At 43.1% G+C, this 60948-nt stretch overlaps 3 protein-coding genes and 1 pseudogene across 5 annotated transcripts; 3 read left to right on the forward strand and 1 right to left on the reverse strand.

Moving 5' to 3' along the window:
• The first annotated feature begins 5066 nt into the window (after nt 1-5066).
• Nucleotides 5067-14005, forward strand: LOC311135679 (uncharacterized protein). Of its 2 annotated transcripts, none has more exons than XR_014613805.1 (2): nt 5067-5298; nt 5386-5739. XR_014613805.1 is itself a non-coding variant. In XM_084169702.1 (2 exons), the coding sequence occupies exons 1-2, from the start codon at nt 5124-5126 to the stop codon at nt 12484-12486; spliced, it is 1119 nt and encodes a 372-aa protein (XP_084025828.1). In that variant the 5' UTR covers nt 5067-5123; the 3' UTR covers nt 12487-14005. The 2 variants fall into 2 exon arrangements, 1 of the variants encoding a protein (XP_084025828.1); XM_084169702.1 differs by lacking the exon at nt 5386-5739 and adding an exon at nt 11543-14005.
• Nucleotides 14006-22080: 8075 nt separating this feature from the next.
• Nucleotides 22081-30442, forward strand: LOC311135524 (uncharacterized protein). Its single transcript, XM_084169534.1, has 2 exons — nt 22081-22319; nt 29148-30442. The coding sequence occupies exons 1-2, from the start codon at nt 22148-22150 to the stop codon at nt 30089-30091; spliced, it is 1116 nt and encodes a 371-aa protein (XP_084025660.1). The 5' UTR covers nt 22081-22147; the 3' UTR covers nt 30092-30442.
• Nucleotides 30443-47787: 17345 nt separating this feature from the next.
• On the forward strand, nt 47788-51997 carry LOC311135933 (procathepsin L-like). The gene is made up of 8 exons (XM_084169965.1): nt 47788-47865; nt 48812-48950; nt 49185-49307; nt 49860-50012; nt 50291-50515; nt 50814-50982; nt 51288-51405; nt 51557-51997. The coding sequence occupies exons 2-8, from the start codon at nt 48822-48824 to the stop codon at nt 51654-51656; spliced, it is 1017 nt and encodes a 338-aa protein (XP_084026091.1). The 5' UTR covers nt 47788-47865; nt 48812-48821; the 3' UTR covers nt 51657-51997.
• Nucleotides 51998-55983: 3986 nt separating this feature from the next.
• On the reverse strand, nt 55984-57392 carry LOC311136586 (5-hydroxytryptamine receptor 2A-like; annotated as a pseudogene). The gene is made up of 3 exons (XR_014615418.1): nt 57156-57392; nt 56738-56954; nt 55984-56588 (listed from the first exon to the last, which is right to left on the reverse strand). The product of XR_014615418.1 is annotated as a 5-hydroxytryptamine receptor 2A-like (transcript).
• Nucleotides 57393-60948: the final 3556 nt, after the last annotated feature.

Here is a 60948-nt window from a genome sequence, read left to right on the forward strand (position 1 = left end):
ACTTTTCCTGAGAGATGCACTGCACTGAGATCACATATCAGCAGGTGGCAGCATAGATAACCTGAGGGATGACTGCTCTGAGAGATGGCGTCGCAGCTGGACCCTATTGCTTTTCACACCATTTCGTCCATTGGGCTGTGTTATACGTCACGGTGGGTGTGGGTTTCAGTGCAAGGACTGTCCTATGCGCGTCCACGTTCAACCGAGAACCCTCCGCCTGGGACCTAATTTATAACTTCTTAACCGACATCACAATGGTGGGTTTATACTTTGATATTAGGACATCATTTTGCTTTATTTGAACTAATGATAGCTAGTTATCAAGTGGCTGGACCAGTTTTCCCAAAAGTGAACGATGTGGACGTCAAGATTTGCTTGCTAGCCAACCAACAACATCAATGAATACTGCTATCTACAGTGCATTCGGAAAGTATTCAGACCCCTTCCCATTTTCCACATTTTGTTATGTTACAGCCTTATTCTAAAATGGATAAAAATATTTTTTTCGCCCTCATCAATCTACACACGATACACCATAATGACAAAGCGAAAATAGATTTTAGACGTTTTTTCCAATTTATAAAAAATGTAAAACGGAAATATTACATTTACATAGGTATTCAGACACTTTGCTATGAGACTCGAAAATTGAGCTCCGGTGCATCCTGCTTCCATTGGTCATCCTTGAGATGTTTCTACAACTTGATTGGAGTCCACCTGTGGTAAATTCAATTGATTGGACATGATTTGGAAAGGCACACACCTGTCTATAGAAGGTCCCACAGTTGACAGTGCATGTCAGAGCAAAAACCAAGCCATGAGGTCGAAGAAATTATCCGTAGAGCTCCGAGACAGGATTGTATCGGGCCACAGGTCTGGGGAACAGTACCAAAACATTTATGCAGCATTGAAGGTCCCCAAGAACACAGTGCCCTCCATCATTCTTAAATGGAAGAAGTTTGGAACCACCAAGACTCTTCCTAGAGCTGGCCGCCCGGCCAAACTGAGCAATCGGGGGAGAAGGGCCTTGGTCAGGGAGGTGACCAAGAACCCTATGGTCACTCTGACAGAGCTCCAGAGGTCCTCTGTGGAGATGGGAGAACCTTCCAGAAGGACAACCATCTCTGCAGCACTCCACCAATCAGGCCTTTATGGTAGAGTGGCCAGACTGAAGCCACTCCTCAGTAAAAGGCACATGACAGCCCGCTTGGAGTTTGCCAAAAGGCACCTAAAGGACTCAGACCATGAGAAACAAGATTCTCTGGTCTGATGAGACCAAGATTACTCTTTGGCCTGAATGCCAAGCGTCACATCTGGAGGAAACTTGGCACTATCCCTACTGTGAAGCATGGTGGTGGCAGCATCATGCCGTGGGGATGTTTTTCAGTGGCAGGGACTGGGAGACTAGTCAGGATCGAGGGAAAGATGAACAGAGCAAAGTATAGGGAGATCCTTGATGAAAACATGCTCCAGAGCGCTCAGAACCTCAGACTGGGGGCGAAGGTTCACCTTCCAACAGGACAACGACCCTTAGCACACAGCCAAGACAATGCAGGAGTGGCTTCGGGACAAGTCTCTGAATTTCCTTGAGTGGCCCGGACTTGCATTTCAATTAACAGGTGTGCCTTCTTAAAAGTTAATTTGTGGAATTTATTTCCTTCTTAATGCGTTTGAGCCAATCAGTTGTGTTGTTACAAGGAAAGGGGGGTATACAGAATATAGCCCTATTTGGTAAAAGACCAAGTCCATATTATGGCAAGAACAGCTCAAATAAGCAAAGAGAAACGACAGTCCATCATTATTTTAAGACATGAAGGTCAGTCAATATGGAAACATTTCAAGAACTTTAAACGTTTCTTCAAGTGGTCACAAAAATCATCCAACGCTATGATGAAACTGGCTCTCATGAGGACCGCCACAGGAATAGAAGACCCAGAGTTACCTCTGCTGCAGAGGATAAGTTCATTAGAGTTACCAGCCTCAGAAATTGCAGCCCAAATAAATGCTTCACAGAGTTCAAGTAACAGACATCTCAACATCAACTGTTCAGAGGAGACTGTGTGAATCAGGCCTTCATGGTTGAATTGCTGCAAAGAAACCACTACTAAAGGACACCAATAATAACAAGGGACTTGCTTGGGCCAAGAAACACAAGCAATGGACATTAGACCGGTGGAAATGTGTCCTTCGGTCTGGAGTCCAAATTTGAGATTTTTGGTTCCAACCGCCGTGACTTTGTGAGACGCGGTGTGGGTGAACGGATGTTCTCCGCATGTGTATTTCCCACCGTGAAGCATGGAGGAGGAGGTGTTATGGTGTGGGGGTGCTTAGCTGGTGACACTGTCTGTGATTGATTTAGAATTCAAGGCACACTTAACCAGCATGGCTACCACAGCATTCTGCAGTGATACGCCATCCCATCTGCTTTGGGCTTAGTGGGACTATCATTTGTTTTTCAACAGGACAATGACCCAACACACCTCCAGGCTGTGTAAGGGCTATTTACCAAGAAGGAGAGTGATGGAGTGCTGCATTAGATGACCTGGCCTCCACAAACCCCCGACCTCAACCCAATTGAGATCGTTTGGGATGAGTCGGAACGCAGAGTGAAGCAAAAGCAGCCAACAAGTGCTCAGCATATGTTGGAACTCCTTCAAGACTGTTGGAAAAGCATTCCAGGTGAAGCTGGTTGAGAGAATGCCAAGAGTGTGCAAAGCTGTCATCAAGGCAAAGGGTGGCTATTTGAAGAATCTCAAATATAAAATATTAAACACTTTTTTGGTTACAACATGATTCCATATGTGTTATTGTTTTGATTACTTCACTATTATTCTACAATGTAGAAAATAGATTAAAAAATAAAGAAAAACCCTGGAATGTTTACAACCCAAGGAGCATCACTGCTCATTCTTCGGGCCTTAAAGAGTGGCCTATCAGAGTTAGAAAGCTGGCTGTAAGGAGTTTTACAAATAAGTGAACTTTTAACCCGTCTATCTAAACTATACCAGACTTGCACTCTTGGCTTGCCCTATAATGGAGGTGACAAATTCCGACTATTAGCAGGTGGTTAGGTGAGAAGCTAACTGCTTAAGCGAAACAAAGTTATCAGAAGATGGAGTGTTAACTGACTGGCATACCTGTAAATGAGCTACATTATCCTAATGATGAGAAGGCTGCAGACTTTAAACATTTAAATCAGCCAGCCTTACGTGCCAAAATGTGAATCAGGTCAAGTGTTTTGGCTAGACAAATAACATATATGAGGCAGTATCCTACTAAGATCATATTGCTACAGGTTAGTTTCACCCCAATCATCACATATATGTTTTTCTTAAAATGATCTGGAAACAATGTTGATTCAACCAGTTTGTGCCCAGTGGGCTGACTCTATCCATGAGATGAAGAGGATCTTGCATATAATTGGAAACTCCTGTTTTACTGTTGATGATCAATTTTACGAAAGTATTTGATTAATTAACTTAATCGTAATATTTGTTAAGAATAAAGTATATATATATTTTTTTAACCAAATTGTATCTCTACACTTTTTTAATATTGTTTGTTTTTAGAATGAGCAGCGATGCTACTCGGAGTGTAAACTGTATTTAGAAACTACAGGTCCTCCGGAGTAGAATGGAGCCCAATTTCACTGGGACATAACGTACAGGAAATTGTGTACGGTGCAATATGTATGTGTCCAATATGAAAAAAGTACTGAACATCGTGTAATGTGAATGGGCTAATTAACAATGGGATTTAAAAGTGTTTTATAAAGTTGAATATTATAATAATGTTATTACTAATATTGTTGTTATTATTGTTATTATTATTATTAATAGTAGCATTATAAATCATGTTTTATTTGTATTACTGTTGTTAGAATGATAAGTATCTAGTAATCATGACTTAAAGCTGTTAACAATAATATTCCAATATGAAATGTAAGTTGAAGGGCCACAAAATGAGCAATGACGCTCGGCTGGCTGTAAACGCTGTGGATTTGGAAACTAGAATGGACCCCCCTTTTATTGCGACACAATGTACAGAACAATATGTATGTCCAATATGAAAAAACCATTGGATTTAAGCTGATAGGCCACTCTTTAAAGGGCCAATCTGCAGTTGTTACATCAATTTTTTTGACTTTTAAATTAATTATATGTACCCATTGATTCTTAAAGAATATAACTTATAAATGCCCCATGAGCTTAGTTCAACTGTCGTACCCCTTTAGAAAATATAAGCTTGTTTTATCCCAATGTTTGTCAACAAAGCAAATGTAAACAAGCACTTTATAGCCTCAGCTTGGTTAAAACTATAATTTTATATTATAGATGGCCAGTCCTTCCATCCATAGCTCTTTCTATGAATTTGAGAGGTTACATTTCTCCAGCCCCATCTCTCAGCTTTTTACTGAAACAGAGCGGGATGCGCTTTATTGTTTCAACACCTGGTTGACACTTTAAGTTCTGAGCATCGACGCTCCTCTGGCTATAAACTCTGGATTTGGAAAGAATGGACTCCCCCCTTTTACTACGACACAATTTATAGAACATTATGTATGGTGCAAGAAGTTATAGGAGTGTACTGTGCAATAGGTATTTCTTGTATTTAAGCTGATAGGCCACTCTTTAAGGGCAGCAAAATGAGCAGCAACCTGTAGTTCAGTTGGTAGAGCATGGCCCTTGCAGCGCCAGGGTCGTGGGTTCGATTCTCACGGGGGACCAGTACGAAAAAATTAGATAAGCGCGTCTGCTAAATTACTAAAATGTAAGGCTCCTCTGGCTGTAAACTCTGGATTTGGATACTAGAAGTGCTCCTGAGTAGAATGGACCCTTTGACCATTAAGCCTCGAAATAATAAGAAATAAATCGCATGTAAATACTTTTAATTATTATTTGTATGAGAACTAGTATAAAATATATCTATAATGGTGCACATTTTCAATAATCTTCGCCCTAATTATTCATTTACAAAGCATACGGGACGGAAGTCATATTCTGAAATATTTTTTATTTTTTAAATCCGTGACCCGGAAGTACTTAGTTATTCTTGGCTTCTTCACAGTGGTCTAGCTACCTACGTGTATTTCGGGAATATCTTTTGCCCCCTATAATCGTCCAATGATGACTAAATTACAATATCTGAATGTGTATCTAACTGAGCGTTTGATGCAAGCTGCCGAGGAGATACTTGGAGTGGTCGGAGACACGATTTCCGAATACCAGGAAGAAATAGCCCGGACGAAGAGAGAGAACCAATACCTGAAACGACACTTGATCACACCGGTTTTACCTGGTATGTAGTTAGCAAGACTACTGTACTTTCTTCTCATTTACACGAATTATCTAAATAGCTAGAAACGTGTTACATTGTATTCTACAGTATTTGACTCTGTAGGGCAGAGATGGACGGTGAAACCCTAACCTAATGTAGCAGGCGTAAAAAGACGCCTGAGCGGAGTCCCAACATTAGATTTTTCCGGAGAATCTGAAGTTTGGTTGAAAATACTGTATCCCTGACAACCGGAATCATCAGCTGCCCATCAACCCCGCGGAGAGTTTCGACTCCCACACCACCCCTCGCTCCTACTAACTCGTTCGGAGGACCCTCCGTTGTCACGTGTTGCTGACGAAACTCCGAGGGTGACTAGGGGATCAATAAACCCATCAACTTCGGGGCACACTAGTGACTTGAATGATGCAGTTCATGTTCCACTTTTAATAAAAGAGAATGAAATTCAAATTAACAAGATATACTTTATTTATTTTACCTTTATTTTAACAGAGAGGCCCATTGAGACCAAGGTCTCTTTTGCAAGGGCGCCCTGCATCTTACAATTACACAACAAATCACACAGGAAATACTGCAGAAATTTAAATACAAAGAGAATACCCAAAAATATATAAACCTCAGTAACAGTTAAACATTACATTTGGGAGGTATTTCATCTTTTACATGTGTCAAGTCTTGAAATCAGACAAACAAATGCATGTCACATATAATTAGGCACACCTCTCCATTCTTTTTTGTGAAATTGAAATAAGATCTATCTGCGGACTGTAGTAACTACACGCCGTGCCCACTGCCATTGAGGGTACTTGTAACATTAAGACGCTCATTAGCATTACGTCACTACATGCCACTCCCTCGAGCATTACGTCACTACATGCACACTAGCTAGCTAGCACACTAGGTAGCTTGTGCATACTAGCTAGCTAGATAGTACACGCTAGGTAGCTAGCCCGCAGATAGATATTATTGGAATTTCTCTAGCTAGCTAGATGGTACACACTAGGTAGCTAGCTAGTACACGCTAGCTTGCACGCTAGCTACACTTTATATACAAAAGTATGTGGACACCCCTTCAAATTAGTGGATTCGGCTATTTCAGCCACACCCGTTGCTGACAGGTGTATAAAATCGAGCACACAGCCATGCAATCTCCATAGACAAACATTGGCAGTAAAATGGCCTTACTGAAGAGATCGGTGAGGAAGAACTTGACTGGCCTGCACAGAGCCCTGACCTCAACCCCACCGAACACCTTTGGGATTAATTGGAATGCCGACTGCAAGCCAGGCCTAATACACAACATCAGTGCCCAACCTCACTAATGCTCTTGTGGCTGAATGGAGGCAAGTCCCGCAGCAATGTTCCAACATCTAGTGGAAAGCCTTCCCAGAAGTAGTGGAGGCTGTTATAGCAGCAAAGGGGGGACCAAGTACATATTAATGCCCATGATTTTGGAATGAGATTTTTGACGAGCAGGTGTCCACATACTTTTGGTCATGTAGTGTAGCTTGTACACACTAGCTAGCTAGTGGGCATAGGCGGCGCATCCATTGGGCTAAAGTAGCCTAAATTGAATTACATTTCCAAAATTAATTAGTCTATTCCAGCCTATACAGAAAATAAAGAAAATCATTCAAAATAGGCTACTACACCAGAAAGCATGTTTTGGCCCCAGAGGATATTTTTTATTTTTTTATTTAACCTTTATTTAACCAGGTGGGCCAGTTGAGAACAAGTTCTCATTTACAACTGCGACCTGGCCAAGATAAAGGAAAGCAGTGCGATAAAAACAACAACAACACAGAGTTACACATGGGATAAACAAAAGGTACAGTCAATAACACAATAGAAAATCTATATACAGTGTGTGCGAATGTAGAAAGTTATGGAGGTATGGCAATAAATAGGCCATAGTGCAAAATAATTACAATTTAGTATTAACACTGGAATGATAGATGTGCAGAAGATGATGTGCAAATAGAGATACTGGGGTGCAAATGAGCAAAATAAATAACAATATGGGGATGAGATAGTTGGGTGGGCTAATTACAGATGGGCTGTGTACAGGTGCAGTGATCGGTAAGCTGCTCTGACAAATGATGCTTAAAGTTAGTGAGGGAGATAAGTCTCCAGCTTCAGAGATTTTTGCAGTTCGTTCCAGTCATTGGCAGCAGAGAACTGGAAGGAATGGCGGCCAAAGGAGGTGTTGGCTTTGGGGATGACCAGTGAGATATACCTGCTGGAGCGCATACTACGGGTGGGTGTTGCTATGGTGACCAATGAGCTAAGATAAGGCGGGGATTTGCCTAGCAGTGATTTATAGATGACCTGGAGCCAGTGGGTTTGGCGACGAATATGTAGTGAGGGCCAGCCAACGAGAGCGTACAGGTCACAATGGTGGGTAGTATAGGGGGCTTTGGTGACATAATTAGCTTCATAAAAAAATAAATAAGCTGTGGATTGTTTTAAATCACATTGCCTACAATCGGAAGGGCCCCCAATTTGGGCAGCGTGTGCGGCAAATACCAAATAGATGATTGTTGAGTTGCGACTGTCAGTAAAAAGTAGAAAAGTCAAGCTAGGCATATCACAATATTTCAAAATTCAATCGTGGGAAAACAGTTTGGAAAACAAATGGCTATTGCTGTAAAGAGAAGACAATGAAAATACTCTAATCTATCTTTCAGTTGTCAAAATTCGGAACTTAATTGAGCGAACAGTATAGCCTATCTTATTGGCCCCAACGGAGAGCATCTGCAATATCCCCGGTGAATTCGCAGATTCACTCTTTAACATTGTTGCGTCAGTGCCACTTCAACTTGTATTTTCGGACAATAATCTCCTCCTCCTATTACTATTCATCTGTTTATCAGTGTCAGCAGAGTAGGCTACCTTGTAATTTTAGTAAAAATATTCTGCTAATGTCTGCAGCATATAAAGTGTAGTAGACGCTATATACAGTGAGGGAAAAAAGTATTTGATCCCCAGCTGATTTTGTACGTTTGCCCACTGACAAAGACATGATCAGTCTATAATTTTAATGGTAGGTTTATTTGAACAAAAAAATCCAGAAAAACGCATGTCAAAAATGTTATAAATTGATTTGCATTTTAAGGAGGGAAATTAGTATTTGACCCCCTCTCAATCAGAAAGATTTCTGGCTCCCGGGTGTCTTTTATACAGGTAACGAGCTGAGATTAGGAGCACACTCTTAAAGGGAGTTCTCCTAATCTCAGTTTGTTACCTGTATAAAAGACACCTGTCCACAGAAGCAATCAATCAGATTCCAAACTCCACCATGGCCAAGACCAAAGAGCTCTCCAAGAATGTCAGGGACAAGATTGTAGACCTACACAAGGCTGGAATGGGCTACAAGACCATCGCCAAGCAGCTTGGTGAGAAGGTGACAACAGTTGGTGCGATTATTCGCAAATGGAAGAAACACAAAAGAACTGTCAATCTCCCTCGGCCTGGGGCTCCATGCAAGATCTCACCTCGTGGAGTTGCAATGATCATGAGAATGGTGAGGAATCAGCCCAGAACTACACGGGAGGATCTTGTCAATGATCTCAAGGCAGCTGGGACCATAGTCACCAAGAAAACAATTGGTAACACACTACGCCGTGAAGGACTGAAATCCTGCAGCACCCGCAAGGTCCCCCTGCTCAAGAAAGCACATACAGTGGGGAAAAAAAGTATTTAGTCAGCCACCAATTGTGCAAGTTCTCCCTCTTAAAAAGATGAGAGAGGCCTGTAATTTTCATCATAGGTACACATCAACTATGACAGACAAAATGAGATAGAAAAATCCAGAAAATCACATTGTAGGATTTTTAATGAATTTATTTGCAAATTATGGTGGAAAATAAGTATTTGGTCAATAACAAAAGTTTCTCAGTACTTTGTTATATACCCTTTGTTGGCAATGACACAGGTCAAACGTTTTCTGTAAGTCTTCACAAGGTTTTCACACACTGTTGCTGGTATTTTGGCCCATTCCTCCATGCAGATCTCCTCTAGAGCAGTGATGTTTTGGGGCTGTCGCTGGGCAACACAGACTTTCAACTCCCTCCAAAGATTTTCTATGGGGTTGAGATATGGAGACTGGCTAGGCCACTCCAGGACCTTGAAATGCTTCTTACGAAGCCACTCCTTCGTTGCCTGGGCAGTGTGTTTGGGATCATTGTCATGCTGAAAGACCCAGCCACGTTTCATCTTCAATGCCCTTGCTGATGGAAGGAGGTTTTCACTCAAAATCTCACGATACATGGCCCCATTCATTCTTTCCTTTACATGGATCAGTCGTCCTGGTCCCTTTGCAGAAAAACAGCCCCAAAGCATGATGTTTCCACCCCCATGCTTCACAGTAGGTATGGTGTTCTTTGGATGCAACTCAGCATTCTTTGTCCTCCAAACACAACGAGTTGAGTTTTTACCAAAAAGTTATATTTTGGTTTCATCTGACCATATGACATTCTCCCAATCCTCTTCTGGATCATCCAAATGCACTCTAGCAAACTTCAGACGGGCCTGGACATGTACTGGCTTAAGCAGGGGGACACGTCTGGCACTGCAGGATTTGAGTCCCTGGCGGCGTGGTGTGTTACTGATGGTAGGCTTTGTTACTTTGGTCCCAGCTCTCTGCAGGTCATTCACTAGGTCCCCCTGTGTGGTTCTGGGATTTTTGCTCACCGTTCTTGTGATCATTTTGACCCCACGGGGTGAGATCTTGCGTGGAGCCCCAGATCGAGGGAGATTATCAGTGGTCTTGTATGTCTTCCATTTCCTAATAATTGCTCCCACAGTTGATTTCTTCAAACCAAGCTGCTTACCTATTGCAGATTCAGTCTTCCCAGCCTGGTGCAAGTCTACAATTTTGTTTCTGGTGTCCTTTGACAGCTCTTTGGTCTTGGCCATAGTGGAGTTTGGAGTGTGACTGTTTGAGGTTGTGGACAGGTGTCTTTTATACTGATAACAAGTTCAAACAGGTGCCATTAATACAGGTAACGAGTGGAGGACAGAGGAGCCTCTTAAAGAAGAAGTTACAGGTCTGTGAGAGCCAGAAATCTTGCTTATTTGTAGGTGACCAAATAGTTATTTTCCACCATAATTTGCAAATAAATTCATAAAAAATCCTACAATGTGATTTTCTGGAATTTTTTTCCTCAATTTCTCTGTCATAGTTGACATGTACCTATGATGAAAATTACAGGCCTCTCTCATCTTTTTAAGTGGGAGAACTTGCACAATTGGTGGCTGACTAAATACTTTTTTCCCCACTGTATACAGGCCCGTCTGAAGTTTGCCAATGAACATCTGAATGATTCAGAGGAGAACTGGGTGAAAGTGTTGTGGTCAGATGAGACCAAAATCGAGCTCTTTGGCATCAACTCAACTCGCCGTGTTTGGAGGAGGAGGAATGCTGCCTATGACCCCAAGAACACCATCCTCACCGACAAACATGGAGGTGGAAACATTATGCTTTGCAGGTGTTTTTCTGCTAAGGGGACAGGACAACTTCACCGCATCAAAGGGACGATGGACGGGGCCATGTACCATCAAATCTTGGGTGAGAACCTCCTTCCCTCAGCCAGGGCATTGAAAATGGGTCGTGGATGGGTATTACACCATGACAATGACCCAAAACACACGGCCAAGGCAACAAAGGAGTGGCTCAAGAAGAAGCACATTAAGGTCCTGGAGTGGCCTAGCCAGTCTCCAGACCTTAATCCCATAGAAAATCTGTGGAGGGAGCTGAAGGTTCGAGTTGCCAAACGTCAGGCTCGAAACCTTAATGACTTGGAGAAGATCTGCAAAGAGGAGTGGGACAAAATCCCTCCTGAGATGTGTGCAAACCTGGTGGCCAACTACAAGAAACGTCTGACCTCTGTGATTGCCAGCAAGGGTTTTGCCACCTAGTACTAAGTCATGTTTTGCAGAGGGGTCAAATACTTATTTCCCTCATTAAAATGCAAATCAATGTATAACATTTTTGAAATGCATTTTTCTGGATTTTGTTGTTGTTATTCTGTCTCTCACTGTTCAAATAAACCTACCATAAAAATTATAGACTGATCATGTCTTTGTCAGTGGGCAAACGTACAAAATCAGCAGGGGATCAAATACTTTTTTCCCTCACTGTAACATTCCCAAAACAAGCTAGCTAACGCAATGGTGGTCTTGTCAATCAAGCGTCAACAGCTGTCATTACTTTCATTGACATCAATTATTTTCTTATATCCTCCAGCTCCTCAGCCCATTCTCTCTTGTGTCTCGGAGCAGCAAACTCCCCCTGAGCAACATCACTGTGAGCAGGAGTGGAGCCCCAGTCTGGGGCAGAGGGACCCAGAGCCCACACAGATTAAACAGGAACAGGGTGAACTCAGGACCCGTCAGGAGGAAGAGCAGATTCAAGGGCCGAAGGCTGATACCAAAGAAGACTCCATAACCATTCCTCCCTGTGTGAAAAGTGACTGTGATCAGGAGCCACCTCAGCCCACACATCTTCCCCAAACTGTGGAGAACAGAGAGAGGGACTCTCTACTGACCAACACAACTGGACAGATCAAAACAGAACCTGATGGAGAGGGCTATGGAGTATCACTATCAGAACCAACCAGTGACTCCCATCAGTCTCATCCCCTCTCTGCAGTAAATCCAGACTGTTCTAGAACACAGAGTGAGAACGCTGAAAGTGTTCCTGATGTTCCGAGAGATCTAGAAAGGAGACCAGAGGAGGACACACAGACACACTCATGTACTCAGTGTGGTGCCGTGTTCTGTGAGCTATCCCAACTGGAGGCACACATGCTAGCCCACACTGTACCACACAGTGGTGACACTAGTCACAGGCAAATCCTCTGCACAGTCTGTTGGAAGTCATTCACCTCTACCAGTTACCTCAAGGTCCACCTTTGTTCTCACAATAAGGAGAAGCCCTTCCACTGTGATGTGTGTGGCAAGAGTTTCAGGTACTCAGGCAGGTTCAGGGAGCACCAACGCATCCACACAGGAGAGAGACCGTACCGCTGCCATGTGTGTGGTAAACGCTTCAACCGGTCTACCCATCTGAAAACCCACCTGAGGGTCCACACGGGGGAGAAACCCTACTCTTGTCCTGTCTGTGGGAAAGGGTTCAGTCAGTCCAGTCAGATTAAGGGACACCTCAGAACTCACACCCGAGGAAGGTAGAAGATGCCTTGGAGTGGAAAGAGCCCATGAGGGGATGGACAGAGCCTTCTGTTCTCAGTGCCCAGCGTTTGGAAAGAGAAAGAGATAAAGGCATTCCTTCTCTTCAATGCTACTATTTCTACATTCACTACATGGCAAAAGTATGTGGACACCGCTTCAAATTAGTGGATTCGGCTATTTCAGCCACACCCGTTGCTGACAGGTGTATAAAATTGAGCACACCGCCATGCAATCTCCATAGACAAACATTGGCAGTAGAATTGCCCGTACTGAAGAGGTCAGTGACTTTCAACGTGGCACCATCATAGGATGCCACCTTTCCAACAAGTCAGTTCGTCAAATTTCTTCCCTGCTAGAGCTGCCCCAGTGAACTGTAAGTGCTGTTATTGTGAAATGGAAACGTCTAGGAGCAACAATGGCACAGCCGCGATGTGGTAGGCCACACAAACTCACAGAACGGGACCGCCAAGTGCTGAAGCGCGTAGTGCGTACAAAGCGCCTGTCCTCGGTTGCAACACTCACTGCCGAGTTCCAAACTGCCTCTGGAAGCAACGTCAGCACAAGAACTGTTCGTCAGGAGCTTCATGAAATGGGTTTCCATGACCGAGCAGCTGGAGTAGTGTAAAGCTCGCCGCCATTGGACTCTAGAGCAGTGGAAACGCGTTCTCTGGAAATCTTAACTCTACAGCTTACAATGACATTCTAGACGATTCTGTGCTTCCAACTTTGTGGCAACAGTTTGGGGAAGGCCCTTTCCTGTTTCAGCATGACAATGCCCCTGTGCACAAAGCGAGGTCCATACAGAAATGGTTTGTCGAGGTCAGTGTGGAAGAACTTGACTGGCCTGCACAGAGCCCTGACCTCAACCCCATCGAACACCTTTGGGTTGAATTGGAACGCCGACAGCAAGCCAGGCCTAATCGCCCAACATCAGTGCCCGACCTCACTAATGCTCTTGTGGCTGAATGGAAGCCAGTCCCCGCAGCAATGTTCCAACATCTAGTGGAAAGCGTTCCCAGAAGAGTGGAGGCTGTTATAGCATCAAAGGGGGGACCAACTCCATATTAATGCCCATGATTTTGGAATGAGATGTTCGACGAGCAGTTTCCCACATACCATGTAGTGTATTATTGTAACACTAGAGGACTATAGAATGTGTTATGTTTTGCAGATTATAACTGAGGCACATCATGTCTGAATTGATTTGAGAGAGTTTCTGAATAACATGCTATGAAAAGACTTGACTTGAACGCATCCCCTCATGTATCACTAGGTTACACTAACTATGTTGGAGAGAAATATAATGTTAATATAGGTTAGATTAGCAATTTTTTCTTCTTGATGATTTTCAATTGGAGCTGGCTGGTCTCCTAGCAAACAAACTAACTCTGTCATATTGATTAATGTCTGTTTCTGAAGAGAAAAAAACTTGGATCAGGTCAATGTTAGCTAGAGTGGCCACTGGCACTATTGTTACATACAACCCATCCTCACCAATGTTGTTATAAAACCACGTTTGAACACTAGATGGCATATGCTTGAATTATTTCTCATCCACAAAGGTGTTACAAAGTTCAATATTATTGCCCTCACAGGTTGCCAAGCAACATAGCCTAAAATCCAGAAACCGAGCTATTGGTAATTTCTTAAATGTTTTATATATATATATATATATATTTATTTTTTTAACAAACAGCCTGAATTAAAAATGGATTATATATATTTTTTTTTCTCACACAATCAACACACAATACCCCATAATGACAAATTGAAAACATGTTTTGACATTTTTGCAAACGTCTCAAATACTCTGAACGATACTTTGTAGCAGCACCTTTGGCAGCAATTACAGCTGTGAGTCTCTATCAACTTTCCACACCTGGATTGTGCAGCAATTGGTTGTTGATCATTGCTAGACAACCATTTTCAGGTCTTGCCATATATTTTCAAGTACAGTGCATTTGGAAAGTATTCACACCCCTTCACTTTTCCAAAATTGTGTTACATTACAGCCTTATTCTAAAATTTATGAAATTGTTTTTCCCCCTCGTCAATCTACACACAATACCCCATAATGACAAAGCAAAAACAGGTTTTTAGAAATGTTTGCAAATGTATACAAAATAAAACTCTTCTCTTCTTGGGTATGACGCTACAAGCTTGGCACACCTGTATTTGGAAAGTTTCTCCCATTCTTCTCTGCAGATCCTCTCAAGCTCTGTCAGGTTGGATGGGGAGCGTCACTGCACAGCTATTTCCAGGTCTCTCCAGAGATGTTAGATCGGGTTCAAGTCCGGGCTCTAGCTGGGCCACTCAAGGACATTCAGAGACTTGTCCCGAAGCCATTCCTGTGTTATCTTGGCTGTGTGCTTAGGGTCGTTGTCCTGTTGGAAGCTGAACCTTCGCCCCAGTCTGAGGTTCTGAGTGCTCTGGAGCATGTTTTCATCAAGGATCTTGCCAAGCAAGTTAATCTTTCCCTTGATCCTGACTAGTCTCCCAGTCCCTGCATCTGAAAAACATCCCCACAGCATGATGCTGCCACCACCATGCTTCAGACGTGGTTTTCCTCCAGACGTGACGCTTGGAATTCAGGCCAAAGTGTTCAATCTTGGTTTCATCAGACCAGAGAATCTTGTTTCTCATGTTCTGAGAGTCCTTTAGGTGCCTTTTGGCAAACTCCAAGCGGGCTGTCATGTGCCTTTTACTGAGGAGTGGCTTCCGTATGGCCACTCTACCATAAAGGCCTGATTGGTGGAGTGCTGCAGAGATGGTTGTCCTTCTGGAAGGTTCTCCCATCTCCACAGAGGAACTCTGGAGCTCTCTCAGAGTGACCATTGGGTTCTTGGTCACCTCCCTGACCAAGTCCCTTCTCCCCTGATTGCTCAGTTTGGCCAAGCGGCCAGCTCTAGGAAGAGTCTTGGTGGTTCCAAACTTCTTCCATTTAAGAATGATGGAGGCCACTGGGTTCTTGGGGACCTTCAATGCTGCAGAAATTTTTTGGTACCCTTCCCCGGATCTGTGCCTAGACACAATCCTGTCTCGGAGCTCTACGGACAATTCCTTCGACCTCATGGCTTGGTTTTTGCTCTGACATGCACTGTCAACTGTGGGACCTTCTATAGATAGGTGTGTGCCTTTCCAAATCATGTCCAATCAATTGAATTTACCACAGATGGACTCCAATCAAGTTGTAGAAACATCTCAAGGATGATCAATGGAAACAGGATGTACCTGAGCTCAATTTTGAGTCTCATAGCAAAGGGTCTGAATACTTGTGTAAATAAGGTATTTCTGTTTTTGTCTAGGTACAGATCTGGGGAAGGGTACCAACAAATATCTGCAGCATTGAAGGTGCCCAAGAAGCCCATAACAATAAGTATTTGACCCCCTCTCAATCAGAAATATTTCTGGCTCCCAGGTGTCTTTTATACAGGTAACGAGCTGAGATTAGGAGCACACTCTTAAAGGTAGTGCTCCTAATCTCAGCTTGTTACCTGTATAAAAGACACCTGTCCACAGAAGCAATCAATCAATCAGATTCCAAACTCTCCACCATGGCCAAGACCAAAGAGCTCTCCAAGGATGTCAGGGACAAGATTGTAGACCTACACAAGGCTGGAATGGGCTACAAGACCATCGCCAAGCATCTTGGTGAGAAGGTGACAACAGTTGGTGCGATTATTTGCAAATGGAAGAAACACAAAATAACTGTCAATCTCCCTCGGCCTGGGGCTCCATGCAAGATCTCACCTCGTGGAGTTGCAATGATCATGAGAACGGTGAGGAATCATCACAGAACTACACGGGAGTATCTTGTCAATGATCTCAAGGCAGCTGGGACCATAGTCACCAAGAAAACAATTGGTAACACTACGCCGTGAAGGACTGAAATCCTGCAGCGCCCGCAAGGTCCCCCTGCTCAAGAAAGCACATATACAGGCCCGTCTGAAGTTTGCCAATGAACATCTGAATGATTCAGAGGAGAACTGGGTGAAAGTGTTGTGGTCAGATGAGACCAAAATCGAGCTCTTTGGCATCAACTCAACTCGCCGTGTTTGGAGGAGGAGGAATGCTGCCTATGACCCCAAGAACACCATCCCCACCGTCAAACATGGAGGTGGAAACATTATGCTTTGGGGGTGTTTTTCTGCTAAGGGGACAGGACAACTTCACCGCATCAAAGGGACGATGGACGGGGCCATGTACCGTCAAATCTTCGGTGAGAACCTCCTTCCCTCAGCCAGGGCATTGAAAATGGGTCGTGGATGGGTATTCCAGCATGACAATGACCCAAAACACACGGCCAAGGCAACAAAGGAGTGGCTCAAGAAGAAGCACATTAAGGTCGTGGAGTGGCCTAGCCAGTCTCCAGACCTTAATCCCATTGAAAATCTGTGGAGGGAGCTGAAGGTTCGAGTTGCCAAACGTCAGGCTCGAAACCTTAATGACTTGGAGAAGATCTGCAAAGAGGAGTGGGACAAAATCCCTCCTGAGATGTGTGCAAACCTGGTGGCCAACTACAAGAAACGTCTGACCTCTGTGATTGCCAGCAAGGGTTTTGCCACCTAGTACTAAGTCATGTTTTGCAGAGGGGTCAAATACTTATTTCCCTCATTAAAATGCAAATCAATGTATAACATTTTTGACATGCGTTTTTCTGGATTTTGTTGTTGTTATTCTGTCTCTCACTGATCAAATAAACCTACCATTAAAATTATAGACTGATCATGTCTTTGTCAGTGGGCAAACGTACAAAATCAGCAGGGGATCAAATACTTTTTTTCCCTCACTGTACTTTTGTTTCAAAGTAGATTTGTTTCAGACTACCAAGAATCACTCTGTGTGACCCTGATTTAGCCCACTCTAGTACAAGGTTAAGTCAAAACTGTAAGTCGGCCACTCAGGAATATTCACTGTCTTCTTGGTAAGCAACTCCAGCGTAGATTTGGCCTTGTGTTTTAGGTTATTGTCCTGCTGAAAGGTGAATTCATCTCCCAGTGTCTGGTGGAAAGCAGACTGAACCATGATTTTGCCTGTGCTTAGGTCCATTCTGTTTATTTTTTGTCCTGAAAAACTCAGCAGTCCTTGGTGATTAAAAGCATACCCCTAACATGATGCAGCCACCAGTATGCTTGAAAATATGGAGAGTGGTAATCAGTAATCAGTGTTGAATTGGATTTGCCCCAAACATAACACTTTGTATTCAGGACAAAAAGTTAACTGCTTTGCCAAAAATTATTTGCAATATTACTTTAGTGCCTTGTTCCAAACGCATGTTTTGGAATATTTTTATTCTGTACAGACTTTCTTCCTTTCACTCTGTCAATTAGGTTAATATTGTGGAGTAACTACAATGTTGTTGATCCATCCTCAGTTTTCTCCTATCACAGCCATTAAACTCTGTAACTGTTTTAAAGTCACCATTGGCCTCATGGTGAAATCCCTGAGAGGTTTCCTTTCTCTCCGTCAACTGAGTTAGGAAGGACGCCTGTATCTTTGTATGACTGGGTGTATTATGTATATAGTACTATTTATATTTACATGTACAGTACCAGTCAAGAGTTTGGACACACCTACTCATTCAAGGGTTTTTCCTTATTTTTACTATTTTTTACATTGTAAAATAATAGTGAAGACATCAAAACTATGAAATAACACATATGGAATCATGTAGTAACCAAAAAAAGTGTTAAACAAATCAAAATATATTTTATATTTGAGATTCTTCAAAGTAGCCACCCTTTGCCTTGATGACAGCTTTGCACACTCTTGGCATTCCCTCAACCAGCTTCACCTGGAATGCTTTTCCAACAGTCTTGAAGGAGTTCCCTCATATGCTGAGCACTTGTTGGCTGCTTTTCCTTCACTCTGCCGTCCGACTCATCCCAAACCAACTCAACTGGATTGAGGTTGGGGGATTGTGGAGGCCAGGTCATCTGATGCAGCACTCCATCACTCTCCTTCTTGGTAAAATAGCCCTTACACAGCCTGGAGGTGTGTTGGGTCATTGTCCTGTTGAAAAACAGATAATAGTCCCACTAAGCCCAAACCAGATGGGATGGCGTATCGCTGCAGAATGCTGTGGTAGCCATGCTGGTTTAGTATGCCTTGAATTCTAAATCAATCACAGACAGTGTCACCAGCAAAGCACCCCCACACCATAACACCTCCTCCTCCATGCTTTACGGGGGGAACTACACATGCGGAGATCATCCGTTCACCCACACCGCATCTCAGAAAGACTCAGCGGTTTGAACCAAAAATCTCTAATTTGGACTCCAGACCAAAGGACACTTTTCCACCGGTCTAATGTCCATTGCTCATGTTTCTTGGCCCAAGCAGGTCTCTTCTTCTTATTGGTGTCCTTTAGTAGTGGTTTCTTTGCAGCAATTCGACCATGAAAGACGGCGCTACAGTGGTCCTCTGTAGCTCAGCTGTTAGAGCACGGCGCTTGTAACGCCAAGGTAGTGGGTTCGATCCCCGGGACCACCCATACACAAAAATGTATGCACGCATGACTGTAAGTCGCTTTGGATAAAAGCGTCTGCTAAATGGCATATTATTATTATTATTATTAATGCCTGATTCACACAGTCCCCTCTGAACAGTTGATGTTGAGATGTGTATGTTACTTGAACTCTGTGAAGCATTTATTTGGGCTGCAATTTCTGAGGCTGGTAACTCTAATGAACTTATCCTCTGCAGCAGAGGTAACACCGGGTCTTCCATTCCTGTGGCGGTCGTCATGAGAGCCAGTTTCATCAAAGCGCTTGATGGTTTTTGCGACTGCACTTGAAGAAACTTTCAAAGTGCAGTATTGACTGACCTACATGTCTTAAAGTAATGATGGACTGTTGTTTCTCTTTGCTTATTTGAGCTGTTCTTGCCATAATATGGACTTGGTCTTTTACCAAATAGGGCTATCTTCTGTATACCCCCCCCCCTACCTTGTCACAACACAACTGATTGGCTCAATAGCATTAAGAAGGAAAGAAATTCCACAAATTAACTTTTAAGAAGGCACACCTGTTAATTGAAATGCATTCCAGGTTACCTCATGAAGCTGGTTGAGAGAATGCCAAGAGTGTGCAAAGCTGTCATCAAGGCAAAGGGTGGTTACTTTTAAGAATCTCAAATATAAAATATATTTTGATTTGTTTAACACTTTTTTGGTTACTACATGATTCCATATGTGTTATTTCAAAGTTTTGATGTCTTCACTATTATACTACAAAGTAAAATGTTTTACAAATAAAGAAAAACCCTTGAATGAGTAGGTGTGTCCAAACTTTTGACTGGTAGTGTATATTGTTCTTGTTTTTTATTACCATGTTCATTCTTTTATTTCACTTAGTCCTGCATGTTGGAGCTCGGAGCCTAAGATTTTCACTCTACCCTGCAATCACACCTGCATCCCTGTAAATGTGACTATTACAGTGCCTTCAGAAAGTATTCACCCTCCTTGACTTTTTCCACATTTTGTTGTGTTACAGCCTGAATTTTAAATGGATAAATTAACATTTGTTGTCACTGGCCTACAAACAATACCCCATAATGTCAAAGTGGAATTATGTTTTTCAGAAGATTCACAAATTAATTACAAATGAAAAGCTGGAATTCCCTGAGTCAATAAGTATTCAACCCCTTTGTTATTGCAAGCCTAAATAAGTTCAGGAGTAAACATACGCTAAACAAGTCCCATAATAAGTTGCATGGACTCACTCTGTGTGCAATAATAGTGTTTAACATGATTTTTTAATTACCTCATCTCTGTACCCCACACATACAATTATCTGTAAGGTCCCTCAGTTGAGCAGTGAATTTCGAAAAACCGATTCAACCACAAAGACCAGGGAGGTTTTCCAATGCCTTGCAAAGAAGGGCACCTATTGGTAGATCGGTAAAATAAAATAAAAAAGACATTGATGATCCCTTTGAACATGGTGAAGTTTTTAATTGCACTTTGGATGGTGTATCAATACACCCAGTTACTACTAAGATACATGTGTCCTTCCTAACATAGTGGTGGCTGTATCATAGGTTTGGGTATGCTTGTAATTGTTAAGGACTGGGGAGTTTTTCAGGATAAAAAACAAGTGGAATGGAGCTAAGCACAGCAAAATCGTAGAGGATAACCTGATTCAGTCTGCTTTCCACCAGACACTGGGAGAGGAATTCATCTTTCAGCAGGACAATAACCTAAAACACAAGGCCAAATCTACACTGGAGTTGCTTACCAAGAAAACAGTGGATGTTCATGAGTGGCCGAGTTACAGTTTTGACTTAAATCTACTTGAAAATCTATGGCAAGACCTGAAAATGGTTGTCTAGCAATGATCAACGACCAATTTAACAGAGCTTGAAGAATTTTGAAAAGAATAATGGGCAAATGTTGCACAATCCACTTGAAACCTCTTAGAGACTTACCCAGAAAGACTCACAGCTGTAAAAGCTGACAAAGGATATTATACAAAGTATTGACGTGCAAATATTTATGTAAAATAGATATTCCTGTATTTCATTTCCAATAAATTAGCAACATTTTCTAAATGTATTATTGAAATACCATTATGGGTTATTGTGTGTAGATGGGTGAGAAAAAACATATTTAATCAATTTTGTATTCAGGCTGTAGCACAACAAAATGTGGAATAAGTCAGGGGGTATGAATAGTTTTCTGAATCTGAATCTCTGAATCTGAACCATGTTGATTCAACCAGTTTGTTCCTAGTGGGCTGACTCTATCCATGAGATGAAGAGGATCTTGCATATAATTGGAAACTTCTGTTTTACTGTTGATGATACATTTCCCTTAATTATTTTTGATTAACTTCATCGTGATATTTGTTATGAATAAAGTATGCTTAAAAAAAAGGGGGGGGGGGGGGGGGGGGGAGCATCTTTTCACTTTTTGAATAAACATATTGTTTGTTTGTAGAATGAGCAGCGACCCTACTCGGACTGTAAACTCTGTGTATTTAGAAACTACAGGTCCTCCGGAGTAGAATGGAGCCCAATTTCACTGGAACACAAAGTACAGGAAATTGTGTATGGTGAAATATGTATGTCCAATATGAAAAACGTACTGAACATCGTGTTGATTATAATAATAATAATATTCATATAGTTATTACTATTACAATTATTATTAATAGTAGCATTATAAATAATGTGTTGTTATTTGTATTACTGTTTTGACCATGATAACTATCTAGTAATCATTACTTTTAATGCTGTTAACAATAATATTCCAATATGAAATTTAAACTGATTGGCCCCCCCCCCCCCTTTTAATGTGATACATACAGAAAATGTTGTATGGTGCAATAAATTATAGTAGTACGCTAAAAAAAAACACTGTTGACCATTTAGGCTTGAAAAAATAAGAAAAAATAAACAAATAAATCACATCATATCGCACATAAATACTTTTAATTATTCTTTGTATGATAACTAGTATAAAATATATCTATACTAGTGCACATTTTCCATCATCTTCGCCTTAATTATTAATTTACAAAGCAGACAGGATGGAACTCATATTCTGAAAGATTTTTATAAATCCGTGACCCGGAAGTACTTAGTTATTCTTGTCTTCTTCACAGCGGTCTAGCTACTTACGTGTATTTCGGGATTTGTTTTTGCCCCCTATCGTCCAATTATGACTAAATTACAATATCTGAATGTGTATCTAACTGAACGTTTGATGCAAGCTGCCGAGGAGATACTTGGAGTGGTCGGAGACACGATCTCCGAGTACCAGGAAGAAATAGCCCGGACGAAGAGAGAAAACCAATACCTGAAACGACACTTGATCACACCAGTCTTACCTGGTATGTAGCTAGCAAGACTACTGTACTTTCTTCTCATTTACACGAATTATCTAGATAGCTAGAAACTACAGTATTTGACTCTGTAGGGCAGAGATGGACGGTGAAACCCTAATCTAATGTAGCAGGCGTAAAAAGACGCCTGAGCGGTTTTTCAGTCAGGGTTGCCAGGTGTACCTCTGAAAACCTGCACAGAAGGCCTGAAAACTAGCCCAAAAAATGTTTTCGCAGCAAGAGAGTAATGTTAGTTAACACATTTAACCAATAAACCCTTAGCCATAGTATATTGGCCATATACTACAAACCCCTGAAGTGCCTTGTTGCTATTATAAACTGGTTACCAACGTAATTAGAATATACCATGGCTTTCAACCAATCAACATTCAGGGCTCAAACCATCTTGTTTGCGCAAACCCATAACTATAGATAAATCCAACAGGCGATTTTGAGTGATGAAAGTTGGACAGAGGATCTCGAAATCTCTGTGCAAGAAACACTTGGATGAACTTCAAAAAACGAATGTTAGGCTATTTTCTGGTAAGTGTGCCGTTATTATGTGCCATATGTCAAATCAAATTTTATTTGCCACATGCGCCGAATACAACAGGTGTAGACATTACTGTGAAATGCTTACTTACAGCCCTTAACCAACAATGCATTTATTTCTTAATAAAAAAATGTTGAGAAAAAAAAGAGTAGAAGTAAAATAAAATAACAGTAGGGAGGCTATATACAGGCGGTGCAGAGTCAATGTGCGGGGGCACCGGCTAGTTGAGGTAGTTGAGGTAATATGTACATGTGGGTAGAGTTAAAGTGACTATGCATAAATAATTAACAGAGTAGCAGCAGCGTAAAAAGATGGGGTGGGGGTGCAAATAGTCCGGGTAGCCATGATTAGCTGTTCAGGAGTCTTATGGCTTGGGGGTAGAAGCTGTTGAGAAGCCTTTTGGACCTAGACTTGGCGCTCCGGTATCGCTTGCCGTGCGGTAGCAGAGAGAACAGTCTATGACTAGGGTGGCTGGAGTCTTTGACAATTTTGAGGGCCTTCCTCTGACATCGCCTGGTATAGAGGTCCTGGATGGCAGGAAGCTTGGTGTGTTTGGACCATGATAGTTCATTGGTGATGTGGACACCAAGGAACTTGAAGCTCTCAACCTGTTCCACTACAGCCCCGTCTATGAAAATGGGGGCGTGCTCAGTCCTCTTTTTTTTCCTGTAGTCCACAATCATCTCCTTTGTCTTGGTCACGTTTAGGGAGAGGTTGTGATCCTGGCACCACACGGCCAGGTCTCTGACCACCTCCCTATAGGCTGTCTCATCGTTGTCGGTGATCAGGCCTACCACTGTTGTGTCGTTGGCAAACTTAATGATGGTGTTGGAGTCGTGCCTGGCCATGCAGTCATGGGTGAACAGGGAGTACAGGAGGGGACTGAGCACGCACCCCTGAGGGGCCCCCGTGTTGAGGATCAGCGTGGCAGATGTGTTGTTACCTACCCTTACCACCTGGGGGTGGCCTGTCAGGAAGTCCAGGATCCTTGATGTTAAGACTACAACCCGTTATAAATGGCCTATTTGCGAGATTGGCTTGTTATTACAATAGGCATAGGCTACTGACTAAAATCTGGGTTTATAATTGCAATTCAACTTTGCCATGGTTTGCTGAGCTAGATGCAGGTAGCCTATAGCCCCTGATAGGCCAACGTCTCATTTCAGGGAAAAGTCCACAATGAAACTGACATTAAATGTAGAATGATACATTTGCGATAGAGCTGAGACTATGATTACAATTGACAACTTTAGGCAGGATAGCATTGGTGATTTCACTTCTTAAAGGAAAGGCGCTGGATTGGGCCACGGCAGTCTGGGAAGGAGAGGAGGCATTGGCACACCCCTACCCCACCTTCCTCGCTAGGTTCAGGGCGGTGTTTGATCATCCCACGGAGGGAAAGGACGGGGGTGAGCGTCTCCTCCATCTACAACAGAGAGAGGGGCCCGCGTCCGAGTACTCTCTGAGCTTCCGCACGGTGGCGGCGTCTTCCGGCTGGAATGAGCGTGCTCTGCGCACGGCCTTCAGGAGAAGCTTACGGGAGGACATCAAGACGGAACTCGCATGTCGGGACGACGAGATGGACCTTGATACCCTCATCACATTTTACATTTACATTTTAGTCATTTAGCAGACGCTCTTATCCAGATCGACTTAGTTATTTTTTTCTTTTTCATACTGGCCCCCCGTGGGAATCAAACCCACAACCCTGGCGTTGCAAACGCCATGCTCTACCAACTGAGCTACATCCCTGCCGGCCATTCCCTCCCCTACCCCGGATGACGCTGGGCCAATTGTGCGCCGCCCCATGGGTCTCCCGGTCACGTCCATCCGTCTTGACGACATGTTGAGAGAGAGACGGCATTCCCAACACCTCCCGGAGTCTCGACACTCACCCCATCTGAGCTATGGAAGCCGCCCTGCTTCCGAGTCCTCACCCATGGAGGTGAGCAGCACCCCGTACACCACCACGGACCACAGATCTCCTGGTGGCTCCCTATCTAGGCGGTATGACTCCCGTCACCGCTCCGTGAGTGTTACGTCAGCTATTAACACAAAACCATTGTTTTTAGTTCCCATAACGGTGATTGGTTATTCCTTCTCTTCCATTTCTACCGCAATGATAGATTCCGGATCAGCAAGGAACCTTATAGATAGGGAGCTGGTCTCTCAATGGGGGTTGCCCACCGTGCCACTGTCATCTCCGCTACACGTCACCTCACTGGACAATAAACCCCTTGGATCAGGCACCATTACGCACGTCACTCACCCCATCACCGTCACCATTCCCACACTACCGGAGCACCACGAGGAGCTGTCATTCCACATCGTCACGTCACCCCTTCACCGGATCGTCTTGGGATTGCCCTGGCTCAGACTTCACAACCCCACCACCAATTGGAGCACCAAGAGGATCACAGCCTGGTCCACCTCATGCCAGAAGAGCTGCCTGCTGGTGGTTTGTTGTTCCACGTCAGTGGAGAGTCCGGAGTCCACCCTCCAGCCCAACATTTCACGTGAGTACGCAGATCTCTCCGATGTCTTCTCTTCATTAAAGGCTACATGTCTCCCTCCTCACAGGCCCTGGGACTGCGCCATTGACCTGCTGGAGGGACAACACCCCCCGAAAAGTCGCATTTACCCCCTTTCCATGGCGGAGACTGAGGCCATGGAGAAGTATGTGGCGGAGACCCTGAAACAGGGGTTCATCAGACGCTCTACCTCTCCTGCCTCCACCAGCTTCTTCGTGGCCAAAAAAGATGGAGGACTGAGACCATGCATTGACTACAAGGGGCTGAACGCAGTCACCACCAAGTACCGGTACCCCCTCCCTCTGGTTCTGTCGGCCATCAAGCAGCTACGAGGGGCCCGGTACTTTACCAAGTTGGACCTGAGGAGTGCCTACAACCTGATCCGAATCCGGGAAGGAGACGAGTGGAAGATTGCATTCAGCACTACCTCAGGCCACTATGAATACTGCGTCATGCCCTACGGCCTCGCCAACGCACCTTCTGTGTTCCAGTCCTTCGTCAGTGATGTGTTCCGGGACATGCTGAGTAGACAGGTGGTGGTGTACAACGACGATATCCTGATCTACTCGGCTACGTTCGAGGAGCACGTCAGGGACGTCCGAGCTGTCCTACTCCGCCACCGGGAACACAGCCTGTTGGTGAAGGGGGAGAAATGCGAATTCCACCAACAGGCCATCTCCTTCCTGGGATACCGGATCAGTCCTCAGGGGGTGTTCATGGAAGGAGTGAAGACGGCTGGAGACTTTGACAATTTTTAAGGCCTTCCTCTGACACCACCGGGTATAGAGGTCCTGGATGGCAGGAAGCTTGGTCCCAGTGATGTACTAGGCCTTACGCACTACCCTCTGTAGTGCCTTGCGGTCGGAGGCCGAGCAGTTGCAATACCAGGCAGTGATGCAACCAGTCAGGATGCTCTCGATGGTGTAGCTGTAGAACCTTTTTAGGATCTGAGGACCCATGCCAAATCTTTTCAGTCTTGTTTTGTTGTGCCCTTTTCACGACTGTCTTGGTGTGCTTGGACCATGTTAGTTTGTTGGTGATGTGGACACCATGGAACTTGAAGCTCTCAACCTGCTCCGCTACAGCCCCGTCGATGAGAATGGGGGCGTGCTCGGTCCTCTTCTTTTTCCTGTATTCCACAATCATCTCCTTTGTCTTGATCACGTTAAGGGAGAGGTTGTTGTCCTGGCACCACACGGCCAGGTCTCTGACCTCCTCCCTATAGGCTGTCTCGTCGTTGTCGGAGATCAGGCCTACCACTGTTGTGTCATCTGAAAACTTAATGATGGTGTTGGAGTCATGCCTGGCCATGCAGTCATGGGTGAACAGGGAGTACAGGAGGGGACTGAGCATGCACCTCTGAGGGGCCCCCGTGTTGAGGATCAGCGTGGCGAATGTGTTGTTACCTACCCTTACCACCTGGGGGCGGCCCGTCAGGAAGTCCAGGATCCAGTTGCAGAGGGAGGTGTTTAGTCCCAGGGTCCTTAGCTTAGTGATGAGCTTTGAGGGCACTATGGTGTTGAACGCTGAGCTGTAGTCAATGAATAGCATTCTCACATAGGTGTTCCTTTTGTCCAGGTGTGAAAGGGCAGTGTAGAGGGCAATAGAGATTGCATCATCTGTGGATCTGTTGGGGCGGTATGCAAATTGCAGTGGGTCTAGGGTTTCTGGGATAATTGTGTTGATGTGAGCCATGACCAGCCTTTCAAAGCACTTCATGGCTACAGATGTGAGTGCTACGGTTTGGTAGTCATTTAGGCAGGTTACCTTAGTGTTCTTGGGCACAGGGACTATGGTGGTCTGCTTGAAACATGTTTGTATTACAGACTCAGACAGGGAGAGGTTGAAAATGTCAGTGAAGACACTTGCCAGTTGGTCAGCACATGCTCGGAATACACATCCTGGTAATCCATCTGGCCCTGTGGCCTTGTGAAGGTCTTACTCACATCAGCTACGGAGAGCGTGATCACAGTCGTCCGGAACAGCTGATGCTCTCATGCATGTTTCAGTGTTACTTGCCTCGAAGCGAGCATATAATTAATTTAACTCATTTGGTAGGCTCGTGTCACTGGGCAGCTCGCGGCTGTGCTTCCCTTTGTAGTCTGTAATAGTTTGCAAGCCCTGCCACATCCGACGTGCGTCGGAGCCGGTGTAGTACAATGCCATCTGAAGAATCCCGGAACATATCCCAGTCTGTGCTAGCAAAACAGTCCTGTAGCTTAGTATCTGCTTCATCTGACCACTGTTTTATTGACCGAGTCACTGGTGCTTCCTGCTTCAGTTTTTGCTTGTAAGCAGGAATCAGGAGGATAGAATTATGGTCAGATTTGCCAAATGGAGGGCGAGGGAGAGCTTTGCACGCGTCTCTGTGTGTGGAATAAAGGTGGTCTAGAGTTTTTTTCTCTCTGGGTTGCATATTTAACATGCTGGTAGAAATTAGGTAAAATGGATTTAAGTTTCCCTGCATTAAAGTCCCCGGCCACTAGGAGCGCCGCCTCTGGATGAGCGTTTTCCTGTTTGCTTATGGCCTTATACAGCTCATTGAGTGCGGTCTTAGTGCCAGCATCGGTTTGTGGTGGTAAATAGACATCTACGAAGAATATAAATGAAAACTCTCTTGGTAGATAGTGTGGTCTACAGCTTATCATGAGATACTCTACCTCAGGCGAGCAAACCTCGAGACTTCCTTAGATAACGTGCACGAGCTGTTGTTTACAAATATACAAAGACCACCACCCCTTGTCTTACCAGAGGCTGCTGTTCTATCCTGCCGATAAAGTGTATAACCTGCCAGCTGTATGTTATTAATGTCTTCGTTCAGCCACGACTCGATGAAACATAAGCTTTTGCAGTTTTTAATGTCCCGTTGGTAGGATATAAGTGCTTGTAGTTCGTCCACTTTATTATCAAGCGATTGTAAATTGGCCAATAGTATCTATGGCAAAGGCAGATTAGCCACTCGTCGCCGGCTCCTTACCAGGCACCCCGATCTTCTTCCGCGATATCTCCTTTTCTTTCTACTGCGAATGACTGGGATGCGGGCCCTGTTGGGTGTCTGGAGCAAATCCCTCTCGTCCAACTCATTAAAGAAAGATTATTCATCCAGTTCAAGGTTAGTAATCGCTGTTCTGATGTCCAGAAGCCCTTTTCGGTCATAAGAGATGGTAGCAGCAACATTATGTACAAAATAAGTTACAAACAATGCGAAAAAACACTGCAGCAATCACCTCCGGCGCCATTGTAAATACAGTGTATATTATTAGCCTAAATTATGACTATCCAATCTACTCATCACATTAGGAATAGTAGGCTATCTTACATAAGTTTACAAATGCGATAATGGATGCTTTATTATAAAGGTGCTTAGTGAAAATTAGCTTCCCTAAACTTCAAACTCACGCACCACCTATGCGCTAGTATACACTAAAACATAATGCAGTGCATATGGGATTCCACTTCGCTTTGAAGCAGTAGCGTTGCTGGTTCGGTCAAGGGGTTATCGGAGGGTCTAATTAGCCCCTACACCCTCCATAATTTTCACACCCCCAACTTTGGGAAACTTGTGCATATGGCAGAGGCAAGCGTGAATGCGCAAATGGATGGGCGAGGGGAAGGGGTGATATGGGATTCAGCCAGAGACATAGCTATGCAATTCCCAGAACAAGCTAGCTAACGCAATGGTGGTCTTGTCACTCAAGCGTCAACAGCTGTCATTACTTTCATTTACATCAATTATTGTTTTCTTTCCCCCAGCTCCTCAGCCCATTCTCTCTTGGGTCTCAGAGCAGCAAACTCCCCCTGAGCAACAGCACTGTGAGCAGGAGTGGAGTCCCGGTCTGGGGCAGAGGGACCCAGAGCCCACACAGATTAAAGAGGAACAGAGTGAACTCAGGACCCGTCAGGAGGAAGAGCAGATTCAAGGGCCAGAGGCTGATACCAAAGAAGACTCCATATCTATTCCTACCTGTGTGAAAAGTGACTGTGATCAGGAGCCACCTCAGCCCACACATCTTCCCCAAACTGTGGAGAACAGAGAGAGGGACTCTCTACTGACTAACACAACTGGACAGATCAAAACAGAACCTGATGGAGAGGGCTATGGAGTATCACTATCAGAACCAACCAGTAACTCCCATCAGTCTCAGCCCCTCTCTGCAGTAAATCCAGACTGTTCTAGAACACAGAGGGAGAACACTGAAAGTGTTCCTGATGTTCCGAGAGATCTAGTAAGGAGACCAGAGGAGGACACACAGACACACTCATGTACTCAGTGTGGTGCCGTGTTCTGTGCGCTATCCCAACTGGAGGCACACATGCTAGCCCACACAGTACCACACAGTGGTGACACTAGTCACAGGCAAATCCTCTGCACAGTCTGTTGGAAGTCATTCACCTCTACCAGTTACCTCAAGGTCCACCTCCGTTCTCACACTAATGAGAAGCCATTCCACTGTGGTGTGTGTGGCAAGAGTTTCAGCTACTCAGGGAGGTTCAGGGAGCACCAACGCATCCACACAGGAGAGAGACCGTACCGCTGCCACGTGTGTGGTAAACGCTTCAACCGGTCTGCCCATCTGAAAACCCACCTGAGGGTCCACACAGGGGAGAAACCCTACTGTTGTCCTGTCTGCGGGAAAGGGTTCAGTCAGTCCAGCCAGATCAAGGGACACCTCAGAACTCACACCCGAGGAAGGTAGAAGATGCCTTGGAGTGGAAAGAGCCCATGAGGAGATAGAGCCTTCTGTTCTCAAAGTACCCCCTTCTCTTCACTTCTACTCATTCTACATATAATTGTAACATGAGAGGACTATAGAATGCGTAATGTTTTGCAGACTGAGGCACCTCATGTCTGCTGTGATTTGAGAGAGTTGCTTAATACATTGCTATGAAAATACTTGACCCTCATGTATCACTAGGTTACATTAACTATGCTAGAGAGAAATGTAATGTTAATTTTGGTTAGATAAAAAAATATATATATATTCTTGATGATTTTCAATAGGAGCTGGTTGTTCGCCTTGCAAATAAACCAACTCTGTCATATTGATTAAGAATGTTTGGGAACATTTATTTCTGAATGTCTGTTTCTGAAGAAATAAACAACTTTAGCTAGAGTGATCAGTGGGACTATTGTTACAGACAACCTATTCCCACCAATGTTGTTTTAAAACAATGTTTGAACACTAGATGGTATACTTGAATTAGGTATCCTCCACCAAAGTGTTACAATGTTCAATATTATTGCCCTCACAGATCTTGCCAAGCAACATAGCTTAAAGTATACTTCTTATAAGCTTCCCAGTAAAGGATTAAAAACAATCAAGCAACCCAGAAAAGTGCTAGAAATAGCCCATATTAACATATGTAGCTTAAGAAATAAGGAAATTAAGTCAATAACATGCTTGTAACAGATGAAATTCATATTCTCACCATCTCTGAAACGCACATAGATAATACCTTTGATGATACAGTGGTAGCAATACATGGTTATAACATCTACCGAAAAGACAGAAATGCCAACGGGGGCGGTGTTGCGGTCTATATTCAGAGCCACATTCCTGTAAAGCTTAGAGAGGATCTCATGTTAAATACTGTTGAAGTAATATGGCTATAGGTTCATCTGCCTCACCTAAAGCCCATTCTTGTGGGAAGCTGCTATAGACCAAGTGCTAACAGTCAGTATCTGGATAATATGTTTGAAATGCTTGATAATGTATGTGATATCAACAGAGACATATATTTTCTGAGTGATTTAAATATTGATTGGCTTTCATCAAGCTGCCCACTCAAAAAAAAACGTCAAACTGTAACTAGTGTCTGCAACCTGGTTCAGGTTATCAGTCAACCTACCAGGGGAGTTACAAACAGCACAGGAATGAAATCATCAACATGTATCGATCACATCTTTACTATTGCTGCAGAAATTTGCTTTAAAGCAGTATCCAAATCCATCGGATGTAGTGATCACAATATAGTAGCCATATCTAGGAAAACCAAAGTTCCAAAGTCTGGGCCTAATATAGTATAAGAGGTCATACAATAAGTTCTATAGTGATTCCTATGTTGTTGATGTAAATAATATTTGTTGGTCTGTGGTGTGTAATGAGGAGCAACCAGACGCAGCACTTGACACATTTATGAAATTGCTTATTCTAGTTACTAATAAGCATGCACCCATTAAGAAGATGACTGTAAAAACGGTTAAATCCCCGTGGATTGATGAGGAATTGAAAAATTGTATGGTTGAGAGGGATGAGGCAAAAGGAATGGCAAATAAGTCTGGCTGCACAACCGATTGGCAAACGTACAGCAAATTGAGAAATCATGTGACTGCTGAAAAAAAAGAAGAAGAAACTACACTATGAAACAAAGCTAAATGACATAAAGAATGATAGTAAAAAGCTTTGGAGCACCTTAAATGAAATTTTGGGCAAAAAGGCAAACTCAGCTCCATCATTCATTGAATCAGGTGCCTCATTCATCACAAAACCCACTGATATTAGCAATTACTTTAATGACTTTTTCATTGGCAAGATTAGCAAATTTAGGCATGACATGCCATCAACAAATGCTGACACGACACATCAAGTATAACTGATCAAATTATGAAAGAGAAGCACTGTAATTATGAATTCCGTAAAGTGAGTGTGGAAGAAGTGAACATATTATTGTTGTCTATCAACAATGACAAGCCACCGGGGTCTGACAACTTGGATGGAAAATTACTGAGGATAATAGCGGATGATATTGCCACTCCTATTTGCCATATCTTGAATTTAAGCCTACTAAAAAGTGTGTTCCCTCAGGCCTGGAGGGAAGCAAATGTAATTCCACTACGCAAGAATAATTCATTGGACACTGTGTTAACAAACCTCCAAACGAGCTTCAATGCCATACAACACTCCTTCAGTAGCCTCCAACTGCTCTTAAACACTAGTAAAACTAAATGCATGCTTTTCAATCGAACGCTGCTGGCACCCGCCCACCCGACTAGAATCACCACTCTTGACGGGTCTGACCTAGAGTATGTGGACAACTACAAATACCTAGGTGTCTGGTTAGATTGTAAACTCTCCTTCCAGACTCACATAAATAATCTCCAATCCAAAGTTAAATCTAGAATCGGCTTCCTATTTCGCAACAAAGCCTCCTTCACTCATGCTGCCAAACATGCCCTCGTAAAACTGACTATCCTACCGATCCTTGACTTCGGCGATGTCATTTACAAAATAGCCTCCAACACTCTACTCAGCAAATTGGATGTAGTCTATCACAGTGCCATCCGTTTTGTCTCCAAAGCCCCATACGCTACCCACCACTGTGACCTGTACGCTCTTGTTGGCTGGTCCTCACTACATGTTCGTCGTCAAACCCACTGGCTCCAGGCCATCTATAAATCACTGCTAGGCAAATCCCCGCCTTATCTTAGCTCATTGGTCACCATAGCAGCACCCACCCGTAGTCTGCGCTCCAGCAGGTATATCTCACTGGTCATTCCCAAAGCCAACACCTCCTTTGGCCGCCATTCCTTCCAGTTCTCTGCTGCCAATGACTGGAACGAATTGCAAAAATCTCTGAAGCTGGAGACTCTTATCTCCCTCACTAACTTTAAGCATCAGTTGTCAGAGCACCTTACCGATCACTGCACCTGTACACAGCCCATCTGAAATTAGCCCACCCAACTAACTCATCCCTATATTGTTATTTATTTTGCTCTTTTGCACCCCAGTATCTCTATTTGCACATAATCTCTTGCACATCTAGCATTCCAGTGTTAATACTATTGTAATTATTTTGCACTATAGCCTATTTATTGCCTTACCTCCATAACTTGCTACATTTGCACACACTGTATATATATTTTCTGTTGTATTTTTGACTTTATGTTTTTTACCCCATATTTAACTCTGTGTTGTTTTTATCGCACTGCTTTGCTTTATCTTGGCCAGGTCGCAGTTGTAAATGAGAACTTGTTCTCAACTGGCTTACCTGGTTAAATAAAGGTGAAATAAAAAATAAAAAAATAGTAAAGCCCCCTTACTGGCTCAAATAGCCGACCAATCAGCTTGTTACCAACCCTTAGTAAACTTTTGGAAAATAATTGTGTTTGACCAGATACAATGCTATTTTACTGTAAACAAATTGACAATACTTTCAGCACGCTTGTAGGGAAGGACATTCAACAAGCACGGCACTTACACAAATTTCTGATGATTGGCTGAGAGAAATTGTGTTGTTATACTTCAATGCGGCTTTTGACATTATCGATCATGGTCTGCTGATGGAAAAATGTATTTGTTATGGCTTTACACCCCCTGCTATATTGTGGATAAAGAGTTAGCTGTCTAACAGAACATAGAGGGTGTTCTTTAATGGAAGCCTGTCCAACATAATCCAGGTAGAATCAGGAATTCCCCAGGGCAGCTGTCTAGGCCCCTTACTTTTTTCAATCTTTACTAATGGCATGCCACTGGCCTCGAGTAAAGCCATTGTGTCTATGTATGCGGATGACTCAACACTATACACGTCAGCTACTACAGCGAGTGAAATCACTGCAACACTTAACAGAGAGCTTCAATTAGTTTCAGAATTGGTGGCAAGGAATAAGTTAGTCCTACATATTTCAAAAACTAAAAGCCTTGTATTTGGGACAACTCATTCACTAAACCCTAAATCTCAACTAAATCTTGTAATAAATAATGTGGAAATTGAGCAAGTTGAGGTGACTAAAGTGCTTGGAGTAACCCTGGATTGTAAACTGTCATGGTCAAAACATGTTGATACAACAGTAGCTAAGATGGGGAGAAGTATGTCCATAATACAGCGCTACTCTGCCTTCTTAACAACACTATCAACAAGGCAGGTCCTACAGGCTCTAGGTTTGTCGCACCTGGACTACTGTTCAGTCGTGTGGTCAGGTGCCACAAAGAGGGACCCCGGAAAATTACAATTGTCTAAAAACAGGGCAGCACGGCTGGCCCTTAAATTTATACGGAGAGCCAACATTAATAATATGCATGTAAATCTCTCATGGCTCAAAGTGGAGGAGAGATTGACTTCATCACTACTTGTTTTTGTAAGAAGTGTTGACATGCTGAATGCACCGAGGTGTCTAATTAAACTACTAGCACACAGCTCGGACACCCATGCATACCCCACAAGACATGCTACCAAAGGTCTCGTCACAATCCCCAAGTCAAAAACAGACTAAGGGGGGCGCACAGTACTACATAGAGCAAGGGTGGGCAAAGTATGGCCCGCAATACGTTTCTTAAATGTATTAAATATGAGTATATTTGAGTTATGATTTTTGGCCTAAAATTACTCATTCCATGATATACAAACAACCTCCAATAGATGGCGTTGTAGCCTGGCAGCGCGCTCTGTATTTGGGCCTACAGTCAGATTCAGAATGCGCTCAGTCATCATAGCCACTTCATTGCTTGACGACTTTTGACCTGAAAAATGAGTGCTGCGAAAATGAGAAAAGTGGAATTTGAATGTCATTTGTTTAAAGAAGAATGGACAGCAAAATACATTTTTTTTACTAATACTGGACATAAGGCGGTATGTCTGATATGCCAGAAAGTGTTGCTGTTTTTAAGGAATATATTCTCAATCGTCATTTCTTTTCAAGCAAGCATGCTAACTAAGCAGATGGCTTCGATGTTTTTTCTATAGCACTGGATGAGAGTTCTGACATCAGAGACACTGCTCAACTTTTAATTTTTGTCAGCGGAATAAATGAGAACTTTGAAATAACCAAGGAACTTCTTGCGATGGAATCAATGATGTGAACAACCAGGGGCTCTGAGTTATGACAGGGCGTCTGCCTGCTTGGAAAATAGGAATCTACCGTGGAGCAAACTGACAAACGTCACAACAGATGGATCACCAAATCTAACCGGTAAAAACACTGGCCTACTAAAAAGATTACAAGACAAAGTAAAAGAAGAAAGCCCTAACTCAGAGGAATTTGTATTTCTTCACTGTATTATTCATCAGGAAGCCCTGTGTAAAAGTGTGTTAAAGCTGGAAAATGCTGTCAAAGTGGTTGTAAAACATGTCAACTTTATACGGGCAAGGGGGCTTAACCATCGTCAGCTCACTCAGCTGCTCAATGACACCAGGACTTGTTGTACCATTCAAATGAGCGCTGGCTAAGCCTGGGAAAAGTATTTAGCTGTGTGTGGGAACTGAGAGGGGAGATAGGTATGTTCCTTGATACGGTTGGTAAAGCTGACGACTTCTCCGAGTTGAAAGACACAGACTGGTTGGGCGACTTTGCTTTTGGTGTGGACATATTGGGGCATCTGAACGATCTAAATGTGAAATTGCAGGGAAATTGTGTTTTTGTGCATGAACTGTATTCCAACGTGAAAGCATTCAAGGCCAAACTTATGTTGTTCTCCAGACAAATGAGCAGCCGGTCTCTCACTCATTTTCCGACACTGACCGCACTGAACGCGCCCACATCGCAGTGCCGCACTGAGACATACAGTAGCACTTTGATCGACCTGCATGCTGAGTTTTCCCGCTGCTTCTCAGACTTGTATCATGCCCCCTGTCTTTCGACAGTGAGAAAGCACCACCAGACACACAATTGGAGCTCATCGACATCCATTGTGACAGTGCTTTGAAGGAGAAGTACAAAACAGCAACAATAGACCAGTTCTATGGCTCACTGAATGAAACAAAGTTCCCCAACATTAAAAAGCACACCCAAAGGATGCTTGTTTTGTTCGGGTCCACATATGTGTGTCAACAAACTTTCTCAGTCATGAATTACAACAAATCCAGTCACAGGTCAAATTTAACAAATGACCATATGTCAGCTATTCTGAGAATCTCTACATCAAAGATGACACCAGACTTTGATGCCCTTGCCAAGAGAGGTGACCAGCCCCATTGTTCACATTAAGACTCGAATAACCGTGACTGGGATAGGCAAGGATTATGCTTTTTATGGTGATGGTTATGCAGTGAGAATTATCCAGCAATGCACTTGGATACAGGTAATAACTAATCAGTCAGATTTGGGCTGAGGTGATTGGATAACTGTAAATATGTCTCACAATGGAGATGAGAAACGGAGGCTCTTACCATATGTTTCACTCAAATTTTAGAATAGTTTTTTTTTTTTTTTTTTTTTTACACATCTGCTGTTACATTTTGCATGTCTCATGTCATTTAATATATATATATTTTTTAGTTTGCATATTGTGACTAAGTTTGATTATACAATGGTAGAGATGCAGGATCTATGTGTGTTTGACTGTGTCTGTGATGTTATAAATTATATACATTTTGTGGAAAATGTGTTCGCAAAAAACAAGGGTAGAGATGGTACAAGGGTAGAATTGTTCTGCAAGCATATGTACACCTACAGTACACTAGTAGTTGCATGTCAATGTGAAAATGAATAAAGGCTTCACGTTTTGTCACGCATATAGAATGTGGCCCTTCACTTGGTTTCAAAAACTCAATGTAGCCCTTGAGCCAAAAGGTTTGCCCACCCATGACATAGAGGCATGGCAACATGGTAACTGATGCAAGCAGTAGAATCAGATTGTTAAAAAACTGATAAAAATACACCTTATGGAACAGCGGGGACTGTGAAGAGACACACACACATGCACAGACACACATACACATGATAAGACACGCACTCTACACACACGTACACATCAATATGTGATAGTGGAGTAGTGGCCTGAGGGAACACACTAAATACCTAGGTGTCTGGTTAGACTGTAAACTATCCTTCCAGACTCACATTAAGAATCTCCAATCCAAAGTTAAATCTAGAATCGGTTTCCTATTTCGCAACAAAGCCTCCTTCACTCATGCTGCCAAACATGCCCTCGTAAAACGGACTATCCTACCGATCCTTGACTTCGGCGATGTCATTTACAAAATAGCCTCCAACACTCTACTCAGCAAATTGGATGTAGTCTATCACAGTGCCATCCGTTTTATCTCCAAAGCCCCATATACTACCCACCACTGTGACCTGTACGCTCTTGTTGGCTGGTCCTCACTACATATTCGTCGCCAAACCCACTGGCTCCAGGCCATCTATAAATCACTGCTAGGCAAATCCCCGCCTTATCTTAGCTCATTGGTCACCATAGCAACACCCACCCGTAGTATGCGCTCCAGCAGGTATATCTCACTGGTCATCCCCAAAGCCAACACCTCCTTTGGCCGCCATTCCTTCCAGTTCTCTGCTGCCAATGACTGGAACAAATTGCAAAAATCTCTGAAGCTGGAGACACTTATCTCCCTCACTAACTTTAAGCATCAGTTGTCAGAGCACCTTACCGATCACTGCACCTGTACACAGCCCATCTGAAATTAGCCCGCCCAACTACCTCATCCCTATATTGTTATTTATTTTGCTAATTTGTACCCCAGTATCTCTATTTGCACATCATCTCTTGCACATCTATCATTCCAGTGTTAATACTAATTGTAATTATTTTGCACTATAGCCTATTTATTGCCTTACCTCCATAACTTGCTACATTTGCACACACTGTATATTTATTTTTCTGTTGTATTTTTGACTTTGTTTTGTTTTACCCCATATGTAACTCTGTGTTGTTGTTTTTATCACACTGCTTTGCTTTATCTTGGCCAGGTCGCAGTTGTAAATGAGAACTTGTTCTCAACTGGCTTACCTGGTTAAATAAAGGTGAAATAAATAAATAAAATTAAAAAATGTATTGGGTAAAGTGTTATGAAATGTACTGTCATGTAATATTTTAAATTGTATATAACTGCCTTAATGTTGCTGGACCCCAGGAAGAGTAGCTGCGCCTTGGCTAATGGGGATCATCAATAAATACAAATACCACCATACCCCATTCAAAGGCACTTCAATATTTTGTCTTGCCCATTCACCCTCTGAATGGCACAAATACTCAATCCATGTCTCAGTTGTCTCAAGGCTCAATTGTCTCTTTAACCTGTCTCCTCCCCTTCATCTACACTGATTGAAGTGGATTTAACAAGTGACATTAATAAGGGATCATAGCGTTCACCTGGATTCACCTGGTCAGTCTATGTCATTGAAAGAGCAGGTGTCCTTAATGTTTTGTACACTCAGTGTAGGTGGATCAAATACTGAAATGCTAAGATGATTGGAAAATGAACATGTTGCTTTCGGACCCTGTCGTTATTAGGTCCTGTTTAGAGGAGAAAATACAAGTCACTCCAAGGTTATAAAAAAATGTGTAAAGTGGTTGTCCCACTGGCTATCATAAGGTGAATGCACCAATTTGTAAGTCGCTCTGGATAAGAGCGTCTGCTAAATGACGTAAATGTTATGACTGTTACATTGACTGCAGTACACTTGATGGCTGGCAGGTAGAGTAAGTGCATCTGTTTAGGTTAGACTGTAATCAGTGTCAGCAAAATGTTTGAAGTTGCATGGATGAGGTAATGGTCAGTACTCCATTGTTATCAAAACATTCCTATTGATAAGATTAATCAATTTTAATCATTTTCAATCAACACCACTTCTCGACTGCCTCATTATACTGCAAAGCATAATTGTGACAATGAGTGCTTCACTGATTGTATTCAGAGAGAGAAACTCCTCAGGAATGGGTGTGAGTTCCCTGTGTTTCTGTAGACACACCATTACCAATCAAGTAGTCCTATTAACCGCCACATATCTACTGTGTGTGTGTGTGTGTCCGTCCTATCAGTAACCACAAAAAAGGAAATCAATCCGTCCCATTCTTCCTGTGTGATAGTGTCTTCCCAGTTGGCTCAGAGACTTCAGTGTGTCCTATCCAATGTCAGAGACAAACAATCCTTAAGAATCAATCAATTCAGATAAAATGTGCTTCCACCTCGACTGTAACTGTTAGAGGGTTTTGATAACAATTCTCTTTCACTCCATTTCTCTTTCATGAGGTAACCTTTCCAATACCGGTCATTTACTGTCATTATTTCATTACGCAATATTTTTATGCAATTGTCAAACACCCATTTACACCCATACCCCCAAGAAACGCTAACTCCCCTGCTAACCTCTAACCATTAACAGGGGAGGTTAGCATGAATTGGGGGTATGCTCTTTGATTCCCTTTAACTTTCTCACTCATCATAATTCATGATTCATTCAGGATTATCCGTAATCATGGTAGCAAGTGTTTAGAAATATATTCTATTCTTATTTACAATAAAATGGACTCCAAAATTACACAACACATGATTTCCCATTAATTTCTATTGGGCAAGAAATAATCTGAAACACAACCAAAACAAACTGCAAATGCATCCAAGTTTGTAGAGTCACAAGCTTGATGTAGTCATTGCGTGCTAGGAATATGGGACCAAATAATACACTTTTGACTACTTTATTTATAAGAATCTTTAGGGTTGTCCATTTTTACCCCTACCTTTGAGAAAATAAAGTATTACTTGTTAAACAACATCTCTTTCTCTGAACAATTGTATTAGTATAAACTAATATAATCACCCCCCCTTTTTTGTTGTTGCATACAATAATCAGTATTTGAATTATTTATTTTATACAGTCATTATTGCTCATGTTTATCAAGGGTGTCAATAATTTCAGACCCCACTGTAGGTCATTGTCAGAGTAAATATAATTTTACTTCTGGGTAACTGAGATTAGGTCAACAGTGATTGGGGTTTCTTGGTGGATGAGAGAAACTTGACTTGAATGACCCACTACAGGTAATTCCACAGACATTTACATAGAATCAATTGTGAGAGTACATTTAATTGTCACAAACATTTACATATAGTAAATTGTCACAGTAGTAGTTAAGTGCTTGTTGGCGTCAATCTTTTTTTTTCACACAAGAAAATACATAACAGGGAAAATGAAAAGCGCATGTGCAGGAAAGGTAGGACAACTCGGAGAGGCTTGTAAGACACATTACCCTTTCAAATGAAATTGGAATGATTATTTACACAAATAAATTATTTACAAGCCCATCAGAACTTTCTTGACACAGCAGGCTATCACACAAGAATCAATCAGTATCTAAAGTATGCAGACAATTAAGGGGCAATCTGCAGTTGCTAGGTCCATTTTTGGACTCTTTCATGATGTACAGTGGGGAAAAAAAGTATTTAGTCAGCCACCAATTGTGCAAGTTCTCCCACTTAAAAAGATGAGAGAGGCCTGTAATTTTCATCATAGGTACACGTCAACTATGACAGACAAATTGAGATTTTTTTTCTCCAGAAAATCACATTGTAGGATTTTTAATGAATTTATTTGCAAATTATTGTGGAAAATAAGTATTTGGTCACCTACAAACAAGCAAGATTTCTGGCTCTCACAGACCTGTAACTTCTTCTTTAAGAGGCTCCTCTGTCCTCCACTCGTTACCTGTATTAATGGAACCTGTTTGAACTTGTTATCAGTATAAATATCACCTGTCCACAACCTCAAACAGTCACACTCCAAACTCCACTATGGCCAAGACCAAAGAGCTGTCAAAGGACACCAGAAACAAAATTGTAGACCTGCACCAGGCTGGGAAGACTGCATCTGCAATAGGTAAGCAGCTTGGTTTGAAGAAATCAACTGTGGGAGCAATTATTAGGAAATGGAAGACATACAAGACCACTGATAATCTCCCTTGATCTGGGGCTCCACGCAAGTTCTCACCCCGTGGGGTCAAAATGATCACAAGAACGGTGAGCAAAAATCCCAGAACCACACGGGGGGACCTAGTGAATGACCTGCAGAGAGCTGGGACCAAAGGAACAAAGCCTACCATCAGTAACACACTACGCCGCCAGGGACTCAAATCCTGCAGTGCCAGACGTGTCCCCCAGCTTAAGCCAGTACATGTCCAGGCCCGTCTGAAGTTTGCTAGAGTGCATTTGGATGATCCAGAAGAGGATTGGGAGAATGTCATATGGTCAGATGAAACCAAAATATAACTTTTTGGTAAAAACTCAACTTGTCGTGTTTGGAGGACAAAGAATGCTGAGTTGCATCCAAAGAACACCATACCTACTGTGAAGCATGGGGGTGGAAACATCATGCTTTGGGGCTGTTTTTCTGCAAAGGGACCAGGACGACTGATCCGTGTAAAGGAAAGAATGAATGGGGCCATGTATCGTGAGATTTTGAGTGAAAACCTCCTTCCATCAGCAAGGGCATTGAAGATTAAACGTGGCTGGGTCTTTCAGCATGACAATGATCCCAAACACACCGCCCGGGCAACGAAGGAGTGGCTTCGTAAGAAGCATTTCAAGGTCCTGGAGTGGCCTAGCCAGTCTCCAGATCTCAACCCCATAGTAAATCTTTGGAGGGAGTTGAAAGTCCGTGTTGCCCAGCGACAGCCCCAAAACATCACTGCTCTAGAGGAGATCTGCATGGAGGAATGGGCCAAAGTACCAGCAACAGTGTGTGAAAACCTTGTGAAGACTTACAGAAAACATTTGACCTGTGTCATTGCCAACAAAGGGTATATAACAAAGTATTGAGAAACTTTTGTTATTGACCAAATACTTATTTTCCACCATAATTTGCAAATAAATTCATTAAAAATCCTACAATGTGATTTTCTGGATATTTTTTTCTCATTTTGTCTGTCATAGTTGACGTGTACCTATGATGAAAATTACAGGCCTCTCATCTTTTTAAGTGGGAGAACTTGCACAATTGGTGGCTGACTAAATACTTTTTTTCCCCACTGTAACCTTTCCAATACTGCAAACCGATTGAAGTTGCATGGATGAGGTTATGGTCAGTACTGCATTGTTATCCAAACATCTATTCAGAGAGAGAAACTCCTCAGGAGTGTGTGTGATTTCCCTGTGTTTCTGTAGACACACCATTAGCAATGAAGAGTCCTGTTAACCACCACATATCTACAGTGTGTGTCCTATCAGTAACCAGATATATACAGATAGATTCAGCAGCTGCCAAAGAAGAAAATCAATCCGTCCCATTCTTCCTGTGTCTTCCCAGTCAGCTCAAGCAGCTGCCAAAGAAGAAAATCAATCCGTCCCATTCTTCCTGTGTCTTCCCAGTCAGCTCAGAGACTTCAGTGTGTCCTATCCAATGTCAGAGACAAACAATCCTTAAGAATCAATCAATTCAGATAACATGTGCTTCCACCTCGACTGTAACTGTTAGAGGGTTTTGATAACAATTCTCTTTCACTCCATTTCTCTTTCATGAAGTAACCTTTCCAATACTGGTCATTTGCTGTAATTATTCCTTCACCCTATATTTTTCTGCAATTGTCAAACACTCATTTACAAAGTATTTGTTGTTGTTTTGTCTCTTTCAGAACACTAAAGTCAAGTTCAATAGTTTGACAGGCAGTGTTTCCTAAAGCTGACAAGGCAAAGGGGAAATTAAATAATAGGTATTAATCAGAAACAATGTATTTATTAGTGGGTTTCGATCTACTGGGTTTCATCATTGAAATATATGCATTTAAATGCTTTGTCATTTAATCTGTATGAGCTCAAAGTCAGTGTGGTGGTCAGGCGAGGCCTACCTGATTGTCCTCTTTCCAATGTTAAACACGTAAACCAATGGTCAATGGCTTCTTGATGACTGCTTGATGTAGGTGAGGCCATACATCTGAAACTGACATTTACATAGGCCAGTTTTCAGAGTAAATACAGAAAATAGGTAAACAGTGATTGGGGTTTCTTGGTGGATGACCGAAACTTGACTTGAACATCCCACTACAGGTAATTCCACAGACATTTACATAGAAACAATTTTCCGAATGGTAATTTGTTGTAGTGGTGGGTAGTAGTTAGGCCTTGTAGTAGTTGTAGTAGTACACAAGAAAATACAAAACAATATGATCAAAGTTAGACGAAAAGAGCATGTGCAGTGATACTGATGATTTGTCCCACAGATTGTTTGTTTACCTAGCAGGTTAGGATAACTAACGTGGCAGTTTAGGATAATTAATGTGGCAGGTTAGGTGAATTAGCGTGGCAGGTTAGGATAATCAAATCAAGTAGCAGTAAAATAACAGTAGCGAGGCTATATACAGTGGGGAAAAAATGTATTTAGTCAGCCACCAATTGTGTAAGTTCTCCCACTTAAAAAGATGAGAGAGGCCTGTCATTTTCATCATAGGTACACGTCAACTATGACAGACAAATTGAGAAAAAAAATTCCAGAAAATCACATTGTAGGATTTTTTATGAATTTATTTGCAAATTATGGTGGAAAATAAGTATTTGGTCACCTACAAACAAGCAAGATTTCTGGCTCTCACAGACCTGTAACTTCTTCTTTAAGAGGCTCCTCTGTCCTCCACTCGTTACCTGTATTAATGGCACCTGTTTGAACTTGTTATCAGTATAAAAGACACCTGTCCACAACCTCAAACAGTCACACTCCAAACTCCACTATGGCCAAGACCAAAGAGCTGTCAAAGGACACCAGAAACAACATTGTAGACCTGCACCAGGCTGGGAAGACTGAATCTGCAATAGGTAAGCAGCTTGGTTTGAAGAAATCAACTGTGGGAGCAAATATTAGGAAATGGAAGACATACAAGACCACTGATAATCTCCCTCGATCTGGGGCTCCACGCAAGATCTCACCCCGTGGGGTCAAAATGATCACAAGAACGGTGAGCAAAAATCCCAGAACCACACGGGGGGACCTAGTGAATGACCTGCAGAGAGCTGGGACCAAAGTAACAAAGCCTACCAACAGTAACACACTACGCCGCCAGGGACTCAAATCCTGCAGTGCCAGACGTGTCCCCCTGCTTAAGCCAGTACATGTCCAGGCCCGTCTGAAGTTTGCTAGAGTGCATTTGGATGATCCAGAAGAGGATTGGGAGAATGTCATATGGTCAGATGAAACCAAAATATAACTTTTTGGTAAAAACTCAACTCGTCGTGTTTGGAGGACAAAGAATGCTGAGTTGCATCCAAAGAACACCATACCTACTGTGAAGCATGGGGGTGGAAACATCATTTTTTGGGGCTGTTTTTCTGCAAAGGGACCAGGACGACTGATCTGTGTAAAGGAAAGAATGAATGGGGCCATGTATCGTGAGATTTTGAGTGAAAACCTCCTTCCATCAGCAAGGGCATTGAAGATGAAACGTGGCTGGGTCTTTCAGCATGACAATGATCCCAAACACACCGCCCGGGCAACGAAGGAGTGGCTTCGTAAGAAGCATTTCAAGGTCCTGGAGTGGCCTTGCCAGTCTCCAGATCTCAACCCCATAGAAAATCTTTGGAGGGAGTTGAAAGTCCGTGTTGCCCAGCGACAGCCCCAAAACATCATTGCTCTAGAGGAGATCTGCATGGAGGATTGGGCCAAAATACCAGCAACAGTGTGTGAAAACCTTGTGAAGACTTACAGAAAACGTTTGACCTGTGTCATTGCCAACAAAGGGTATATAACAAAGTATTGAGAAACTTTTGTTATTGACCAAATACTTATTTTCCACCATAATTTGCAAATAAATTCATAAAAAATCCTACAATGTGATTTTCTGGATTTTCTTTTCTCATTTTATCTGTCATAGTTGACGTGTACCTATGATGAAAATTACAGGCCTCTCTCATCTTTTGAAGTGGGAGAACTTGCACAATTGGTGGCTGACTAAATACTTTTTTCCCCCACTGTACAGGGGGTACCGGTACAGAGTCAATGTGCAGGGGCACAGGTTAGTTGAGGTAATATGTCCATGTAGGTAGAGTTAAAGTGACTATGCATAGATAATAAACAGAGAGTAGCAGCAGCGTAAAAGAGGGGGTGGGGGGGAACAATGTAAATAGTCTGGGTAGCCATTTGATTAACTGTTCAGGAGTCTTATGGCTTGGGGGTAGAAGCTGTTAAGAAGCCTTTTGGACCTAGACTTGGCGCTCCTGTACCGCTTGCCGTGCGGTAGCAGAGAGAACAGTCTATGACTAGGGTGGCTGGAGTCTTTGACAATTTTAAGGGTCTTCCTCTGACAACGCCTGGTATAGAGGTCCTGGATGGCAGGAAGCTTGGCCCCAGTGATGTACTGGGCTGTACACACTTCCCTCTTTATTGCCATGCGGTCGGAGGCCGAGCAGTTGCCATACCAGGCAGTGATGCAACCAGTCATGATGCTCTCGATGGTGGAGCTGTATAACTTTTTGAGGATCTGAGGACCCATGCCAAATCTTTTCAGTCTCCTGAGGGAGAATAGGCTTTGTCGTGCCCTCTTCATGTCTGTCTTGGTGTGTTTGGACCATGATAGTTTGTTGGTGATGTGGACACCAAGGAACTTGAAGCTCTCAACCTGCTCCACTACAGCCCTGTCGATGAGAATGGGGGCGTGCTCAATCCTCTTTTTCCTGTAGTCCACAATCATCTCCTTTGTCTTGATCACGTTGAGGGAGAGGTTGTTATCCTGGCACCACACGGCCAGGTTTCTGACCTCCTCCCTATAGACTGTCTCATCGTTGTCGGTGATCAGGCCTACCACTGTTGTGTCGTCGGCAAACTTAATGATGGTGTTGGAGTTGTGTCTGGCCATGCAGTCATGGGTGAACAGGGAGTACAGGAGAGGACTGAGCACGCACCCCTGAGGGGCCCCCGTGTTGAGGATCAGCGTGGCAGATGTGTTGTTACCTACCCTTAATGGCGGCCTCCTTTGGCCGCCATTCCTTCCAGTTCTCTGCTGCCAATAACTGGAACGAACTGCAAAAATCTCTGAAGCTGGAGACTCTTATCTCCCTCACTATCTTTAAGCATCAGTTGTCAGAGCAGCTTAATGATCACTGCACCTGTACACAGCCATTCTGAAATTAGCCCACCCAACTACCTCATCCCCATATTGTTATTTATTTTGCTCATTTGCACCCCAGTATCTCTATTTGCACATCTATCATTCCAGTGTTAATATGAAATTGTAACTATTTTGCCTTTCCTCCATAATTTACTACATTCGCACACACTGTATATATATTTTCTGTTGTATTTTTGACTTTATGTTTTGTTTACCCCATATGTAACTCTGTGTTGTTGTTTTTATCGCACTGCTTTGCTTTATCTTGGCCAGGTCTCAGTTGTAAATGAGAACTTGTTCTCAACTGGCTTACCTGGTTAAATAAAGGTGAAATAAAATAAATTAAGTAAAATAATGAGGTTAAGGTTAGGAAAAGGGTTAGCTACAAATCTAGTTGTCAAAAACTGTTGTCCCCGACTACTCCATTTAGCCACAATGGTGGAAACATAAAACCATCTGTGGTGACAAATCGTCAGTATCATAACATAGGAAAGGTAGAAACCCCCAAAAGATGTGTAAGACACCTCCCCCTTTCAAATGAAATCGGAATGATTATTTACACATATAAATTATTTAGCCTCCTGTAGCTCAGTTGGTAGAGCATGGCGCTTGCAACGCCAGGGTTGTGGGTTCGATTCCCATGAGGGGCCAGTATGAAAAATGTATGCACTCACTAACTGTGAGTCGCTCTGGATAAGAGCGTCTGCTAAATGACTAAAATGTAAATTTACAAGCCCATCAGAACTTTCTCGACACAACAGGCTATTACATAATAATTAATCAGTATGTTAAGAATGCAGACACTAATTTCTTATCTCATTTCTAGTTATCTATGTGGTTCTCTCAACTTTTGGCTATCTATCATATTAGCCCATGGTTGAACATACACTGAAGCTACCTCACAGTGCAGAAAAATATACATTTCACCACGCCTGAACTATCTGAAAAAAAGTAGGAGACTGGCTGTAACATCCAATTAGCGGTGTGGTGTTTGTTGCTGCCCACTCAGTTTTAGGTAGTAGGCCTAGTCTAGGCTAAATGTAAACTCGTCCCAGGCTAATTGCGAGTAGGAGGAAGTGTCTGGTGAACGAGATTGCGGTACAAATATTTCCAGGCCTACCTGTCTTTTGTGTGTTACAAAACATTTGCCTAGGTGTGTCTCACGTGAGTACGGTGTTATTGATCATACACTTTCTTCCTTAATGCATGTCGTCCTTGTGCTGTGAACATGTCTTGCCTTTTTTTTCCTGACAATTGTTTGTCTTTTCTGTATCCGCAGCAGCATGCCGTACTGTCAGTCTCCGTGCAGCCAGCACATGACGAGAGAACTTCTACAAGGTAGCCTAACTGATAATGAAAGAATTTAAGAGGGAAACTGATTTGATATTACTTTGTATCAGTTTACGCTTTAGTTTCCCGGAGTCTACTCCCAAACATGGCATCAAGTTCCGCTGCGGGATAAGACGGTCACGTGGGCAGGAATCACATGCTGGGATATTTACTCGGGGCGGGACCTGCGCGGTTAAAGTCCTATTTTAGCCAATCACAGCCCCTGCGGTGTGACATACGGTTCCCATTCAGCCAATCACAGGCCCCTCCTACAACAAAAAATCTGCCTGTATAAAGTGGTGCGTCCACTCGATATAAATGCATTGGTTGACACACAACAGTAGGGACCTTCATACTTCTACTGCATATTGACAAAACATTAAGTAAGTATTTCTCTAGATCTTACGTTGTTTGTGCAGTATTAGGCCTTTCTTTTTACGCCTGCTACGTTAGGTAAGTCTACTTTGGTTATGGACTTTACCCCTGGCATTTGCTCTTCGTTTGAATGGTTATTAATTTACAATTGTAGCGCTTAGTTTCTTACGTTTTTGTTGCCTGCTATTACCAAACAGTCCATCGACTACCTTCGTGGATATCAACATTACTTGATATAATTTGGAAAAGTATAGCAGTAAAACGTTCCATATAACGTTCTATATATTTTTTTTTTTTTAAACTTGAGTCGGGTCCTTTGTGTAACGCTAGAGGGCTTTGTTTTGTTCTCACGAAGGGAACATTGTGTTCAAATGTGTCAGTCTCGACTGTTATCGTTTTATAGGTTGCTATATATATTATAGCGAACCTTTTTAGATTTTTGGAAATGGTGATGTGGGAGATTCGATTTCCTTTTCGATTTCCTCTTGGGCTTTGTCCAAGTTCAGAGAATGATTCAGCGGCTTTGGATCCGCCCGCATCTTGTGATCAGGATCAAGTCAAACTAGGAAAAACAGGAGTGATGCAACCAACCAAGTCCCACTTTGCGCAGACTCGGTTTCAGTGTTTGCATACACGGCATTCTAGCTAAGTAACGTTAACGTCAGTTCAGAGGGCTGCAGTATACCATTTGCATAGACTTCAATTAAGGAAATTAGCTAGTTGGTTTAATATGAGTTGTTATGACTTCTGACTAACAGTCTTTATGCTCAACTCTTCCTCGCAGTCTATAGATCTTGTTTTTCCTTTTCTGTTGGTTCTAAACACAACACACACTTAACATGTCAGTCAACCAAGCGGACTTTGGCAATAATCTGAGGGCAATGACGATCTATATATACATGTAGCTTCTTCACACTGAAATACAAGGCTGACAGTTCTTCTCTCCCTTCACAGCTGTTCGGCCATGACGTCACTGTCCTTGGCAGTGTTTGTGCTCTGTGTGAGTGCTGTGTGTGCGGCTCCTAGGTTTGACTCTCAGTTGGAGGACCATTGGCACCTGTGGAAAAACTGGCACAGCAAGAACTACCATGAGGTGGGTGTTATTGAAGCACAAGTAGGGCACCATATCACATCATAATAGCGACTCAAGGTCTTAATGAATGGCTCAAATTCATTATTTGGTGCATTGACAACTGTACATTTCATGTAGGCCTGTATTATTCATTATTGCAAAATGTAGTGACTTATTTTTTCCCTGGATTGTGTTCGTAGTTCTGGGACAGTATGATTGTATGTCATTCTCTGACCAAGTACACTAATTTCACAGAGAGAGGAGGGCTGGAGAAGGATGGTTTGGGAGAAAAACCTAAAGAAGATTGAGATGCACAACCTGGAACACACCATGGGAAAACACTCCTACCGTCTGGGCATGAACCACTTCGGTGACATGGTAAGAAGAAGCTCCTTGCTGAGACATTTTACTGTGGAGCAGGAGGTACATTTAAGTAGCCTTGTGTTTGCTGTAGCTGAATCTTTTTGCTATCATGCCATGACAGCAAAGTGTCAGCGTTGACAATGAAAGCAGACAGAACGTATTCAGATGGGTTAGGTTTCTTCCACTAGCAGGTTCTGAAGAAACAGAAACAGAATAGTGATCCTGAGAAGGGAACTGAAACTTACTGATCTTTATGGTTCAGTGCATAATTTAAAAAAAATGGTGTGTGTGTCCTTAGACATTGACAACCCCTCAATGTTCCATTCAGATAGTAACTTTAAAAACCCCGGAACACATCTGACCAGGAAAGACCCACATTTCCCCCTGTGTAGCTCAGTTGGTAGAGCATGGCGCTTGCAACGCCAGGGTTGTGGGTTCGATTCCCACGGGGGGCCAGTATGAAAAATGTATGCACTCACTAACTGCAAGTCGCTCTGGATAAGAGCATCTGCTAAATGACTAAAATGTAAAATTTCAACACAACCTTTTTGATTCCTTCCTTCCTAGACCAATGAAGAGTTCCGGCAGACGATGAACGGCTACAAGCAGACGACTGAGAGGAAGTTCAAGGGCTCTCTGTTCATGGAACCCAACTACCTGCAGGCACCTAAAGCTGTTGATTGGAGGGAGAAGGGCTACGTCACTCCCGTCAAGGACCAGGTGAGACCTCAATCACCCATGAGCCATGACTCATTCATAACCATACACAGCTGTGTCACTGAACAAAATAAGACTTTCTGAGGTTTTACTTCCAGAGAACTCTGCCTCTTGTTTGTCCGTTAACCCATTCCAAGTTGCCACAAGTTGTGTACACAGGATATTTGTAGTTGCAGTAAATGCATTGCTTACACCCCTACTTCGCTATTACTTAATTATTGCTGCTTTCTTTGATGTGAATAGCTAGCAGATGTATAACAATCTCTGCCTCCCTCCCTCAGGGCTCATGTGGGTCTTGCTGGGCGTTCAGCTGCACCGGGGCCATGGAGGGCCAGCAGTTCAGGAAGACAGGGAAGCTGGTGTCTCTGAGTGAACAGAACCTGGTGGACTGCTCCAGACCGGAGGGCAATGAGGGCTGTAACGGTGGCCTCATGGACCAGGCCTTCCAGTACATCCAGGACAATGCCGGCCTGGACACAGAGGAGTCCTACCCCTACGTCGGCAATGTAAGACCCATTTCTGTTATTTTAGCCTGGTCTCAGATCTGTTTTAAGCTGTATAACCAACTCTTATGGTAGTAGTCATGTTTGGCATGACAATAGGAGTCGGCGAGATGGGGCCATAAACTCTGTTTAGAAATCTGGATTTGTTGTTGAGTGAGGTGCTGACTGAGAATTCCATGTTGGGAAAAGTAAATGAAGGTTTCCACTCTTTTTTGTAATGGGATTTGGGCTATTTCAACCAGAATGACTGCATTGCTTGATTCAAAAACTAATAATGACTATTGATCCTCTATTTCCCCAGGATGAGGACCCTTGCCACTACAAGCCAGAGTTCAGTGCTGCCAACGACACTGGCTTCGTGGACATCCCCAGTGGCAAGGAGCATGCTATGATGAAAGCTGTGGCTGCAGTCGGTCCTGTCTCTGTTGCCATCGATGCCGGCCATGAGTCCTTCCAGTTCTATGAGTCTGGTGAGTAGCAAAAAAGCGACGCTATATATATGTGTGTGTGTGTGTGTTACATCCAACTTCCTCAACTTTATTTAGATTCCCTACCTCCTATTTTTGAGTAGCAGTGAGCTTCACTGGTCCACTGTCCGGTTCACACTGTAGCTAATGCATAGCTCTGTCTTTCAAAACCATCAAGTAAAGTGTTACCAAAGTTTTGTAGTTTTGCCAACTAGCATATTTCGCATTGAGATCAGATGGTTGTACATCCATACGCTGAGGTAAACTCATTTTAGCCCCTCTAATGTAACTATGTCCTCTCCCTCTAGGGATCTACTATGAGAAGGAGTGCAGCAGTGAGGAGTTGGACCATGGCGTTCTAGTGGTGGGATACGGTTTCGAAGGAGAGGATGTGGATGGCAAGAAATACTGGATCGTCAAGAACAGGTACAGAGGTTCATTGCCTTTATTTGAATACAGTGTTGGTCTGATACTATGGTCTATAAGTCATTCATTGCTCTAAAGCGACAGTAAATCTAATGATCATTTCCTACTAACTCCAACAGAGAAGCTAACAGATTGTTTGTCTTTTCCTCAGCTGGAGCGAGAAGTGGGGAGACAAAGGCTACATCTACATGGCCAAAGACAGGAAGAACCACTGTGGTATCGCCACGGCAGCCAGCTACCCACTGGTGTAGTGTTTTTAGAACCAGGAGGTGTTCTAGAGTTTTATAAATGTTCAGAAAGGGCCATGATGACTACAGCGCTGCCTTATTAAGTCTGTGAAAGGCACTAGTGAAACCTTCTGCATGGGTTTTAAAGAAACACAGTTTTAGGGAATCTATGAAATTCTACCCATTTTTGTTTTATACTTGATTGTGTGTGTAATACACATATATATATATAGTTAGTTATAGTTGAGTCAAGTAAATGTTACAGGTGTAACCTCTGTGTACATTCCTAGTTTACTGCTTTTACACCTGTTCTGTAAAAATGTTGTACATACATATGAGCAAAATAAACCTCTTTTTAAAATTGATTTGTTGAGGTACTAATCAACTTTACATGGCAAACTACAACATTGGTAATGGTCGGCTAATCCCATCCTAATTGTAAAGAAACTACCAATAGAATGTCAATGGTGTTTTTGTGCGCTTAGGTCAATGATGTCACTGTTTGAGTTAGTCCTAGTCATTTAACTTGGTTTACTGCACTGCACACAGCCATTTTTGTCAGTATTATAAGCCATATTTCCCCCACCCCTTGTGAACACACACAACCCCCCCCCCCCCCCCCCCCCCCCACTGAAAACCGTTTGTATTCCAGATCAGGAAAAACCTTGAATGAAGGTATATATTGACAGTTAACATTTTATACCTACAGTACAGCAGGAGTTAGTGTGTACCTCTATAAGCTGTTTGCTTGTGTGTGTGTGTCTCAGAGCAGATAAGCTGAACAGGACCTCTGAACAGCCTCTCCCTTTAGAGGAGAAAGTCCTCGTGGCTCAGATAAGACCAGCTCTAGCCTGGTGGGTTCCAAAATAACTAACTGGTTAAAACTCTGGCTACAGACACAGTAACCTTTGTGTCATAGGAAAAGAACACTGTCCAATCACGTCAGAGGGATTGTGGCTTGATGACTGGTAGTTGTTTGTTAGACATTTGTGGGTACTGTATTTGGTATGTGTAGCTTGGTCCCAATTTAAAGGGAATGCACTGTCATCCTATTTCCCAGATAAAATTGACTTAGTTACCAAAAATAGAAGGAGAAAACTAACCCTATTTCTCATCTGTGACTATCAGTGAGGCTGTATGCTTGGATTAGTGGGGGGGGGGGGGGGGGGGACTGACAATATAAGCAAACAAGAAAATGCTCGTCCAGAAGCGGTGCTCCTAGTGGCCGGTGATTTTAATGCAGGAAAACTGTAATCCGTTTAACCTCATTTCTACCAGCATGTCACCTGTGAAACTAGAGGTGAAAAAACTATCACCTTTACTCCAAACACAGAAATGCATGCACATCTGACCATAACTTTATCCTCCTGATTCCTGCTTACAACCAAAACTCAAACAGGAAGTACCAGTGATGCGCTCAATACAGAAGTGGTCCGATGAAAAGGATGCTTAGCTACAGGAGTGTTTTGCTAGCGCAAACTGGAAGATGTTCTGGGAATGCATCCGATAGGATTGAGGTTACCACATCAGTCACCGGCTTCATTAATAAGTGCATCGACGACGTCGTCCCCACAGTGACCGTACGTACATATCCCAACCAGAAGCCATGAATTACAGGCAACATCCACACTGAGCTAAAGGCTAGAGCTGACGCTTTCAAGGAGTGGCACACTAATCCGGACGCTTATAAGATATCCTGCTACGCCCTCTGACGAACCATCAATACAGGACTAAGATTGAATCCTACTACACCAGCTCTGACGCTCGTCGGATGAGGCAAGGCTTGCAAACTATCACAGAGTACAAAGGGAATCCCAGCCATGAGCTGCCCAGTAATGCAAGCCTACCAGATGAGTTAAATGCCTTCTATTCTTGCTTCGAGGCAAGCAACACTGATCCATGCATGAGAGCACCAGTTGTTCCGGGCGACTGTGTGATTACGCTCTCCGTAGCCGATGCAAGACCTTTAAACAGGTTAACATTCACAAGACGAATTACCAGGACGCGTACTCAGAGCATGCGCTGACCAGCTGGCAAGTGTCTTCCCTGACATTTTCAACCTCTCCCTGTAATAATACCTACAGGTTTCAAGCAGACCACCATAGTCCCTGTGCCCAAGAACACCAAGCTAACCTGTCTAAATGACGTTTACGTTTACGTGCCCCATAGCACTCACATCTGTAGCCATGAAATGCTTTGAAAGGCTGTTCATGACTCACATGGCTGCAAATTGACCACAAGAAGCCCAAACAGATATAATGTTTGACTAAAACGTAATCATTTCAAACCTTGCTTACATTTGTATACAATCACGTGTCTCTCTACTATGCGTGGGAATACTTGGGAACAGATTTCTTAAATTAAAATCACTTGGAGCTGATTTCCTGGTGTTTTTACAGTGTCCAACAATGTCCAACAATAAAAATACATTTAAAAATGAATAATAATACTCAGCCCCGCAGGCCACTAGTTGGGGAACCCTGGATTAGGGCCCAATGAATTTATTTCAATTGACTGATTTCCTTATATGAACTGTAAATTGTTCCATGTTACGTTTATATTTTTGTTCAGTGTAACTACTTGCCGACATTAATTGATTGTTTGAACTTCTCCTCCAGATGTTCCGGTGGTCACTGGCACTGCCAAACTAGCCCACCGGCACTGCTGCAGAAAACCTTTGCTGTATGGAAGTCCCTAAGGTGCGTTTGTATGCAATAGTCTATACTATTATTGATTTAATGTGAAATAGATGTCATTATAAACTGAGTGGCCTATTAAATGTATAATATTTTCCACAGGTTACCAGAAGGTGCAACAAGTTCCCTGACGTCCCCAACTACTTGATTAATATTTGTTTAGAAATATTATGCCTCAAGTCATTTTCTCTATAAAATGCCCTAATGGAGCTGATCATAGGACCGTTGGATATCAAACAGCAGAAATAAACTAGCTTTTACTTCAATTTATTTGTGACTACTTACGGATTAATTTCATTTAGCCTACATCCCACCAATACACATTTCTGTATTTTTATACTGTATCAAGGAAAACACTAGATCCAAAAATAGCTCTGTCTGTTCGGTTAATGACAACAAAAATTACATACACATATTTATTTAAGTACTGTATGCGCATAATCATACCCTGCCATCACCTTTGTCTTGAGATGTCTTGAGACGTGCAATTGAGACGTCTCAAGACACTCAATGCTATATCTTGAGATATTTTATGTGTGTCTTGAAGACATGTCTCAAAACACTAATGCCATGTCTTGAAGAAATGCAACGTAACGTGACATTAAGGCTATGTCAGACATGCTGTTTAATTATTTATTTAACTATACTGCAATAATTGAATGTAAATATGCAATAAAGTGTGTACATGCAATCACAGAAAGGTCACTTTCTCTAATCAGCTGTCTTCCTATCACATAGGCTCATTCTATTTTCAGACTGGACATACAATAAAGCTGGGGTCCTATCTGGTGTCAAACATTTAGCCCTCACGGATGATACGGCTTTCTGCTTCAGGTGAGCTATTCATAATTAAAGTACAAGAAAATAGCAGGATAAATGTGATATTGTTATTGCTGAATTTATGATATGATACCTAATGGCATTTTATTTCCCAAAAGATTAAGGAGGAGCAGCTCTGAGATCTGAGATCTCCAAACAAGAGATTACTATCTGGCTGTAAAGACTTAAAGATGGGCGTTGTTTGGAGCTCTATACCACCTTTACCACAAGTTATTTTGTTGCATCATTCTAAAATTGTTATTTGGTCAATAGATTTTGATTTGGTGTGCAGTACAATTTGTGCTATGAATGTGCATGAGAGTTCTAGAGTGAATAAGTAGTATTAATAACTAATAAAAGATGAAAACAACAATACATTTAAAAAAAATTCCAGAGACGTCTTCAGACGGATGTCTCAAGACATTGGTATTTCCAAGACATGTCTTAAGAGGTCTCAAGACATGTCTCAAGATGTCTCAAGACACAGTGATGGCTGGGTTATGAAATATATACAAATATACAGTTGATTTGTATATGGTGTCTGTTTAGCCAACATTCCACTCCTTGAACTCTGTATCATTGCAAAACATATTTGAAACATGACACGGAGTACAAGTAGTGGAATGTTAGCTAAACAGACTGGTACCCGGGCTAGGTGTATGACCTTTTTTTGGGAAACGTATCGCCTTGTGCCCCCCTGGCAGGTGCTGATAATTTAGCATTGGCTCAGTTGTTCTCTTCTGGTGTTACTAGTAGAGATAGAAAAGGAAGTGAGACATCCTACTCGTGGGGCACTTCCAAATGTTTTCTGTTTCAATGGAGGTCAATGAGCTGCTATCGCATTGGTGGCTATGGGAGAGCCACCCCCTTAAGTAGACTGGAACTGACATACTGGCAGGTTATGTAGCGCGAGAAGGCTGCACGGTACGTTGAACAGAGTTTGTTGACCAGAGTGTATACCAGAGGCTGAGGAGATGTAGCCACCAACACGCTCAGCAGCCCCCCCCCCATCACCCCCGGGTCACAGTTCACAGGATCACGCACCACCGCAAGTACATTGGTAATGACAAAGGGACAAAACATGACCATAAACAGGAAGAAGACCAAGCCCAGGACCTTGGAGGCCTTCTGCCCTGCTGACCCCTCCTCCTACCCCTCCTGTGTCACGGCTTAGTGAACGCCTGAAGAAGACCTTCTGTAAGGAGAGTGAGAACCTGAGGGAAGAAGCCCAGGGTCAGGGTGGCACTCCACTTGGGCCGGGGCACCAGCTGGTCCAGGCAGATGGTAGCGTCAGTCTGCAGGGCGTTGATGGTGAGGAAGTAGGTGACCACCATGAGGGTGAGGGGGATGAAGAAGGCCACGAAGGAGCCCACCAGGACGAAACTGTCATCTGTCAGCAGGCAGCTGCCATCTTTGAACACCTTGGTGTGGTCCCACAGGCCTAGGACGAGAGACACAGAGAAGAGAGAGAGGTTAGTTTAGTGTGAGGTTTGTGTGTGTCTGTGTGCATCACTTCTTAATTAATCATCTTGGTCATAAACAGACGTTTAAACATGGAACGATTAGTCAGTGCATTGGAAACTAACATACGCCATCTCTTCTGGTGCCTATGGTGGACCAACCCATAGAGCCCAGAGTTTTCACTTTCACCCTGCATCACTGAAGCGGGACACAAATCCAGCGATGGCTTCCTCCTTGTCAGGTCTCTCGTACTGGGCACACAGGGGTTCTGTGATGGCGAGCTCACACACCTCCTCCACATACAGATCAGGGGTGACCTCACTGAAGAGGAGATCCAGCAGCCTGTCTATCTAGCCGGTAATGTTTGTGAAAAGGAAGATTGTAGATTAAGGGGTATTGCATTTTATTTCCTTTACCGTTCTGAGTTATGATGCTAAAGTATTCCATAGTGTCTTCTGTGTAGTTTACAAGAAATATGCATGTAAAATAATCCCTGTTTATTTTTGGAATGTTTGTGTATCTGAATGATGATCAAACACTTGCTTACCAGTATGTAGAGTCCTGCATCAGGTCGGATACCCATGGTTCCCTGCAGGTGAGCCGCAAAAGAATCAGCTGGCGGGTGGAATGAAACATTATTTCAACCCGTGGGTCGGCTCGTAGCTCAGAACAATTACATTGCGGGTCAGAAAAATGTTCAATAAAATACACTTTTTTTTTAAACTCAGGGGCTTGTTGTGTTGCATCCAATTTGCATACCGCTGCAATAGATCCACAGATGATGCAATCTCAATTGCATTTCAGACCGCCCTCTCCCACCTGGACAACAGGGGAAATAACTACAGTAGGGGAAAAAAGTATTTAGTCAGCCACCAATTGTGCAAGTTCTCCCACTTAAAAAGATGAGAGAGGCCTGTAATTTTCATCATAGGTACACGTCAACTATGACAGACAAAATGAGGAAAAGAAATCCAGAAAATCACATTGTAGGATTTTTTATGAATTTATTTGCAAATTATGGTGGAAAATAAGTATTTGGTCAATAACAAAAGTTTCTCAATACTTTGTTATATACCCTTTGTTGGCAATGACACAGGTCAAACGTTTTCTGTAAGTCTTCACAAGGTTTTCACACACTGTTGCTGGTATTTTGGCCCATTCCTCCATGCAGATCTCCTCTAGAGCAGTGATGTTTTGGGGCTGTCGCTGGGAAACACGGACTTTCAACTCCCTCCAAAGATTTTCTATGGGGTTGAGATCTGGAGACTGGCTAGGCCACTCCAGGACCTTGAAATGCTTCTTACGAAGCCACTCCTTCGTTGCCCGGGTGGTGTGTTTGGGATCATTGTCATGCTGAAAGACCCAGCCACGTTTCATCTTCAATGCCCTTGCTGATGGAAGGAGGTTTTCACTCAAAATCTCACGATACATGGCCCCATTCATTCTTTCCTTAACACGGATCAGTCGTCCTGGTCCCTTTGCAGAAAAACAGCCCCAAAGCATGATGTTTCCACCCCCATGCTTCACAGTAGGTATGGTGTTCTTTGGATGCAACTCAGCATTCTTTGTCCTCCAAACACGACGAGTTGAGTTTTTACGAAAAGTTCTATTTTGGTTTCATCTGACCATATGACATTCTCCCAATCCTCTTCTGGATCATCCAAATGCACTCTAGCAAATTTCAGACGGGCCTGGACATGTACTGGCTTAAGCAGGGGGACACGCCTGGCACTGCAGGATTTGAGTCCCTGGCGGCGTAGTGTGTTACTGATGGTAGGCTTTGTTATTTTGGTCCCAGCTCTCTGCAGGTCATTCACTAGGTCCCCCCGTGTGGTTCTGGGATTTTTGCTCACCGTTCTTGTGATCATTTTGACCCCACGGGGTGAGATCTTGCGTGGAGCCCCAGATCGAGGGAGATTATCAGTGGTCTTGTATGTCTTCCATTTCCTAATAATTGCTCCCACAGTTGATTTCTTCAAACCAAGCTGCTTACCCATTGCAGATTCAGTCTTCCCAGCCTGGTGCAGGTCTACAATTTTGTTTCTGGCGTCCTTTGACAGCTCTTTGGTCTTGGCCATAGTGGAGTTTGGAGTGTGACTGTTTGAGGTTGTGGACAGGTGTCTTTTATACTGATAACAAGTTCAAACAGGTGCCATTAATACAGGTAACGAGTGGAGGACAGAGGAGCCTCTTAAAGAAGAAGTTACAGGTCTTTGAGAGCCAGAAATCTTGTTTGTTTGTAGGTGACCAAATACTTATTTTCCACCATAATTTGCAAATAAATTCATTAAAAATCCTACAATGTGATTTTCTGGATTTTTTTTCTCAATTTGTCTGTCATAGTTGACGTGTACCTATGATGAAAATTACAGGCCTCTCTCATCTTTTTAAGTGGGAGAACTTGCACAATTGGTGGCTGACTAAATACTTTTTTTCCCCACTGTACATGAGAATGCTATTCATAGACTACAGCTCAGCATTCAACGCCATAGTGCCCTGGGACTGAACACCTCCCTCTGCAACTGGATCCTGGACTTCCTGACGGGCCGGCCCCAGGTGGTGAGGGTAGGCGAGAACACCTATGCCACGCTTACCCTCAACACGGGGGGCCCCCCCTCAGGGGTGCGTGCTATGCCCCCTCTTGTACTCCTTGTTGACCCATGACTGCGCAGCCACACCTGACTCTAACACATCATAAAGTTTGCTGACGACACAACGGTGGTAGGCCTGATCACCAACGGCGATGAGACAGCCTACAGGGAGGAGGTCAGAGACTTGGCAGTGTTGTGGGACAACAACCTCTCCCTCAGCGTCAGTAAGACCAAGGAGCTGATTTTGGATAAAGAGGGGAGAGAACGCCCCCCAACCCACACACATAACACACATGCATACCGACACAACACACAAACACACACACACACACATACAGTGGGGAGAACAAGTATTTGATACACTGCCGATTTTGCAGGTTTTCCTACTTACAAAGCATGTAGAGGTCTGTAATTTTTATCATAGGTACACAAAAATCCAGAAAATCACATTGTATGATTTTAAAGTAATTAATTTGCATTTTATTGCATGACATAAGTATCACCTACCAACCAGTAAGAATTCCGGCTCTCACAGACCTGTTAGTTTTTCTTTAAGAAGCCCTCCTGTTCTCCACTCATTACCTGTATTAACTGCACCTGTTTGAACTCGTTACCTGTATAAAAGACACCTGTCCACACACTCAATCAAACAGATTCCAACCTCTCCACAATGGCCAAGACCAGAGAGCTGTGTAAGGACATCAGTGATAAAATTGTAGACCTGCACAAGGCTGGGATGGGCTACAGGACAATAGGCAAGCAGCTTGGTGAGAAGGCAACAACTGTTGGCGCAATTATTAGAAAATGGAAGAAGTTCAAGATGACGGTCAATCACCCTCGGTCTGGGGCTCCATGCAAGATCTCACCTCGTGGGGCATCAATGATCATGAGGAAGGTGAGGGATCAGCCCAGAACTACACGGCAGGACCTGGTCAATGACCTGAAGAGAGCTGGGACCACAGTCTCAAAGAAAACCATTAGTAACACACTACGCCGTCATGGATTAAAATCCTGCAGCGCACGCAAGGTCCCCCTGCTCAAGCCAGCGCATGTCCAGGCCCGTCTGAAGTTTGCCAATGACCATCTGGATGATGGTCATTGGCAAATGGGAGAAGGTCATGTGGTCTGATGAGACAAAAATATAGCTTTTTGGTCTAAACTCCACTCGCCGTGTTTGGAGGAAGAAGAAGGATGAGTACAACCCCAAGAACACCATCCCAACCGTGAAGCATGGAGGTGGAAACATCATTCTTTCGGGATGCTTTTCTGCAAAGGGGACAGGACGACTGCACCGTATTGAGGGGAGGATGGATGGGGCCATGTATCGCAAGATCTTGGCCAACAACCTCCTTCCCTCAGAGCATTGAAGATGGGTCGTGGCTGGGTCTTCCAGCATGACAACGACCCGAAACACAAAGCCAGGGCAACTAAGGAGTGGCTCCGTAAGAAGCATCTCAAGGTCCTGGAGTGGCCTAGCCAATCTCCAGACCTGAACCCAATAGAACATCTTTGGAGGGAGCTGAAAGTCTGTATTGCCCAGCGACAGCCCCGAAACCTGAAGGATCTGGAGAAGGTCTGTATGGAGGAGTGGGCCAAAATCCCTGCTGCAGTGTGTGCAAACCTGGTCAAGACCTACAGGAAACGTATGATCTCTGTAATTGCAAACAAAGGTTTCTGTACCAAATATTAAGTTCTGCTTTTCTGATGTATCAAATACTTATGTCATGCAATAAAATGCTAATTAATTAC

This window comes from Coregonus lavaretus (assembly GCF_964263955.1).
Source record: "Coregonus lavaretus genome assembly, chromosome: 10".
Classification (NCBI taxonomy): domain Eukaryota; kingdom Metazoa; phylum Chordata; class Actinopteri; order Salmoniformes; family Salmonidae; genus Coregonus; species Coregonus lavaretus.

What these genes read in the sequence shown, in the direction of transcription:
- LOC311135679 (XM_084169702.1), top strand. Translation starts at nt 5,124, where the DNA reads ATGATGACTAAATTACAATATCTGAATGTGTATCTAACTGAGCGTTTG. An exon ending in GATCACACCGGTTTTACCTG is followed by an intron (nt 5,299 to 11,542) that starts GTATGTAGTTAG and finishes TATATCCTCCAG; the next exon opens with CTCCTCAGCCCATTCTCTCT.
- LOC311135524 (XM_084169534.1), top strand. Translation starts at nt 22,148, where the DNA reads ATGACTAAATTACAATATCTGAATGTGTATCTAACTGAACGTTTGATG. An exon ending in GATCACACCAGTCTTACCTG is followed by an intron (nt 22,320 to 29,147) that starts GTATGTAGCTAG and finishes TCTTTCCCCCAG; the next exon opens with CTCCTCAGCCCATTCTCTCT.
- LOC311135933 (XM_084169965.1), top strand. Translation starts at nt 48,822, where the DNA reads ATGACGTCACTGTCCTTGGCAGTGTTTGTGCTCTGTGTGAGTGCTGTG. An exon ending in TCACTCCCGTCAAGGACCAG is followed by an intron (nt 50,013 to 50,290) that starts GTGAGACCTCAA and finishes TCCCTCCCTCAG; the next exon opens with GGCTCATGTGGGTCTTGCTG. An exon ending in CCTACCCCTACGTCGGCAAT is followed by an intron (nt 50,516 to 50,813) that starts GTAAGACCCATT and finishes CTATTTCCCCAG; the next exon opens with GATGAGGACCCTTGCCACTA.